General features: G+C 41.2%; 1 protein-coding gene across 1 annotated transcript; it reads right to left on the bottom strand.

Moving 5' to 3' along the window:
* Positions 1-18,235: 18,235 nt before the first annotated feature.
* Positions 18,236-68,909, bottom strand: LOC148140753 (putative G protein-coupled receptor 139). The gene is made up of 4 exons (XM_087979023.1): positions 68,840-68,909; positions 67,649-67,813; positions 19,072-19,922; positions 18,236-18,523 (listed from the first exon to the last, which is right to left on the bottom strand). The coding sequence occupies exons 1-4, from the start codon at positions 68,907-68,909 to the stop codon at positions 18,236-18,238; spliced, it is 1,374 nt and encodes a 457-aa protein (XP_087835149.1).
* Positions 68,910-72,089: the final 3,180 nt, after the last annotated feature.

Below are 72,089 nucleotides of genomic sequence, written 5' to 3'. Positions count from 1 at the left end.
GAGAGAGAGAAAGAAAGCGTGGAAGTGGGAAAGAGGGAGAGAGAGGGAGGGGTAGACAGAGACAGAGAGAGTGGGAGAGAGGCAGAGACTGGGGATGATAGAGAGAAAGAGTGGGGACTAGCGAGAGCGGGATTGGGAGAGGTGCAGAGAGGGAGAGATGGAGGGATGTAGAGAGCAAGAGAGAGAGGGGTTAGAGAGTGTGTGTGTGATAGTTTAGAGAGAGAGGGAGGGATGTAGAAAGATTGAGAGAGAGTGGGAGAGGGGTAGAGTGAAAGAGAATGGGAGGGGTAGGGAAAGAGAGAGTGGGTGAGTGGAGCGAGAGTGGGATTGTTTAGAGAGACAGTGAGTCATGCAGAGTGCGAGAGAGAGGGGGGAGGGGATAGACAGAGAGAGAAGAGGAGGGGGTACAGAGAAAGAGTGCGAGGGGTGTAGAGAGAGAAAGAGAGAGACGGGGCAGAGAGCGAGAATGTGGAATGGTTTAGAGATAGAGGGAGGGAGGGGTGTAGAACGAATGAAAGAAATAGAGCTGGAGAGGGGTAGAGAGAAGGAGAGTGGGGCTAGAGAGAGTGGGGAGGGAGAGAGAGAGAGTGGGATGATATATATAGAGAGTGGGTGTCATGCAGACTGTGTGTGAGAGAGAGGGGGAGGGGTATAGACAGAGAGAGAAAAGGAGGGACATACAGAGAGAGAGAGTGGGAGGTGTGTAGACTGGCACAGAGGGAGGTTTATAGAGAGAGAAAGAGAGAGACGGGACACAGCGAGAATGTGGGATGGTTTAGAGAGAGGGATGAGTGTAGAAAGATTGAGAGAGATAAAAGGGGAGAGGGGTAGAGAGAAAGAGAGTGGGGTTAGAGAGAGAGAGTGGAAAGGGGTAGAGAGTGGGATGGTTTTCAGAGAGAGAGGGAGGGGTCTAGACATATTTAGAGAGTGTGGGAGACAGGTAGAGAGAAAGGGTGCGGGTGGGTGTTAGAGAAAGAATGAAAGAGATAGAGTGCGATAGGTGCAGACACACACACACACACACAGTGGGATATAAAGAGAGAGAGAGAGATAGTCAAATGGGGCTTGAGAGCGAGAAAGAGTGCATGAGATTAGTGTGAATAGGGAGAAAGAAAGTGGAAATGCGGCAGAGGGAGTGAGAGGGACGGGATAGAGAGTGAATGAGAGTGGAGTAGAGAGAGGGAGATGGGGAGAGAGAGAGTGGGAGGGTGTCATATGGAAAGAGAGGGAGTGTGAAGCAGGTAGCAAAGAGAGTGGGGGAATAGAGAGAGAGAGTCGGTGGTGGAGAGAGTGTGGGAGGGTGTTTGGACAGGGGGAATGGGAGAAGATGGAGAGAGAGAGAAAGAGTGGGAAGGAGTTCGAGAGAGTGAGTGGGAGAGGCTGCAGAGGGAGGGAAGGGACGGCAGTAAAGAGACAGAGAGTGTGTGAGAGGGAGAGAAATTGAGAATGAGGTACAAAGAGAGTGAGAGTGGGAGGGGAGAGAGACAGTGTGGGAGAGGTGTAGAGGGAGAGAGAGTGAAAGTGAGAGGCAGTGGAGAGAGAGTGGGAGTGGGTAGAGATAGAGAGTAGGAGGGAGAAGTTAGAGAGTGGTAGGGGGTGAGACAGAGAGTGTGAGAGAGTGGGAGGGAGTAGAGAGAGATTGAATTGAAATGTGGAATTTGTTCAAGGAAAAGCAACTGCGGGTCCTTGATAAGTATGTACCTCTCAGGCAGGGAGGAAGTGATCGAGCGAAGGTGCCGTGGCTTACTCAACAAGTTGAATTTCTTGTCAAGACGAAGAAGAAGGCTTATTTCAGGATGAGGTGTGAAGGCTCAGTTAGGGCGCTTGAAATTTACAAGTTAGCCAGGAAAGACCTACACAGAGAGGTAAGAAGAACTAGGAGAGGTCATTAGAAGTATTAAGGAAAACCCTAAATCTTTCTCGAGATACATCAACAATAAAAGATGACGAGATTCAGATAAGAACCAATTAAGAGCAATAGTGGGAACTTGTGCCTGGAGTCTGAGGAGATGGGGAAGTACTAAATTAATATTTTTCATCAGTATTCACACTGGGAAAAGACAAAGAGAATACTGAGATACAGGCTATAGATTAGACGAGAAGGAGGTTCACAAGGAGGAGGTGTTAGCAATTCTGGGAAGTGTAAAAATTGATAAGTACCCTGGGCGAGACAAGATTTATCCCAGGATTCTCTGGGAAGTCAGGGAGGAGATTGCAGAGGTTTTGGGTTTGAACTTCATGTCGTCATTGTATACAGGAATAATACCAGAACACTGAAGGACAACAAATGTTGTTTGCATGTTCCAAAAGGGGAGTAGAGACAACTCTGTAATTATAGACGAGTGAGCCGTACCACGGTTGTGGGTAAATTGTTGGAAATGGTTATAAGAGATAGGATTTATAATCATCTAGAAAGGAAAAGTTGATAAGGGACAGCCAACAAGGTTTTGGGAAGGGGAGATCGTACCTCAAAAATCTATTTGAGGTACTTCAGATGGTGACCAAGCAGGTGGGTGAGGGTAAAGCATTTGATGGGTTGTATCTGAATTTGAGTAAGGCATTTGATAAGGTTCTCCACGGTAGGCTATTGTACAAAATACGGAGAAATGGGATTGAGGGCGATTTAGCTATTTGGCTCAGAAGTTGGTTAGCTGAAAGAAGACAGAGTGTGGTGATTGATGGGGAATGTTCATCCTGGAGTTCATTTACTAGTGGTATATCGCAAATATGTGTTTTGGGAGCATTGCTATTTGAATATTGTTATAAATGAACTGGATAAGGGCGTAGAAGGATAGGTTAGTAAATTTGCGGATGATATTGAAGTCAGTGGAGTTGTGGATAGTGCTGAAGGATGTTGCAGGTTACAGAGGGACATAATTAAGCTGCATAGCTGGGCGGAGAGACAGCAAATGGAGTTCAATGCCGAAAAGTGGGAGGTGATTCACTTTGGAAGGAGTAACAGGAACACAGCGCACTGGACTAATGTTAAGATTCTTGGTAGTGTAGATGAGCAGAGCGATTTCAGTGTCCTTGTGCATATATCCTTGAAAGTTGCCACCCAGGTTGATAAGGTTGTTAAGAAGGCATACAGTATGCTTTATTTTGGCAGAGGGATTGAGTTTTGGAACCATTAGGTCATTTTACAGCTGTACAAAACTCTGGTGCAGCCGCACTTGAAGTACTGCATCCAGTTCTGTTCGCCGCATTACAGGAAGGATGTAGAAGCTTTGGAAATTGTGGAGAGCCGATTTACCAGGGTGTTGCCCAGTCTGGAGGGAAGGTCTTATGAGGAAAGACAAAGGGACTTGAGGCTGTTTTCGTTCGAGAGAAGATGATTAAGAGGTGATCAAAGGTCGAGGTAGGGTGGACAGTGAGAGCCAATTTCCTCAGATGGTGATGGCTAGCACGAGGGGACACTGCTATAAATTGAGGGCTGCTAGATATAAGACAGATATTAGAGGTAGATTCTCTACTCAGAGAGTAGTACTGGTGTGAAACACCCTGCCTGCAACAATAGTTTGGTCCCATCACCATTTAAAAGCATTTAAATGGTCATTGGATAAACATATGGATGATAATATTATAGTATAGGATAGATAGGTTCCAAATTGGTTTCACAGGACGACACAACATCGAGGGCCGAAGGGCCTGTACTGCTCTGTAATGTTCTATGTTCTATTAATATCTCATCTGTGGGAAGTGCTTTTGAAGTACTATGGAACTGATGTCCCATCGACATGTTCACATGATGAGAGACTTTTCAGATGCTTTCATTCTGAGACGAGGTTCTGGTGATCATCTCACTCTCATTACACTAGTGCGTTCACACTGGGGAGAAAACCGTTCCCTGCCCCAAGTGAAAAATACAGTAAGGTCACTCATTGCACCAGCTGAGAGGGCAAAGATGTCACAGTGAGGGAGCAACCATTCACCTGTTTCCTGTGGGGGAAGGAATTTACTCACTCACTAATGCAGCAATGTACTGCTGACGCGGTAAAAGGCTCAGACCACATTTAGAATATTGTCATAATTTTGAGCCATATGTCCAAGGAAAGTTGTGCTGGTGTTGGAGTGGACCAGAGGAGTTTGACAATGGGTGGCACAGTGGCTCAGTGGTTAGCTGTGCTGCCTCGCATCCTCAGTAACATGGGTTCAATTCCAGCCTTGTGTGACTATCTGTGTGGAGTTTGCATATTCTCCCCTTGTCTGCATGGGTTTCCTCCCATAGTCCAAAGATGTGCAGGTTAGGTGGATTGGCCATGGGAATTGCAGCATTACAGGAATAGGGGGGAGTTTGGCGGGGGTGCTGTTCAATGGGTCAGTATGGACTTGTTGGTCGAATGACCTGTCCCCACATTGTCGTGATTCTAAGAGAACAAGATTGATCGCAGTGATGAAGAACTTATCATTTAAGAATAAGAAAAGAATCACACATCAGATATAAGCAAGTGGGTTCAAATGAATCACTTCAACAGTATAAGAAGTGTAGGGGTATTCTTAAGAAAGGGATCAGGAAGGCAAAGAGGGACTCTGAGATAACCTTATTTGCCAAGGCTAAGGATAATCCAAGTACATTAAGAACAAGATATCTTTATGTTGAAGCTCACACGATGGAAGAGATATTAAATGACAAGTTCACGTCTGTTTTTACAATGCAGAGACAAATGAAGGCTAGATAACTCGGGGAAATAAATATTTATGTTTTGAAAATAGTTTGCATTGCAAAACAGGAAATGCTGGAGGTCTTAGAAAAATGTGGATATTTCTTTGGGACCTATTTGAGGAGGTGTAGGGGGCAGTGAAGAAGGTTACTCTAGAGTAAAACGGGATCTTGATCAGATGGGCCAATGGGCCAGAGTGGCAGATGGAGTTTAATTTAAATAAAGGTGATGTGCTGCATTTTGGAAAGGTTAATCAGAGCAGGGTTGGAAGATTTGAGCTATAGGGAGTGGCTGAATAGCCTGGCGCTGTCTTCCTTGGAGCATTGGAGACTCAGGGGTGACATTATAGGAGTTTATAAAATCATGAGGGGCGTGGATAGGTCATTTCCTTGGGGTGGGGCAGTCCAAAACTAGATGACATCGGGTGAGAGGGGAAACATTTAAAAGGCACCTGAGGGGCAACTTGTTCGCGCAGAGTGTGGTGCATGTACGGAATGAGCTGCCAGCAGAAGTGGTGAAAGCTGGTACAGTTACAGTATTTAAAAGGCATCTGGATGGGTACATGAATAAGAAGGGTTCAGAGGGATATGGGCGAAGTTTTGGCAAATGAGCCGAGATTAATTTAGGATATTCAGTCGGCGTGGATGAGTTGGACTGAAGGGTCTGTTTCCGTGCTGTACATCTCTATGACTCCAGTCTATCCTACAACTTTGTTGGAAGTTTGGGAGGCAACTGTGGGAACCATTGCAGAAATATTTGAATCAACTATCAATATGGTTGAGGTGTCGAATAACTGTGGAGCGGTTAATGTGTCTTTGGTTAAGAAGGGATGTAAGGAGAAACCTGGCAACTCTCGACCTGTGAGTCTAGCTTTGGTGGTGGGTAAGTTGTTGGAAGCAATTCTGAAAGATAAAAATATATGCATTTGAGAGACAAGGAATGATTAGGGACAATCATCATTGTTTTGTGTGAGGGAAACTGTGTATCACAAACATGATTGAGTCTTTTGAGGAAGTGAGCAAGAAGATTGATGAGGGTGGCGTGAGACATTGTTTACTTGGACTTTAGTAATGCCTTTGAATAAAGGTTCTGCATGGTAGATTAATCAATCATTAGAGTTAGATCACATGGGGTTGGGGGGAGCTTTCCAATTGAAGTTAAAATTAGTTTTACGGCAGAAGACAGAGACTGCTGGTGGAAAGTTGTTTCACAGACTGGAGAATTGTTTCCAGAGGGTCATTGCTGGGTCCACATTGATTTGTCATTTTTATAAATGATTTAGACGAAATTACAGAAGGCCTGATAAGTAATTTTACAGATGACAGCAAAATTGGTGGCATAGTGGACAGCGAAGAAGGTTATCTAAGATTACAAAGCCACATTTTGATCATTTAAGACAATAGGCTGAGGAATGTCAGATAGTATTTAATTCAGATAAATGCGAGGATAAATACTAATACAAGTAAAATTAGTTACTCTGTTGGATCTTGCTGTTATACCTTGGTCGAAATGATGATCTGGAAATGCTTCCCATTAAAAGTGCTGTAAACAGAGTGGCCAAAAAAAAAAAACCTCTACTTAGTCCAGGGCACAGTCATCCATGCGAGTTGGTGGTGGAGTAATCTCCTCACCAGAGCTCATTCGCTCTAACCACTGTGTCTTCTTTTGATACTTTAACCTGGTTTTATTTTAGTGCTTTGGTCTTTTAAGCTGGGTCGTGGAGGCAGGAATAGCGGTAGCTGGGGCACTTGGGCAATCAGACAACAGGCAGCTGGTCACAATCAGCAGCATCAACACTTCATCAATATCCACAGCTGGATTCTGTTGTGACTCAGCTGACATGGCAATGAAGCATGGCAGCAGAGTGGGCCCGATCGGTGTTAGTGACAGTGAACGATGGTTACAGTGGCGATGCCTGGTGTGCCCGATGTCGGTCAGCAGCAACAATCAGCGCTGAGGTCTGGTGTGCCTGATGTAGGTGAGCAGCAGCAGTCAGTGGTGAGGCCTGGTGTGCCTCATATCGGTCAGCAGCATGAGTAAGTGTTGAGGTCAGGTGTGCCTAAAGCAGGACAGCAGCAGCTGTCAGTGGTGAGGCCTGGTGAGTCTGATGTAGGGTAACAGCAGTGGTCAGTGGTGAGGGTGGTGAGCCCGATGTAGGTCGTTAGCAATCAGTGGTGAGGCCAGGTGTGCCCAATGTAGGTGAGCAGCAGCAATCAGTTCTGAGGCCTGGAGTGACCCATGTAGATCAGCACCAGTAGTCAGCAGTAAGGCCTGCTGTGCCCGATGTAGATTAGCAGCAGTCAGCAGTGAGGACTGGTGCACCCAATGTAGGTCAGCAGCAGCTGCCAGTGGTGAGGCCCATTCAGCAGTGAGGCCTGGTGTGCCCGAAGTACTTCAGCAGCAGCAGTCAGTGGTGAGGTCTGGTGTGCCCGATGTAGGGCAGCAGCAGCAGGCAGTGAAGCGGCCTGGTGTGCCTGACGTAGGTCAGTAGCAGCAGTCAGCAAGGACACCTGATATGTCCAATGTTGGTCAGCAGCAATCAGCGGTGATGACTATTGTGCCCGACGTAGGTCAGCAGCAACAGACAGTGGTGAGGCCTGGTGTGCTGGAAGGATATCAGCAGCAGTACTGAGTGATGAGGCCTGCTGTGCCCAAGGTAGGTAATCAGCAGTCAGCAGGGAGGCCTGGTGTGTCTGATGTCGGTCAGCAGCACTCAGCGGTGTGGACTGTTGCGCCTGAATTAGGTCAGCAGCAGCACGCAGTTGTGAGACCTTGTGTGCCCGAAGGAGGTCAGCAACCTCACTGAGATGTAAGGCCTGGTGCGCCCGATGTCGGACAGCAGCAGCAGTCAGTGGTGTGACCTGGTGCCAGATATAGGCCAGCAGCCGCATGCAGTGGCGAATCCAGGTGCGTCTGACGTAGGTCAGCAGCAGCAGAGAGCAGTGAGTGCCAGAGTGTCCGATGTAGGTCAGCAGCAGCAGTAATCATTGAGCCTGGTATTCCCCATGTAGAACAGCAGCCTAGTTTACCCGATATTTGTCAGCAACAGCAACCAGCGATGAGGACTAGTATGTCCAAGGTAGGTCAGCAGCAGTCAGTGGTGAGGCTTGTTGCGACAGATGTATCTTAGCAGCAGCAGTCATCAGTGAAGCCAGGTGTGCCCGATGTAGGTCAGCAGTAGCAGTCAGTGGTGAGACGTAGTATGCCTGATGTAGGTCAGCAGCAGCAGTCAGAAGTGAGGCCTGGTGTACCCGATGTAGGTCAGCAGCAGCAGCAGCAGTCAGCAGTGAGGCCTAGTGTGCCCAATGACTTTCAGCAGCAGCAGTCAGAGGTGATGCGTAGCATGCCTGATGTAGGTCAGCAGCAGCAGTCAGTGTTGAGGCCAGGTGTTCCCGATGCGGTTCAGCAGCAGCAGTCAGCAGTGAGGCGTGGTATGCCTGAAGTAGGACAGCAGCAGCAGTCAGTGGTGAGGCCTGGTATGTCGGATGTAGGTCAACAGCAGCATTCAGTAGGAAGACCTGACATGACCAGTGTAGGTCAACAGTATTCAGCGGTGAGACCTAATTTACTCAATATTCGTCAGCAGCAGCAGGCAGCGATGAGGACTGGTATGCCCAAGGTAGGTGAGCAGCAGATAGTGGTGAGGCCAATTGTGACAGATGTAGGTTAGCAGCAGTCATCAGTGAGGCCAGGCGTGACTGATGCAGTTCAGCACCAGCAGTCAGCAGGCAATTAGCGACTCAATGAGCTATTTGTAGGTTTCAATACAGTACGTCATGGGACACTGAGGATGAAGCACTCATAGTGACGGGAAAACTTTAGAGAATCGTAATAAAAATAAAGGAAATCTTAGTCCTTGCAGGAGTTCGCTTCTGATTTGTTGTTTTCATTCAAAAAGCGAGGCAATTCTGAACATTCTCAACAGAATATCACTAAAATCCCCAACAAATTTGGTATCATGCATGTCTATGAAGTATTACTGTGCTTCCAGGTATTAGATATTTCACCACACCATCGTGTTCTCGTGCCAACATTTCTGTCTCTGCCTGCTGTATTGCTTCAATGAAGTTCAGCACAAGCTGAAGGAACAGCACCTTATCTTCCACTTAGAAACCTTGCAGCCTTCAGGACTGAATATCGATTTTAGCCATAGCTCCTTCCATGATCTACTACCCACACCCAAGCCTCAACTGGTGTCATGACAGGATTTGCTGCAGCCGCAGTAAATCCATTTTCACCACTCACAATCCCCATTATCTATCAAACATTTATTCTTTGCTTAATTATCAACCATCCCTTTATCTTTCTGCCTTCCTCTTTCTTTCTCTGGGCTCCACCTATGCCTTACCACTCACAGCTAACACCGACCCACTCCCCACCCCATTCGCAAACCAAATGCCACTTTCTTTTTCAGCTCAGAAGAGTCAAATTGGCATCGAAACACTAACTTTGTTTTCGACTCTCAGGTGTTACCAGAAGGACTGAACTTTGCAGGAATCTTTCATTTTGTGTGAGATAAGATGCTGAGGGAGTAGCGGAGTGTTTTTATCCCAGAAATAACTCATGGCTAGCAGGCAAACAAAAACCCCAGAGAATATGAAGGCATCGCTCATTATTATGTTGATAGTCTGTGAGTACTGGAGTATTGCAAGGATCATGACTTGCTTCACAGTTGAGCATATGTGCACTAATGCTTTGGATTTCTGAATAATTCATTTATGGGATGTGGGTGTCGTTGGGTGCCAACATACATTACCCGTGCCAAGATGCTCAAGAAAAGGTAGTGTTGGTTTGCCATCTTGAATTGCGTTAGTCCACGTGATGTCTGTGGCCAAGAATGCCGTTAAGGGTAGAATGGCTGTCGTGCAAATCAAACAACATTGTTGGAACTGCAGCCACCCTGGCAAGTGGGGTGTATTCCATGACACTCCTATCTTCGCCTTGTCACTGGTGGACATGATTTGGGGAGTCAGACGGTGAGTTATTCTTAGGAGTGGGTGACACCATTGAATGTCAAGGGACAGTCGGTGGATTGTCTAGTCCTGATGATCGCCAATGCCTGTTATTTGCGTGCCGTGAATATTACCTGCCACTTATCAGCTTAAGTTTGAATTTCTTCCAGACGTTGTTGCATCTGAACATGGACTGCTTCAATATCCGAGTAAGCTGAGTGAATGGTGCTGGACATTGTACGATCATCAACAAGCATACCCATCTGTAACCTGACGATGAAGGGATGGTCATTGATGAAGCAGCTGAAGATGGTTGGGCTTAGGATATTCCGTGTGCGAGGAACTTATGGAACAACTGTCAGAATTGTTCACTTGACTTCAGGAGATGGGCTTGGTGATAAACCTGGCTAGCAGTAAGTTTGCAAAAGACAAAGTCGCATTTATGGCGTGTGTCAAAGGACTTGGACAGATGTCTCAGCAGGATATGAAAATAAATGCGATTAGGGATTTCCCCATACCACCGACGAAGATGGGTTTAGTACAATTCCTGGGACTGAGTGCTTGTTTTACTGGTAGCTCGCACCAAATTTTAAGGGTGGTTTCTTCACTGATTGAACTATTGAAGAAGTTCAGAAACTTACAGTGCGTGGAAGACTGTCAGAAAACACCTGGCAAGATAAAAGCTGTATTAACCACAACCTCAAAGTTCTCCACACCGAGCTATGCAAAGCAAGATGGTGATAGATGCGACTGATGTGGTTGTTGGTGCTGTACTCTTGCAAAATGATGACGACAAGACCGACAGTCCTATTGGACATATTTCCAGAAAATTGAATAGCCATCATCGGAAATATTTCACAGTTGAGAAGGGGACATTGAGCTTGTTGTTGGTATTGCAACATTTCAACATTTACGTTGACAGTAATGTATCTCAGACAATTTTATATATCGTTCATAAGCACTTCATGCTTCTGGAAGAAAAAAAGCAAATTAGTGATAAAAATGTCAAGTTGTTTAAATGGAGTTTCTTGCCACAGCCAGTAAAGTTGAAAATTATACAAAAGTACATGTAACAGGATGAAACAACGTAATTACCGACGCACTTTATTTAAAAACAAGGAAATTTGGGTTTCTAGGCTATTTTCTCAATATATTTTAATATTTAATCTAGTCCATAACAGTCCTTTGCCTGACACCTCAAACAATATCAGCAAACGGTCCCAAACAGAACAAACTCTTTTTAATCTTCATTTTTCCAGTGTTACCATCTAACTCATTATTAGCAACTGGAGCTTCACTTCTCGCTCCTATTTCTTGTGGTGATACTCCTCTCTTTGTCCTTTGATACTGTTAAACTGCACCTCTTTCTGGTTCTGCTGTCAACATGGTTTTCTTCACACGTTTCTTCTGCGAATAAGATACCTTTGACTAGTTTTTTTTACTTGTTTATTTGCCTTGAGCTTTGATCAGAAGTATGACAACAATGCGAATATTCCATTTATTGGTGCTGCATTTTTATTTTTTAACTTCATTCAGACAATCCAAATGTCGAATGGTGTTGGTAAACTCAGACATTTGGTTTGTAATATCAATACAATAGTTCCATTCGCATACCAGCTGAGCTCTGAGGTTATCTTGAAATAACCTCCCTCTCAACTTTCTCTTTTGACTATTCCGTGATGACCCTCCGGTTAAATCAACAGCAATCGTCTCTCTGACACACAAAAGTGGGGCTCGGACCTCTTTACCATTTAGATCTGACAAAGAGTTTCCTGCCTGCGCTTGCAGTTACTTTCTGCATTTTACTCTAGTCTTTCGTGGCCTTTCTACTATGGTGTGTCCCGCCAACTTAAAGTATTTTCTGACTTATAAATCTGGATGTGCTATGATTCAGCATTTGACTTTCTTATTTTTACAGTTATAAGGGTACAGTTAGAACTAGCCTATCTTCAAAATCCATAATCTGCTCATATTTTACTGATGTGTGGTTAGTACCATTAAGCGAGTGGAATGTACTCTATGTTTGTGATATTGCGAGATTAACATCTGGCAGTAAGTAGCTGCAAAAGTGTCTGTGCCACAGCATTATCTTAAACTTTTCCTCTTGTCACATGCCCTGTCTTAAGAAAATAAATATTTTCTTAAGCCTTGATATATTTAAAATGTGCACTGAAGTTATTTTTTAAATGTTTACCCAACGAACTGCATTTTTACGTTCATGCATGACGTGAACATTCTGTGAAAACAGAAACTGAATAATTGTCGTTGCTACTCTTAGAGCCGGGCAATGATCCCATGTCTTTTAAATCAAATTCAAGCATGATTTTTCTTGGAGTCACTTCTTATTTCCAGTAATTAACACGTCGTTTAGACAAGGGGTTTTTGGTCTCTGAATACAAACGTCCTCTAACATTTAGTTGGCTCCTTAAATTAGAGAAGTTAATTTTCCTGAAAGGTTTTTCTTTGAATCTGTCTTTAATTGTTGAACTGGACTCGGAAACATTAGTACGTAAGTTTGCTTGCTGAGCTGGAAGGTTTCTTTTCAGACGTTTCATCATCATGACTAAGTAACATCATTGGTGAGAGTCTTCGGTGAAGTTTTGGTGGCATGTCCCGCGTCTCTATTTGTAGGTCTTGGTTTCTTAAGGTGGGTGATGTAATTTCTGTTTTTTTTTAAAGAGAAGGCAGATAGAATCTAAATCTATGTGTTTATTGATGGAGTTCTGGTAAGAATGCCATGTCTCTATGAATTCTCGTGTTTGTCTTTCTTTTATTTTTCTTAGGATGTGTGTGTTGCCCCAGTCAAAGTGGTGTCCTTCTTTGTCAGTATGCATGGTGGGTCGTGTCTTTTGATGGCTACTTGGTGTTCGTTTATCCTATTGGCAAGTTTATTGCTTATTTATCCAATATAGTGGTTTTTAAAAAATAGTTCTTGCATGGTATGGAGGAATCTGGTTCGTGCAAGATGGAGGATGGGAAAAATTTCTGGCTGTCTCAGGCTGCTCCTTTTTTTGATGTATTTTAGGATCAGAATTTTATGCGCAGCAATTACTGCTTTATATACTGTTTCGTTGTTTGGAATTTTGAGTAACAAATGTCAAAACAACTTTTAAAAGGGAGAGAAACAGACAAAGGCAGCACATGGTCAGGTCAGTACAGGAGACAGAGAAAAAGAAACCCTGTCTGCTCCCTGACAGCCGTAAACCTGCACTAGTTACTGCCTTTGTTGCTTGAATTCACATATCGCTGGACATCAGAGTGCATCTATGAAAATTAAATAAAATTCAATAAAAACACACAATAAAATTCACAACTGATATTGGAGGAGCCTGTTTGGGAGAGGTCACAGCATAGAAACAGATTAGTGCATAGTTTTATGTGTGGCCTTACAGGAAGACTTCAGTAGTGTGAGGAGTGGGCTCTTTCTTGATTATATATTTTACTGACATATGTCTCTTGATTAAACTTAAAAATATAAGTCATAATTATTAAATTAGCCTACAGCAGTGTTTTGTAGAGAAATAAGACAGCACTATTTTCTGGAACTGCCGGTTGGAAGAAGCAAAAATGGCCTTAGAAGAGTGATATGCTCTTATGGTCGGATGTGGGAGCTTAGGGAGAATTCACATGTTACTGAGGATTGTATCTGCAATAAATGCTGTTTGTTGCACATCCGATCAGGCTGAATGAATCAGGTGGAGGGATAGTTAGAGGCAATGAGGAATTTACAAGAGTAAGGGGTTATGATGGATGGCAGTTATAGGAAGGGAGAAAAGTCGCAGATATAGTCACATAGATTGGTTAACTTGAGGAAAGGTAGAAGAGGTAGGCAGGTAGTGCAGGTGTCTTCTCTGGCTAACCCCATTTCAAACAAATAGCTGTTTTGGAAACATGAGGGAGTGATGGATTCTCAGGGGAATATAGCATGAACAGCTAATTTTCTGCTATCGAGACTGACTCGAATGCAGTGAGGGGTACGTCGGGTTCCAAGAGATTGAATGCGTTATACCCAGGCACAGACAGACGTTTCTGTGGCCAGCAGTCGAAAATCAGAGTGGTGTGTTGCCTCCCTGGTGCCAGCATGAAGAATGTCTCAGAGAGGGTGCAGAATGTTCCGAGGAGGGAGATGGCCCAGCAAGATGTTGTTGTGCACATTGGAATCAACGACGTAGGAAGGGAAAATGATCAGATTCGGAAGGGAGAATGTAGAGAGTTCGGCACGAATTTATAAAGGAGGTCCTTGAGAGTAAGAATATCTGCAATACTCCCAGTGATACGAGCTAGTGAGTGTAGGAGGAGGATAGAACAGATGGATGCATGGCTGTGGAGCACGTTTGCGAGAAGGATTGACATTTTTGGTTCATTGTAATCTCTTCTGGGGTAGAAGTGACCAGTACAAGAAGGAAAGGATGCACCTAAATTGGAAGGTGATTAACATACTGGCAGAGAGGTTTGCTAGAGCTGCAGGGGATGATTTAAACCAGTAAGGTGACTGCGTGCGAAAGCGGAGGTGGGGGGTCAGAGGCCAAGGAGATACTGAGGAAAGAGATCCATCTGAGATTGGTACAGTTGAGAAAGAAGCGATGCAAACAATCAGGGCAGGCATGGTCAAAGCAGAGAAAAAGATAGCACTGATAAATTAACCTGCATTAATTCCAATGGAAGAGGCCGAACAGGGAAGACAGATGAACTCAGGGCATGGTTAGGAACATGAGACTGGGATATCATAGCATGTACAAAAACGTGGCTCAGGGATGGACAAGACTGGCAGCTTAATGTTCCAGGATACAAATGTTACAGGAAGGATAGAAAGGGAGCAAGACAGGGGTGGGGTGGGGTGGCGTCTTTGACAAGGGATAGCATTACAGCTGTACTGAGGGAGGATATTCCCATAAGAACATCCAGGGAAGTTATTGGGGTGGAACTGAGAAATAAAAAAATGATGAACCCTTTATTAGGATTGTATCATAGACCCCTAATAGTCAGTGGAAATTTGAGGATCAAGTTTGTAAGGAGATCTCAGTTTTCTGTAAGAATAATAGGGTGGTTATGGTAGGGGGCTTTAACTTTTCAAACATAGACTGGGATTGCCATAGTGTTAAGAGTTCAGACGGACGGGCATTTGTTAAGTGTTTACAAGAACACTTTTTGATTCAGTATGTGGATGTACCTACTAGAGAAGGTGCAAATCTTGACCTACACTTGGGAAATAAGCAGGGCAGGGGACTGAGCTGTCAATGGTGTAAGCCACAAAACGTTTTTTAAACGGTGGCACAGTGGTTAGCATTGCTGCCTCACAGGGCCAGAGACCCGGGTTCAATTCCCGCTTCAGGCAACTGTCTGTGTGGAATTTGCACATTCTCCCTGTGTCTGCGTGGGCTTCCTCCCACTGTCCAAAAAATGTGCAGGTTAGGTGAATTGGCCATGCTAACTTGCCCGTAGTGTAAGATGAAGGGGTAAATGCAGGTGAAGGGGGCTGGGTGGGTTGCTTTTCGGAGGGTCGGTGTGCACTGGTTGGGCCGAAGGTCCTGTTTGCACACCGTAAGTAATCTAATCTAAACATTGCATTCTCAGCTTAACTTTAAAAATTGGTGTCAGCCCAGATAATGTGGTGAAGGTGCTCGCCCCCTGTGTACTGTTGTCTGTGCCATAATGTTTAAACTGATTCTAATCCAAAACATGAGTTTACAGAGTGTTAGATGGATTCATGCAGTTTTTGAGCATAGTACAATGTAACTCTGCAAGTACAAATGCACCACACAAACTTGTATGTGTGCATGTGTGTGTACGGTGGGTGGTTGTGAGTGCCTGTGAGAGAGAGTGTATATGTGTGTGTGTGAGTGTAACGGGGACTAAGTCTGTGAGAGGCTACATGTGTGAGTGTGTGTGTGACTGTAGGAGTGCGTGTGTGACTGGGGTGCTGGGTTGTGAGTGTCTGTGAGACAGAGTGTATGTTAGTGTGAGTGTAATGGGGTTGAAGTCTGTGAGAAGGTGCATGTGTGAGAGTGGGAATGTATGTGTGAGAGTGTGTGGGTGTATAGGAGTGTGTGTATCTAGGAGTCTGTGTGTGTTGGAGTGTGTGTACCGAACTTAGCTATTAGCCTGTGCTCTGCCTGTCCAGATTTGCGGAGAAAGTGAGGTCTGCAGATGCTGGAGATCAGAGCTGAAAATGTGTTGCTGGAAAAGCGCAGCAAGTCAGGCAGCATCCAGGGAACAGAAGAATTGACGTTTCGGGCATAAGCCCTTCTTCAGGAATGAGGAAAGTTTGTCCAGCAGGCTAAGATAAAAGGTAGGGAGGAGGGACTTGGGGGAGGGGTGTCGGAAATGTGATAGGTGGAAAGAGGTCAAGGTGAGGGTGATAGGTCAGACTGGGGTGGGGGCGGAGAGGTCGGGAAGAAGATTGCAGGTTAGGAATGCGGTGCTGAATTCGATGGATTAGACTGAGACAAGGTGGGGGGAGGGGAAATGAGGAAACTGGTGAAATCCGAGTTCATCCCTAGTGGTTGGAGGGTTCCAAGGCGGAAGATGAGGCGCTCTTCCTCCAACCGTCGTTTTGTTGTGGTCTGGCGATGGAGGAGTCCAAAGACCTGCATATCCTTGGTGGAGTGGGAGGGGGAATTGAACTGTTGTCCTGATTTGTGCCTTGGAGGATGGTCACCCGATGGTCCAAGTTTGAATGTCATTGACCGCTGAAGTATTCTACAACTGGGAGGGAACATTTCTGTCTGTTGATTGTTCTGCGGTGCCCATTCATCAATTGCTGTAGCCTCTGCTTGGTTTCACCAGTGTACTATGCCTCAAGGCATCCTTGCCTACAACGTATGAGATAGACAACATTCGATGAGTCGCATGAGCACCTGCCACTTATATGGTGGGAGGTGTCCCCATGCATATTCATGTCCACACTCTGACACATCTTGCAACACCTAACGTGACAGGGTTGTATGGAGTTTTCATGAAAGCCGGGCAGTTTGCTACAAACAATGATCTGTTTGAGGTTTAGTAGTTGTCTAAAGGCGAGAAGTGGAGGCGTGAGGAAGGTCTTGGCAAAGTGATCATCCTCATTGATAATGTGTTGCAGACCACGAAGAACATGGTGTCGTCTGTCGGCTCCTAGGAAGTACTGCACAACTGTCGGTTGCAGCACTTAACTGTCTCCTGATGAGGTCATTATCATTCCTTGCTGTGCCATGTCGGAATTGGCGGTCGATAAGATGAGCATCATACCCCACTCTTATGAAGGCATGCCTGAGTACTTCCAGGTGCCCATCACGTTCCTTCTCATTTGGACAGATCCAGTGTATGCATAGGGCTTGTCCATAGGGGATGGCTGTTTTAATATGTTTTGGGTGGAAGCAAGAGAAGCGTAGCATTGTAAGATTCCCTGTGGGATTGCGGTAGAGTATGGTGCTGTGGTGTCCATCCTTGACGGAGATACGCATGTTCAAGAATGATTCAGATATTAGAGTAGCCCATGGTGAGTTTGATAGTGGGATGAAACTTGTTAATATCACTGTGTAGTTTAATCAGTGACTCCTCGCCATGGGTCCAGAGGAAGAAAATGTCGTCAATGTACCAGGTATGTAGTGTTGGCTGGAGGTCCTGCAGAGAGAAGAAGTCTTGATAAAACCTGTGCATGAAGATGTTGGCATATTGGGGTGCGCATTTTATTCCCCATGGCTGTTCCATGTGTCTAGATGAAGATCTGGTTGTCAAAGGTGAAGGCGTTGTGATCGAGGATTAAACAGAGGAGTTGTAGGACAGCGTTCAGAGATTGGCAGTTGTTGGTGTTGAGTACTGAGGCTTTTGCCATGATGCCGTCATTGTGGGGATGCCAGTGTAGAGTGCTGAAATGTCTATTGTGACGAAGAATGTTCCTAGTTTGATTGCACAGTGGGTGCTGAGTTTCTGTAAGAAATCTGTAGTGCCGCAGCAGAAGCTGGGATCCCCTGTACAATGGGTTTCAAGATGCCTTCGACATAGCCAAAGATGTTCTCATATAGTGTCCAATTGCCTGATACGATGGGACGCCAGAGAGGTTCTGACACAGGGTGTCGTGGCTTGGTACGATGGGATACAGAGGAGGAAGTGTTAGATGTCTTGAAACGCATGAAAATGGATAAATCAGTAGAGAGTGGTACATGTATGGAATGAGCTGCCGAGGAAGTGGTGGAGGCTAGTACAATTGCAACATTTAAAAGGCATCTGGATGGGTGTATGAATAGGAAGGGCTTGGAGGGATATGGGCCAGGTTCTAGCAGGTGGGACTAAATTGGTTTGGGATATCTGGTTTGCATGTGTGATTTAGACCGAAGAGTCTATTCCGTGCTGTAGGACTCTATGACTCTATCTTGTAAATGATGTTAGTTTTGCTGGTAGTATCTAATGTTTCCTTTAGGTTCATTCGTCACTGTTGATAGTTTTCTGTGTTGATAGATTTCTGGTCTACCATGATGCCAAGGCGTTGGGGTAATCTGGTAGTCATTTCTGATATGTCATTGATGGAACGTAATGTGGCTATATTTTTGGTTGTGTTGTGTCTGCTTGTTTGGGCTTGTTTCTGAGGAATCATCGGATTGTGTTTATTGGGTATCCACTTTTCTTGAAAATGTTGTAACCATGTTATTCTTCTGCTTTTTGTAGTTCGTGGGTGCTGCTGTGTGGTGTAGCTCGTTGAAATAATGTCTTGATGCAGCTCTGTTTGTGCGTGTTGGGATGATTGCATCTGAAGTTACGTATTTTGTATGTGATTGTTGTTTTTCTGTAGATGCTGTTTTGAAGCTCTTTGTTATCTGCAAATTCAACTGTCACGTCTCGGAATGGGAGTCTGTTGTCGTTCTCCTTCTCGTTTGTGAATTTTGTACCTGCCAAGATATTGTTGATGGTGTTGTTTGTTTCCTGTAATTTGGTCTGTTTTGTGATGACAAAGGTGTCATCTCTGTAGCGGACCCAAGGTATTGGGTTGGATAGATGAGACAGAAGCTTTTTCTAGCCTCTGCATTACTGCTTCCACTGCAAGACCTGATATTGGTGATCCCATGGGTGCTCTGTTCCTGAAACGTCTGAAAACACCCTTCACTCAGCGAGCTAATTTACATACTTATCAACCTGAGCTACAAATCTTCTCTGAACTTGGAAAGAAATTACACCAGAATTCTTTCATTTAAACAGATTCCTAGCGATCCCCATTCTAAGCGGGTCTCACAGATTAAGTCATCACTCAGAGTGATCTTCTTCCTCAATGATGTATTACGGAATTTATTTTTGAGCCCATCGACTAAATTTTCGAATATAGAATCTCGGCTGCAGCTACAATTGTCTTTGAGAGACCTGAGTGTACGTGTTGGTTGAGGTCAGATTTGTGAGGATAAAATCGCTCTTTTGACTCCATAAGTTTGCCAAGTTTATTTGATTATTTGAGTAATGAAAGCCAGACAATGTTTAATTATATTTTTTACCTCCTGTCTAAACTTTCTCTGAGACACTGCATAAATAAATGTGTTGGTACATGAACTTAAACAACTAAGCATATAACCAATTTGTTCCATAATAGTGAAAGAGTCATTATAAGTCGTTTCGAAAAACTGTACATCTGCAAATTGCACAATCAAGAAATATATGAAAATGACAATCCATAACATTATAAACTTGCCTGAAATGGCAAGCAGCAAAATGATGGATTTTCTTCGGTTGTTCACCTCTGGATCATTATTACTACCTGCAATGTGGTTACCTCGGAGACCATGTCTGATTCTGTTAGCCAATAGAATATACCTCGTGGTCAGACAATTGAGCACCAATATAAAAATAAAAGGAAGAAATGGTATTAAAAGGGTTTCAAGCCATAAAAATGCTATCCATAAGGGTGATTTATAGAAGCTTGACTTCACATAACAGGACCATGGCACGTTGTGAATTAACTCCCGTGGTTCGTAAATGAAGTATATTGGGATATTTTGCACACAACCTAAAGAGAAAACAATTGTTATCACCACAGCTGCAGTTTTCTCAGTACAATATTTTGCTCGAAGACTTTGACAACAAATTGCAATGAATCGATCAAATGTGAAAGTGACAGTTATCCAAACAGAGCAATCAATGGAAATAAAAAGTAAGGTCATGTTGAGACTGCAAATGGGAGTAAAGTTCAGAAATGTATAAGGAAAATACGCATCTTTAATTTCGTACAGTATTACTTCAAGTATCAGGATCATTAGATCAGCTACTGCCAGAGCCATCAAGTATCGAGTTATGCATTTAGAGAGACTGCATTTGCCACGAGACAGAATGACAATTGTGACTAGATTAGCTGTAAAAGAAAGAGAACGTATTTAGTAAAAATTATCAAAATTGAAACATAGTGAGACAACAATGGTGTGCCTGAAAATGTATGTTTTCTTTCTTTATCTGCATTGTGTAAACTAACTGTATATCTCAAGATAATTAACAAAAACAACAGAAATACGTCCATTCAGTGTTTCCCGAGAATTTAACAGCAAAAATAAGAATACTGTTCGAAGCAACTAAACTGCTGACTCCCAAAGATTATCCACCATCTACAAATCCCACGTAAGAGTGTGATGAAATATTGCTCACTTACCAGGATGAATGTAGCTGCAAGTGTATTGTCGAAACCTGACACCACCGTAACAAAGCAACCTGCCTGATTGGTATCACATCCAAAAACGCCCACTCATTGCACAACTCAGTGTAGCAGGTATGCAGCAGTGCGTACCATTTGCGAAATGCAGGGCAGAAATTCGACAATGGTCTTCAGACAGTTCCTTCCAAAATAACAGTCAATTCCATCAAAAAGATGGATCCCTCATAAGAAACTAATAAAGGGAGGCGAGTCTCGTGACCTGGGGCCAGATATTTCTACCATTGAAGAAAGTTTTTTTGAGAGAAGTAATGGCTCAGCTTTACTGGACTTTTAGGTTATTGGAGAAAGCACATCATTCATTTAAGTACTTTACTGCAATCTATTTACGTTATCACTCAGAAAATGTCAGCATTTGAATGGGGCCCACCATAACACAAGGCTTTTGACACTACTCGGTAGGCGATTGCACAAGTAGTTCCCCAGCTGTATTGTACAGGACCATCCTTAAAATTGTAAGTACCTATGACAGACGATCTGCATGCTTGAAGTTTGTGGCAAAATCAGCCTGAGCAGCAGTCTCTGCTCGATCTCACCCACTTCTGAAATTGCCCAAAATTAGACTGCATTTGACTAGGGGCTGTTAGCATATTATTGTGTACCTGTGCAAAATGAAGGGACAATTGGAAAAGTTAAGACTATTTGAAGGCCAGAACTCGCCGTCTTGACTTGAGTGTTGCCCAAAAATGCCGCTAAGAGGGTGGGACGAGCACAACAGAAGTCTAAAGCCGAATGGTAATGGCACATTTCAAAAGCGTAGCCAAAGGGAGGAGTCCCTACAAAAATATTGCCAGTAATACTGACGAAACTCCATCACCTGGCCCTATTCCCAATTCGCTGATATAATGAGGGTTTCCTTTAGAACATTTGAAAACATAAAAGCAAAGTGTACTTTATTAACTAAATGTCATTGCAACCTTTGGTATTGGAAACTATCACTGGAAAGTTACAGTGTTTAACTCAAACAAACAGACAATACAGAAGACGAAGGTATTGATGGATCCAGTGATTTGGCAGACTTAGCATCTGTCATCTGCTTTAGAAGCAGAACATAAGGTGCTGCATATTTTCACTGACTCCTGGGCTGTTGCCAATAGTATGCCAGTTTAAGTGACAATATGGTAGACCAACAAATGGATGATGTATGGATACACTTATGCAGAGAATCTTGGTGGAACAAGTTCTGCAAGGAGCACAATAACTCTCCATAAGTGTACGTCATGTTAATGCCCATATCAGGAACATCTCTGAAATGGTTTGCACAATGACACAGTTGATAGCTTTACAAAGATGCACATTGCTTGGTGAACTACAGAAGAAGAGCTTAAACAATTTTACATGTGGTCACATACCCAGTCTGGATATTTGGATACCTCAGGTACCAAACAAAGTGTTGTGGAGCGAAGGATTCTTCTGATCCATGACGTTGCTCACAAAGTATTGGACCAATGCAAATCCTCCCAGCAGGTGAAACATGTCCTCCTGCAGAGGAGGAATTTAGCATCTACTCATAAAGACACAAAACCTGACTGGACTCGGCCAAAGGACTTTATGGTTCATTTAATATATTTTGACGAAGGTAAACAGCTATTTGGGCCTCGTGATTCTGTACAACTGTTACACCGACAAATTAAACCTGTACAATAAAAGGGCCATATGCCCTGATTTTATGATATAGGGAGCCAATGGAAATACAAACCGATAGTGGGTCACTTTTCGCAGTCCAAGCAATGTAGCAATGGGTTCTTGACAATTGGAATCCAATGAAACATTGTGTTATGTATTTTGCAAAGGCAGCTATTAGTAAAACATATGAAAGGCGTTGTTAATAAACATATTAAATTACGCTCAAAAGTAGGCTACAGGTGCTTCCACAATTAGAATACGACCTGAAAATCCGACCCCAACATGGGGTAGCAAACTCCTACGTAATTCCTGAGGACAGTTAGTTGATGACAATAATTGTGTGACCGATTCACATCTCAACAAAAGTATGGATTCACCCGTCGGTGGGATGAATATCAGATCTCAAATTCATAAAATAAACTTTTCTTGCAGCCTACTGAAGATGTGGCGATTCATGTGGTACCTATGTGTCCTCCTGCATTCTGTAACACAAGATCTTCTATTACCTGAACACTTTTGCGAAAGGATGGAATCGAGAGTTGGGAATTGTAAGACTGATCACTGAACACAAGACAATTTTAATTGTCCACCGAATGATCTGTGCAGTATGCCGAACTTTACCAATGCATGAAATGACACCAGCATTCTTCTATGAGATCTGGTACATTGACCCGTCCAGAATTCAAAGTATAATCCCAGGTTATCCTACAAATCAGGAGGGCAACTTCAGCACCCTCATTTAACTGCAACAAATTGACTGATAATTGCACTTCACTACTGAATAGAGGCATGGTTATGACTTTCTGTACACAATGCTTCAGGAAGATGCTACGTAGCAGTCATAGTGTGATGTGACAATTGGAAATAGTGATTGGTATTTATGCCAACATATTACATAGATAATGATGTCCAAACCACCATAAGGGGCACTGTAATGGGCCACATATTGGGATCCACATAAAGCCATACCGTTGCTCTATCTTCAGCAGTCATTGAACTTCTATACCCGATTATTCAATCTATCTATTGTTTTAACTATGACAGGAGAGATAACCCATGTAAATCCCCGTTGCCACTATTTATACGTAAGACTGACATGAGAAAAGTAGGGTAGAGAAAATATAATGTCTCTGTTATAGTTGGGGCAGAGCAGTAATATATGCACTAAGGACCATGGATTTTAAGTTTCTGCAAAAATTATTTTGCTTAGTTTGGGAAAATGACCAATGAAGCAATTAAATTATTTGCTGCGTAGAACAAACCATTAGCCTACAGAAAATTATCAGATTACTTTTACACAAACTTAGTTTGGAAATTTGTTGATAACGCCGCTTGTGTCATGTATCACGCCTAGTCGAATCTCGGTGCTGAACTTAACCGATATATTATAATGTGGAAAAGCTATATTTTAAGCCCAAAACTGCACAACAACCTTTGATTTCTTCATAACGGATTAGTAATGACTTGTACGAGTGCGTACATATTCCATTTCTGCAAGTAATTTATAATGCACCCCAGCTTACATGACATTTCACAGGTTTATAAAAAACAAGAAACAAACAATAAAAAATAATTTAAAAATTGGATACCATTAGAACGAGACAATAACGTGCAAAATACATTTTATTGCTATCCTGAGACTTGTTGCCTTGGAGTCAATTATTTCATCTCGCCCATTCTAAATTAATGCTTAATTTATTGAAAGCTTTTTGCAATGCTACAATATGTAATGCGACTTCTTTGGTTTTAAATAGTACACAACATCAAATATGGGGTCAGTTTATCACTCTGCTCCATTGAACTGGGATAATATTGTGGACAACATTATCTCGTGGCAAATGCTTGTTGGGAACAACGAGACCCACCAGGAAGATGATTGTAAGGAACAGCCATAAGGTCTAATATGTCCCTTCCATACCTCTAGTTTTGAACCATTACATTGCAACATATCTCGAGTGGACCAAAGTGCCAATCAGTACAGATTATTTCAGGAAATTGACACTAATCATGCATATGATTGACAAGCACATAAAAGAGAGACAATGCACGCGTCAACTCCAGTAGGACAACATTTATGTTATCACTGATGTAATTAGACATAAACACAATGTAATCAAATCATTGTACAGCATCAGCAGATTAGCTGTCATTTGGCAACAGTTCAATATGGCTTCTCATGGCAAGAAACTGCCTTAATTTACGGTCATGACCAATTGATTTGCATAGTTGACAATTTAAAAGCCCTTGTTGTGCATTATCAGTGCAAAATATTTAAGATGTTGTCACCTGCAATTTCAGCAGTACACTCGTTCTTATCTCAACGTTTATTACATTATTGTTAATTGTGCTTTGCTTGTCTTATATACCTTGGTAATGGCGTGCAAACTTCATTGCATGCATAACCAACTTGTGGCAATTGAATAATATGTATGCATTTTTAAGAGGGGTTCATAAGAGGGTTTTCAAGCTATCAAAGAGTGATCTGTAGTTTGGGCGTAAAAATAATGCCTTGAAAAAATCCATAAAGGTGAGTGTTAAGGGATAATTGGACATGACACAAGCAATTGAAACAAATTGGAAAAATATATGAAAATCGACCGAGTGTAAAAACAAAGTTAGCTTTGGCGAGGAGCTAACTGCATAACATTTACTATCTGTTGGAACCACTCATTAATACACTTAACACGGAGCCACTGATGGTTTTAAATTGTTTTCTGGAATGTCTATAATAATTTAAAATACTACGAATATGGTTATACAGTACATAATATCAGCTTTGTAGCAGCATTGATATCACGTGCCTAGCACTGCTCGTAGGACTTTCATGAAAATACATTATTTTATGCAGTTAACATGGGGCCACCGAGGCATGTTTGCAATGCTGTGTCTAGAGACGTACTGAATGTACGAAAAAATGATGATACATTCAGAACAGTATTAATATCAGGGACATCGTCCTACATAATGGACTTTCACCATCAGACTGGGATTCATGAGACCAGTGTTATGGAATGTAAGATGGAGGTCCAGTGCCGCTGTCGTTGAAGTTCCTGACGAGCAGGAAGAAATTTTGAGGCTCACTTTTTAAATGTGTATGTAGTAGCTTGAGTTAAGTATTTAGCTTTTGTAAATTATATAAAAAGTAACGTTATATAAAATACACTGCCAATTATTTATTCATATATGTATTAAGTGTATTAATCCCAAAATTAGCTGCATTTTGAAACTATCTTGTTATCATTTCGAACAGATCTTAAATAACCCACCTTTGGCAGTTTCAGCCTAACAATATACCACTGCTATCAATTCTAAGTAAGTAACTTCTAGGTAGCATCGTATATTTGTATTCTGTAAATTGCCTTCTCATTCACCGAAAATTGCATTGTATAAATATCAATTCTCATTCTATCAGTTTCTGAATTTGTAGATAATTGAATGCCGTCGTACTCTGTACTCCAGTCATTCTCTCCATTTCTGTGTTTCATTTCCCTGCCTAGTATGTCAGTCACAGAATTTGTGTATCTCTGGGTTTTGGTTAAAACTTTGACGTTTTCCAACAAAAGAAAATCGGAATTTGATGGAGGTAAATGTGTTCATATTAAGTGTCTTATGTATGCAAGTTCATAGAGATCCTCTCAAAGGTCTTAGTCTTAATGACTTTTGACTGACCAAGATGAATATTGCAAAACCGCTTTGAAATTCAAGACAACATTCAAAAGTAACTAACAGTTTTTGAAGCAAATCAACTTCCAAGGTCTACAACTTGAGAAGTATGGCAAGTATGAGATGAATTTGTCCACACAGAGCTTGCAATTTGCCTTGGCTACTTAATGCATAGAGCAGGACACATTTCTGAAGCTATCTCTTTCTCTACAGGATACAAATTGTTTTCTGTTACTTTCATAGAAACAAATGATCAGCTGGATTCTATCATCAATTCTGATAGCCGGCAGATTTTACAATTTTCACCCAATGATAAACTGATGCAGTTCTACATGCCTTTCAACTCTTGTGTGCTGATAACTTACGTTCATTTACAGATAAGGGAACGGCAGACATGGTTCAGGAACTGAAAAAACGCTCTGATAGCCATTTCCCGAGACAAAAGAAAAAAAAAACCTGTAAATTGTCTGCAGCTTTGGGGTAAATGAGTCCAGCAAGAATACAGTATACTGCCAGTTTGCGTATATGGACAAGGAGAATAAGTTCGGATGAATTTCCATGAGTGTTTTTTCGGTGTCCCGTGAAAGCAGCAACATTAGTTCCATATTAGCCAATACAAAGCCCCAAAATTGCCTTCCATTTATCAACCAAAGCATTATGTTTTGTGGCTAAAATCAGTACACTGAACATTCTGAAAATATTTGCATTTTTGTATCTTTCATGAGACTTGGCATTGTGAGTTGTTGGTTATTCATTTTCTAAAATTAATAGATGATAACTCAGTAATACACGTCACAAAATCGTTGGATTATGACCTTTGCAGTTGTTATTCATAAAACAGGGAGCAGATAAAATGTCGGAACTAGAGTAAACCGTTTGTCGTTTTGAAATGGTGTTATTATTCATTCTGATCATCTGTCACCATAAAACTCAGTTCTCTGTTCCCACACTTACCCCATGCCCTTTGATGTCCGAGAATTACATTCATATTGAGTTTATAGATGTGCCTATTAGAGAAGGAGAAAAAAAAACTTGACTTTCTCTTGAGAAATAAGGCAGGGAAAGTGACTGAGATGTCAGTGGGGAGCACTTCGAGGCCAGTGGTAATTCTATTACTTATTGGACGGTTATGGAAAAGAATTGATCTGATCTCAAAATTAAAGTTACAAATTGGACTAAGGTCAATTTTGATGATATTCAGCAAGAGGTTTCAAATGTTGCTTGGGTGAGGCTATTCGCATATAAGTGAATGATTGGCAAGTAGGAGGGCATCAGAAATGAAATTACCAGAGTGCAGAGACCGAATGTTCCTTTTAGTATGAGTGGAAAGGCTGTTAATTGCAAGGAATGTTTTCTGACTAGATAAATTGATAAGAGAACTTGGAAAAAGTAGCGAGTTTTGGGAAGATTTGTAGCTCAGTTTGATGTTCTGGATGTAGGTTTGCTGGTTGAGTGGAAGGTTCGTTTCTCAGACGTTTTGTCACTATACTAGTTAACCCTCTAGGATATTATTTAATATGGTGATGAAACATTTGAAAACGAACCTGTCAGCTCAGCAAGCGAACTTACATCCAGAACTTGGAAACTTCAGTAGGGATGTCTTGAACAATGTTCATAACATAGAGGAAGTGTTTCGGGAAAACTTAATATGCATAAAGGTAGATACCTGTCCAGTTCACAGCTGGTCACGGTCAGGTGCATCCCAGAATTCTCTACGAATCTAGAGAAGTGATTGTTCACCCCTTGCTGAGATACTTACATCATCAATAGCCACGGGTGAGGTGCTAGAAGACTGGAGTTTGGCTGAGGTGGTTTTGTTATTTATGAAAGGTAGTAATGAAAAGCCAGGGAAGAGGAGACCGGTAATCCTGACTTTAGTGGTAGGTAAGTTGTGGGAGGGATTCCATGGGACAAGATTCACATGTATTTGGAAAGGCTTAGACTTATTAGGGGCAGTCCACATAGCGTTGTGCATGGGAATCCTTTCTCACTAACCCTGATTGCGTTTTTGAAGAAGTGACAAAGAAGATTGAAGGTGGTGGACGTTACCTGTATGGTTTTCAGCAAGTGGGTTAACAAAGTTCTGCATGGCATGTTGGTTAGCAATCTTACATCACATGGGATCGAAGCGGAGCTAACTACTTGGATACAAAATTGCTTTGAGTTAGGAAACAGTGGGTGATGGTGAGAAGTTGTTTTTCAGACTGCAGGACCGTGACCAGCTGTGTGCCACAAGGATCATTACTGGATCAACTGTTTTTTTTTTGTTATTTATCTAATTGACGTAGATGTGAATAAAAAGGGTGTACTGTAGTTAGTAAGTTTCCAAATGACTGAAGTATTGTTGGTGTAGTAGCAGTGAAGCAGGCTATATAAGAGTACAGATGTGTTGAAACTTCAAGGAATGACTGACCATGTTTAATTTAGAGAAACATGACGGATTTCATTTTGAAAAGGCAAATCAGGGTAGCACTTATTGACTTAATGATAGGGTACTGCAGATTGTTGCCGAACAAACAGATCGTGGGGTGCAGATTAATAGTTCCTGAAAGTGGATTCGCTGGTAGACAGGATAGTGAAGAAGGCATTTGGTGCACCTGTCTTTATTGGGTAGCGTTTGAGTATAAGTGACGGGATGTCATGTTGCAGCCTTACTGGACATCGATGCGGCCATTATTGGCGATGCAAGTCTGGTCTCTCCGCTATTGGAAAGATGTTCTTGAACTTGAAAGGGTTTAGATATGACTTATAAGGATTTTACCAGAGTTGAAAGCTATTGAATGAGTCCAAATAAGCTGGGTCTAAATTTCTTGGAGAGATGGAGACTGAGGATGATCTTTCGGCGGAACTGTATATCAGACGATCATAAGGTACATGTGCAATGTTTATAGGCAAATTCTGCTTCGCGGGTTCATGAAGTCCAAGACGAGAAGGAAAAAAAAAGACAAAAGGGAAAGGATTTAAAAGGGAGGTAATGGGCAACTTTCTCATACAGAGGGTGTTATGTGTATGGAAGGATCAGCCAGAAGAATTGGTGGAGGCTGGTACAACTAAAATATTTAAATGGCATCTAGATGGATACATGAATAGAAAGGATTCAGAGGGATATGGATCAAATACTGGCAATGGGAGTACATCAATTTTGGATATCTGATCGATGCGGACAAGTTGAACGGGAAGCTCCATTTCTGTGTTGTGAGACTATATGACTCTATAACCACGTCCATCTCGTGTTCGGGGGAAAACAGTGAATGTCTTTGTTCCCTAAATCACCACTTTCTCTGTAAGTAAATTGCTTCTTATGCCTGCTTCAAATGATCTACTCTGCATCCCGGGCCTGTGAACCTTGAATCCGAGGCCATTGATTTATTTCTTGCATTCACGAAGGTACATGGGATGTTGGTCATATATGGCTTATCATTGTATTTAATAAGAAGATTAAACTTTTACTATTCATGCTATTATGACACAATTAGTCAAATTGTGGAACGAGAAAGAACAGTACAGCACACAAACAGGCCCTTCAACCCTCCAAGTCACATGATGCCATTCTGAACTAAAAACCAGTCACATTCAGACGGTCCATTTCCAATTATTCAGGACCTGTTCATATATCTCCCAAGATGCCTCTTAAACATTGTTACTGTATCTGCCTCCATCTTTTCATCTGCCAGCGCAGTCTAAGCATTTAACACCTACTGTACAAAGGAAACTAATGCTTATAGAAATTTCAATTAAATATTTTCACAAGCTTATATTCACAAACGTCATATAAATAGACCGACTTGTATTTGTGAATGACAATGTATTATTTTTACATTTCTGAGGATAAAGTAGAAAATCTTGATTAGTTCTACTCAGTCTATTTTTCATTTATATTAACATCAGTGTAAGTGACTAGTATAGGCGTACATAATGGTGATATGTTAATCTTTGCCAAGAACACCATCACCAATTTACCAGTCGTAATTGCTTAATATCTCATCAAGAAAATATGGCTTGATATCGAGAGAAATACTCATTTTAAATGTCTTACCAGGTACTCCAATCACTGCAATAATAGGGTAGTATACGTTTTCAATCTGTATGATAACTGGTTGACCCATTTCTGAATAAAGACGTTTCCTCTGCGTCTTAGAAACATGCACACCGTCTTTTCATTTGGAAATAAAATTTGCATTTATAACCGCCAGGATATATAAGTGACTTCAAAACACATGCGCTGTTTGTCATTAGTTGAAATGACAACAAGATTTGTTTGAAGCTCTATAGGCCAAGGATTACGTCAATTGGCAGTGATGCTCTCCAGGCAATTTGGAAGGAGATTATAATTCTTTTTTACTCTGCAACAAACATGTATTTCGCCATTCTTAATACTAAAAACGTTAGTACAATATCTCTTATGCTGTCCTTTGATCGGATAGTGGATTGGATTTTCGACATGTGGAAAAAGAACTTTTCCATATATGGCATATTGAATGAAATGATTCATTGTTTTTCTGATGATCTTTTTAAAAATAGTTATAGCATTTACACGCACACTCTAATAGATTTGTACACATTTTGGTTTGTTCAGTGTGGAATAATGCTGTAATATCAGACACAATACCTGAAATTTAAATCTAATTAAGCTGGATGGCTGTTCCAAGGGGCAGAATTCCTGCAAAACCCAAGAAGTCTTACGTATTCAATTCATTGTTACTAAATTTGCCTAAAAGTAAATCAATACATGTCCCCGGAGTGTGCAGGCATTCTTGTGAACTACTGGGCATTTTTCAATAGATTATCATATTATCACATAATATTTTTCACATCAAAAGTGGATTAAAGATCTCAACCCTATGTTTTAATGACCAAATTACTTGCACAGGTCAGCTTGACAACCTTAGTTTTTTTTTATTCAAGAGCGTTGATTCTCTTGTCAATCAAAGTCAATTATTATTACTCTCCAAATAGATTAAAAAAAATGGCTGGATAGGCTGGAGACCTTATTTACTGGAGTGAAGGACATCGAGAGGTGACCTTGTCAAAGTCTTTTAAAATAATGAAGATTTTATTGATAGTTATCTTTTCCCCAGGAGTGGCATTTTAAGACTCGGGGGCACAATTTTAGGAAGAGAGAAGAAACATCAAAAAAAGGGTGCATTTTTTTACACAAAGGATGTTTCACATGTGGATGAACTTCCTGAGCAAGGTATGGATGTCACCGTCACAATGTTTTCAAGACATTTGGATAAATAGATGAATAGGGAAGGTTTGGAGAGATATGGGCCAGGAGCAGGCAGATAGGACTAGGTTATCTTGGGTCATGTAGTGCATGGGCTGGCTGGACGGAAAAATCAGTTTTATGTGCTGTATAACTCTATGACATGTAGAACATCGTGTGCTGTTCGATTGTAACAATTAATGTTTCTTCATTTCTAGAAAAATCCAGCATATGCAACAATTCTGTCGCTGTGTTGACATTTACCAACACATAACTAATAAACTGATATCCAATGAACTGATTTCTGTGCACATTACATTGTTATGTGGAAAAGTGTAGAAGGGTCCCTGATATACATTTGAGAACACGAACATTAAATAACTGCATGCAATCTAAATTTTAAGAAATAAAAATTGTCCGTGGATGAGGAAATAGACGTTGGTATCCAGTAGACACATCATTAAAATGATCAATCAATATTAAGAAAATAGTTGTTGGAAAGAGTGTTTGATTAATGCACGAATTAAATGAAAAGAAAAGCACTATTCAGGAATGTTGTACTGCTTCGATAGGATCTGACCAGCGTGCAGTTCTGAGGAGGGGTCACCAGACCTCTAACATTAACCTTGATTTCTCTTCACAGATGCTGCCAGACCTGCTGAGGTTTTTTCAGCAACTTCTATTTTTGATTCTGAATTACAGCATCCACAGTTCTTTTGTGTTTTCTCTGTGATTCTTTTTAGCACAATGTGGGAAATACAGAATGCTCTTGTTATGGAAAATAATATGGGCATTATTAATTATGGATGATTTTCTATTGGTCCAAACAATGATGGAAAACTTTAAAAATAAGAAAAAATGATCGTTCGTGTGTCCTTCCTTCTTGATGACAAAAAAGAAATGACATGAGCCACTATAATGTAATTTTAATGACTGTGAGATATCATGATAGAAATGGAGCTTTGGTGGTACAGTAAGCGCTTATATGACTGAAGCCTGGAATTATTGTGTACGATTTTATGATGATAGGTTGACCAGACCAGTCTAGTTTTCACTGTCATTGCAAAGAGTGTTGGGCAACAAGTATAGAAGAACCTCAACAGGTTTGACAATTTGTCCGCAGAAAGAATAATCCTCTTGTGTTTCAGTTCCGATTTAGGTGGCACTGTTTTAAAATTAACCCAATTTCAGGGGGTGAGAGGATTTTTTTCTCTCAAAAAGTTGGGCAATGCTGGAATAGTCTGGCTCAGCCGTTAGTGGAGTTAATTCTTGAGACAGTGATGAATTCATTCTCGTCAGACATTATGAAATCAGGACAGACATGAATTTCCAGTTAGAAACTAAAACAGACCAGTCACGAAAATATGAAAGGTAGAAAGGACCTTGATTCGGAAGAAAATAAAACATAAACATTTTAATTGTCATTAAGAAGTATTAGATATAATTAACATGAATTTATATATCCTGTAATGTCATCCACTCCCAGACAGCAGAAAAACAAATTAAAAATAATGTAGGCTTCGTTACGACTTGATGTAATAATTGTTTGCGACTGTCTCCTTGTAGATTAACAGTTTTGACTGACAAGTATAGTCTTAAGGATCAGTCATAGAGTCATCAAGATATATGACGTGGAAACAGATTCTTCTGTCCAACCCGCGTATGATGACCAGATATCCTCTACTTATCCAATCCTATTTTCCAGCATTTTGTCATACCCCTCTCAACCAATCCTAGTGATTTACCATCCAGATGAGGCTTGAAATTGCGAGATTTAAAAAAAAAATCAAGAATGGTGCATCATTATAAATATTGATAATAATCACATCAGCATAAAAAGCATTACATTTCAATGGAAGTCACACACCATCAAGAAAAGTCACTACTATGGGTATATTTTGGAGACTAAACGTGTTTTTCCTGGAAACAAATCAGAACTTCTTTGGAATAGAGCGAGGATGTAACCAGCAGTTAATGTGGAGATCAGGTATATGTGATATACTTGGAATTTCCAAAGGCTTTGTTAAAGTCCAATAGAAGAGAATAGTGTGCAAAATGAAAGCGCATGTAACAGTTGTGCAATAGTGTGTTGTGACCTGTTGTATTGTGTGCAGTTTTGGTATCCACACCTGAGCAAGGATATTCTGGCAATGGAGACAACGTAATGAACGTTCAGTAGTTTGATTCGTGGCATGGCCGGACTGATGTACAAAGAGAGATTGGATTGGTTAGGATTTCTTCCATTGGAGTCAGAAGATTGGGGAAGAGGAAGAGAGTGGATCCTATGGAAACCTACAGAATTGCGAAGTGATAGGGTCAACAAACGAAGGATATTCCTGATGACTGGGGAATCCAGAATCAGAGGTTAGAACCAATATGGGTTAGGACATTATGGCTGACAAGGAGAACAATTTCTTCACCCTAAGAATGGAGTGTTTTTTTTGGGGGTGGGGCAAGCTGCTGGAGTTTGGTATGAAATTATCTACCATAGAAAGCTTTTGAGGCGAAATCTTTGAATGTTATCAAGAAGGAGATGTCTAGGTTTTTAAGACAAAGGGATTAACGGGACTTGGGTGAAAACAGCAACTTGGTACTAAATTGGTTGATCAGCCATGACCACCTTGAATAGCAATACAGCCTCGAAGACTTCAAAACCATTCTCCTGCTTCTTCTTCCCTCCCTACTACCCTCATATTTCTGCATTTCAGAAAATAAAGAACAGATAATGTGTTTGAAACTTCAAGTGAAGTTCTGGAAACCTGAAGTCAGAGGCAAATTTTAAATCAAAATTAGAAATGTTCGCTGGATTAAGCAGGTGTGGTTAGGAATTTCGATCTCAACACTTAATAAATTACACCTAAGACCCAGAAACGGAATATACTTTATTCATAATTGTTGACATTAGAAGTCTTTTGATTACAAACAAGCAAATATTATCTATATTAGAAACAGTGAACACTTCTGAATGTGAAGTGTTCTAGCCTGTCCAAAGAACTTTAGAATATTTCTCTGATTTTCTGTGAACACTTTCATTTTGCAATCTATGATTTACTAAATGATAGATTCATGCTAACAATCAAAGCACAAATACATATAACTGCTTAACTTGTTATAAATCAATACTGTACTATCTTTTCAGGTGTGTTCTCATCTGTCAGAATGTCTTTGATACTAATCATTTAATTAAGGTTATAGTCATATCGAAAGGATAGGAAAACACATATTTTAACTCTGTTCTGAACTTTGTCTGTGCTACTGCATAAATAAAGGTGTTCGTGCAGGGATTGAGAAGCTGAAGCATGTAGCCTACCTGCCCCATTACGGCAAGAGGATGTGAGAAATCATTGCCGAAATGTTGAGCGTCGGTGATATTTACACATATGAAATACAGATAGGCAGTCATCCAGAGAAGAATGAAACTGACCGATATAGCAACCAATAATATGATGGACTTTTTTCGGTTCTGTACTTCTGGGTCATATTGTTTCTCAATACTATTGCGACCACGAAGAGCCCTTCTTGTCTTACTGGCCACTAAAATATGATTGATGGTCAGAATATTGAATAGAAGAATCAAAATGAACGGGGTACATGGCGTTAATATACTATCAGTCCAAGAATATGCAACCCAAACCTTTGTGGTATAGAAACTTGCCTTTAAGTTGCAATACCAAGATGTGCTATTAATTATTTTCCCAGGTTCATATGCAAAATAAATTGGAACATTTTCTAAAATACATAATCCACATACTGTTGTGATGACGACTGCAGCTGTATATTCAGTACAATATTTCACTCTTAGCTTTGGGCAACAGATAGCCACGAATCGGTCAAACGTGAAAGCGACAGTAAACCAGACAGATAAATCAACAGCAATAAAACCCATGATGTGTTTTAGTTTACAGATAATTGAATAGTTCAGGAAGGAGTTTGGGAAATATATGTCATTGATTTCATACAGTATTATACTAAATATTAGCACTAATAGATCTGCTGCTGCCATAGCCACCAGGTACACAGTGATGCACTTGGATAGTCCACACTTTCCACGTAATAGAATTCCAATCGTTAACAAGTTGGCTGGAAGGCAAAAAAAAAACAACAAAGAAATGGGTCACACAAATATGCAACATCGGAATCAATACATTTAAAACTGGTTGGTACGAAGTAGTCATATATTGGAAGTGACAATGGAGATTGTGTCTTTTATTTTGGTAAAAAATGATGCTGTCCCTGATTTTCTATACCTGTGAAGTCCTGGAGTTGGACTTCATGAATTTACAATAATTCTGAAATTGAATTCCAAAAAAAAGCTGACAAATGAACAATGAAATCATTCTGTCTCTCTCCATTTTTGCTCTTCCTGTCCACGAAAAGAACTCATTTGGCTGCATCAAAGCTGGCTTGTGGGAAAATGTTCGCACAAGCAGGTTATGGTTTTGGGTAAATTACTGATATCATGCCGCCCAGTTCAGCTGGAAAAAAGTCAACACTCTAACTCAATTTATCCAGGAAGGATATGGTAATTTTGACACAACGTTAAACAACGAATTTTAGTTCACTGCACTGCAGTACCAAGTACTCTCCACAAATGGGATATAGCAATTGCGTAATACAGTAACAGAGCCGCCGCTTACAGAAATGTATAATACGTTATTGGCAAATCCTTGTCACTGTAAAGAAAATTGCGTTCACCCAGACTTCCAAGTTATTGGTTCAACATATCAGTTCGCAACAAGGAGAACACTGGGTGTGCTGTAAGTCTTATTGCAAAATACTGAAGGCAGCGTGCGACATCAGATGCAATTTAGCAACTTGGCAACACGTAATTAGTAAACCCAAGTATGCTAATAGCTGCATTAATAATGAAGTTTAAAAAATCTGTAGGGTTCACTGAGTGCCTCCTTATATATCCTTCAATCTATCAATAGAAATAAAACGCTCTGGCATTGCACCTTTCTGATTCACGACCGTCATTGAACATAGATTTTCACTGCCTCATTCCTAGAATTTAAGGCAACTTCTTGTACTTGTCAGGCAGGGAGGAAAGGGTCGTGTGAGGGAGCCGTGGTTTAATAAGGAATTGGAATCCCTTGTTAAATGGAAGAGGGCGGCCTATGTAAAGATGAGGCGTGAAGGTTCAATTGGGGCGATTGAGAGTTATAAGGTAGCCAGGAAGGACCTGAAGAGAGAGCTAAGAGCAGCAAGGAGGGGACATAAAAGGTCCTTAGTTGGGAGGATTAGGGAAAACCTTAAGGCTTTCTATAGGTATGTCAGGAATAAAAGAATGACTAGGGTAGGAATAGGTCCAGTCAAGGATAGTAGTGGGAAGTTGCGTGTGGAGGCTGAAGAGATTGGGGAGACACTGAATGAATACTTTTCGTCAGTATTCACTCAGGAAAAGGACATTGTTGTCGATGTGAATACTGAGTCACAATTAAGTAGAATGGATGGCTTTGAGGTATGGAGAGAAGAGGTGTTGGAAATTCTGGAAAGGGTGAAAATAGATAAGTCCCCTGGGCCTGATGGCATTTATCCTAGGATTCTCTGGGAAGCAAGGGAGGAGATTGCAGAGCCATTGGCCTTGATTTTTATGTCCTTGTTGTCTACAGGAGTAGTGCCAGAAGATTGGAGGCTAGCAAATGTGGTTCCCTTGTTCAAGAAGGGGAGTAGGGATAACCCTAGTAACTATAGGCCGGTGAGTCTCACTTCTGTTGTGGGCAAAGTCTTAGAGAGAATTGTAAGGGATAGGATTTATGAACATCTGGATAGGAATAATGTGATCCAGGATAGTCAGCATGATTTTGTGAAGGGCAGGTCGTGCCTCACAAACCTTATTGAATTTTTTGAGAAGGTGACTAAGGAGGTGGACGAGGGGAAAGCGGTAGATGTGGTGTATATGGATTTTAGTAAGGCGTTTGATAAGGTTCCCCATGGTAGACTACTGCAAAAAATACGGAGGTATGGCATTGAGGGTGAGTTGGAGGTTTGGATTAGGAGTTGGCTGGCTGGAAGAAAACAGAGGGTAGTAGTTGATGGCAAAGGTTAATCTTGGAGTGCTGTCACTAGCGGTGTTCCGCAAGGATCTGTTTTGGGACCATTGCTGTTTGTCATTTTTATAAATGACCTGGAGGAGGGGTTAGAAGGTTGGGTGAGCAAGTTTGCGGATGATACGAAAGTCGGAGGAGTTGTAGACAATGAGGAAGGATGTGTCAGGTTACAGCGGGATATAGATAAGCTGCAGAACTGGGCAGAAAGGTGGCAAATGGAGTTCAGTGTAGCTAAGTGTGAGATGATTCTCTTTGGTAAGAGTAACAAAAAGATGGGGTACTGGTCTCATGGTCGGATACTTGGTAAGTGTGGATGAGCAGAGGGATCTTGGTGTCCATGTACACAGATCTTTGAAAGTTGCCACCCAGGTAAATAGTGCGGTGAAGAAGGCATATGGTGTACTGGCTTTTATTGGTAGAGGAATTGAGTTCTGGAGTCCTGAGGTCATGTTGCAGTTGTATAAGACTCTGGTGCGGCCACATCTGGAGTATTGTGTGCAGTTTTGGTCGCCATACTATAGGAAGGATGTGGAGACACTGGAACGGGTGCAGAGGAGGTTTACCAGGATGTTGCCTGGTATGGCAGGAAGATCGTATGAGGAAAGGCTGAGGCACTTGGGGTTGTTTTCATTGGAGAAAAGAAGGTTTGGGGTGACTTGATAGAGGTGTACAAGATGATTAGGGGTTTAGATCGGGTTGACCGTGAGAATCTTTTTCCACGTATGGAGTCAGCTATTACAAGGGGGCATAGCTTTAAATTAAGGGGGTGGGGGGGGGGGGTGGGGTGGGGTAGGTATTGGACAGGTGTTAGGGGTAGGTTCTTTACTCAGCGAGTCGTGAGTTCATGTAATGCCCTGCCAGTAGCAGTGGACTCTCCCTCTTTATTGGCATTTAAGCGGGCATTGGCTAGGCATATGGAGGATCGTGGGCTCGTGTAGTTTAGGTGGGCTTGGATCGGCGCAACATCGAGGGCCGAAGGGCCTGTACTGCGCTGTATTCTTCTATGTTCTATGTTCTATGTTCTTGCTCAATTGCATATAATTTTCATTTAGAAAATCTCAACCTTCGAATCGAACAGCTTCTTAATATATTTCTACAGCAATGTCGAAACCATCGTTAATTTAAATCAAACAGTTGAATCTGATGTTCCCTTTCAAATTCCACCGCAAAAACAAAACCTACATTATCACATACTTTGAAGTCCTCAGAATGTCTCCCTTTTCAATTACATTATTCCTGGTCTCACGTGTTTATATAAGACATACTAGATCTGACAAAGCAGACCTTTGATAGTTACAATAAAAGTGTTAGCATCAGGTTCAGATTGCACATTAGGTTTAGATTATACAAATATTGTTTATGTTTTATGGTTGTTTCAAAGGACAATAAAATAAGAAGATGTACAGACATATGTTTTTCTTCCATGTTTGTGTCGTATACTGATATCTCATTTCATCCATTATTGAAATGTTGGTTTTCATTTAAAAATGTTGAACTTTTAAACTATGTATATCCTCCTCTGAATGTAAGATACTGATTTATTTGCGGCAGCTCGTCAAATATTACAGCATTATCTATGTTTGGACAGCGCATGATTTCTTCTATTTCAGCAAACAAATACACGGCTAATAAAATAAAGGTGATATTGATCGAAGAATACCTTATAGTTTGAATGTCACCAAAAATAATATGCAGACATCGAGCGACAGGCAACACAATATTTTGAGAAGCGTACAAGAACATTATGATTGCATCTTCAGAAAAATACCTTCAACAGATTAATGAGAGTCAAAGAGTCATACAGCATGGAAACAGTCCTTTCAGCACAAATCTTCAATGCTGACCACATTTCCTAAACTGACATTGTCTCATGTTCCTTGAAATATTCCCTGTCCATATAACTGTCCAAATGTCTTTTAAATGTTGTAATTCTACACTTTCCTCGACCACACTCTCTGGCAGCTTGTTCTGTATATGAACCAACCTCTCTGTGAAAAATTACTTCTCACGTCCCTTTCAATCTTTCCCCTCCCACCTTAAGTATAGTTAGAAATCACACGACACCAGCTTCTAGTCCAACAGGTTTATTTGGAATTACAGTATAAGCTTTAGGAACGCGGCTCCTTTGTCAGGTAGGTAGTTGGGCAGAATCATTCTCCACTAGCTACCTGATGACAGAGCAGTGCTCCAAAAGCTTGGACCCCTAAACAATATAACCTGGACTATAACTTGGTGTTTTATGATTTTTAACTTTGTCCATCCCAATCCAACACGGACACTGCTACACCTTAAACACATGGCTTCTAGTTTTGGAGTCACCTGACTTGGAGAAAATACCTTGGCTGTTCACCTTATGTATGCCCGACCTGATTTTATAAAATTTTATAGCGTTAAGCCTCAGAGTCCTGTGCTCTGGAGAGAAAGTGCCAAGTCTATCCAAGCTCTCCAAAGCTCCCAGTCTCGCAAGCATCCATGTAAATCATTTTTGCACCTTTTCCAGTTCAGTAACATCCTTTCTAAAGCAGGGTGACCAGAACTTTACGTAATATACCATACCTGACATTCCCAATGTCTTACACAGGTGTAACATGATGTCACAACTCTTGTACTCAATGCTCTGAGCGATGAAGGCAAGCATATAAATCAAATTTTTCATCATCCTCTCTATCTGCAATGTCACTTTCAAGGAACTGTGTGTCTCCTTCCCAGTCTAAGGTTCAACAGCACTCCCTAGAACCGTGATATTAACTATATAAGTCCTGCCTTGGTTTGTTTTATCAAAATACAACACTTCATATTTCTCTGAATTAAACTCCACCTGCCTTTCCTTGGCGAACAGTTGATTGGGTTCCCGATATACACTTCGATAGTCTTCTTCACTGTCCACTATACCACCAATTTTGGTATCATCCATAAACTTACTTACTTTCCCTTCTTTATTCACATCCAATTCATTTACATAAATAGTGAAATGCAGTGCATCCAGCAACGATCCTCGTGTTACACTATTGGGCCTTGAGTCTAATCAACACCCTCTACCACTACGCTCTGCTTCCTACCATCATTCCAAATTTGCATCCATTCGCTAGCTCTCTCTGGATACTATTTAAGATAATCTTGTTAGCCCGTCTCCCACACAGAGGCATTTCAACGGTCTGGCTAACTTTCATGTGGATTACATTTACCACTCTGCCTGCATCTGTCTGGTCACCTCTTTAAAAAACTCAGTCAAGTCACTTGATTTCACATGCACAAAGTCATGCTGACTATCCCTAATCAGTCCTTGCCAAACCAAATACATGTAGATCCTGTCTCTCAGAATCCCTTCCAACAACTTATGAATTAACGATATCAACCTTGTCAGCCTGTAGTTCCCCAACTTTTCCTTACTGACATTCTTAAATGATAAAGCTATATTAGCCATCCTCTAGTCTTCTGACACCTCACCCATGGTTGTTGATGATGTAATTATCTCCACTAAAGGCCTGACAATTTCTTCCCTAGCTTTCCACATTGTATTGGGAAACACCTGATCATTTCATGTGGATTTATTTACCTTTATGCATTTTAAGACTTCAAACACCTCCTCTTATTTAAGATGGCCTCTATTCAAGACATCATTCATTATTTTTTCGGGTTCTACAGCTGCCATATCTTTCTCCACAGTAAGTATTGATGCGACCTATCTATTTAAGAGCTCGCCCATCTCCTGTGGTTCCATCTAATTGACTTTGCTGCAGTTCAGGAGGCCGTGTTCTACCCGTGTTATACTTGTAGAGTCTCTTTGGATTCTCCTTAAACCAATCTGCAAATCTATCTTATGTCTCCTTTTTCTCTTCCTTATGTTTGTCTTAAGTATACTCCTACACCCCCTACACTCCTCCAAGGATTCACTTTTGGCCTTTTTTCTATACTAGACATATGTCTCCTCTTTTTCTTGACGAGAATCGCAATAAATTTTGTTATCCAGTGTTTCCTATTGCCAGTTTTGATCTTCACACTAACAGGAGCATGATGTCCCTGCAGTCTCGTTATCTCGCCTTTGAAAACATCCCACTTGCCAGCCGTACGTCTACCTGTGAACAGCCTCCCTCAATTAAATTTAAAATTTCATGAAAATACCGTCAAAATTGACCTTGCTCCAATTTAGATCATTAACTTATAGAGTAGCCGTATCCCTTTCGATAACTTTTTGTATTTCATTGAATTATGGTAACTGGTTCCAATGTGCTCCCCCACGGATAGTCCAGTCACTTGCTCTGCCTTATTTCCCAAGAGAAGATCTAGTTTTGCTCCTTCTCTAGTACGACCATAAACTTATTGATTGACAGATTCTTTTTGAATACCCTAAACAAATTCTTCTTTATCCAAGCTCTTAACACTGTGGTACTCCCAGTTTTAGTTTGGAAAGTTAAAATCCCCTGCTATTAGAAGCCAATTATTCTTATAGTCATCTGAAATTGTCTTACATATTTGCTCCTCAGTATTCTGACATCAGATGGGGGAGGTGAGGGGAGGCATCTGTAGTACAATACCATCAAGAAGCTCAACCCATTACTATTTCTTAGTTCCACCGATATTGTTTCACTGGACGATGCAGCAATATTCTTTCTAAGTATTGTCGTTATCTTTTCCTGATCAAAAGCGTGATTTCCCCTCCTCTCTTGTCTCCCCTTCTAGCATTCCTATCCAACTTGTACCACAAACATTAAGCTGCCAATCCTATCCCTACCACAGCCACGTATCTAAATTAGCTGTGTTATCACAATCCCAACTTCCTGTCCATAGCTTGAGTTCATCTGCTTTAGCTGTTCGGCCTCTTGCAATGAAATAAATGCAGTTTAATTCATTACTCTTCCCTCGTTCTCTGCGTGATCTTGTCTGCTTCGCCCATTTAACTTGCTGCCTTCACTTTTACACCAATAACAGCCTTCTATCTTGTCTCCTAACTGCTTAGGATCCCAACTGATTCACCTCCCACCCCCAGCCAAGTTTAAATCTTCCCGAGTAGCGTTAGCAAATATCCCCACGAATATATTGGTCCTCCTGCAGTTCAAGTGCAATCCATCTCTCTTTCGGGGACTATTTAAACGCAAGAAGAGATCTGAATGAACCAAAAATCGAAATACCTTCTCTCCCCCACACCACACCAGCTCCTCAGTCACGCATTCACCTGCCCTATCCTTCTATTTCTACTCTCACTAGCACGTAAACCAGGAATGATCCTGAGTTTACTACTGCCGAGGTGTTGCGTTCTAATCTCCTGGCTACCGGCCCATATTCATTCTGCAGAACCTCCTCTGGTTTTTGACTTATGCCATTAGGATCAATGTGTACAATGACATCTGACTGCTTAAGCACCCTCTGAAGTTTGCTGCAGTCATTCTGAAACGTCCTTGATCCTGGTACCAGGCAGGCCTGTCTGTGCCCCTGCCGAGACTGTTCCCTATCACAATTGTTCACTTGGAATTTGTCCTACCTGGCTTTACAGCAGAGCCAGTCATGATGCCAACGAGCTGGCTGCAGCTGTTATTTTCCCCTAAGAGCATATCCCCTCGACATTATCCCACATGGTATGTGTTTGAGAGAGAGATAGCATATAAGACTCCTGCATGATCTGCCTTCCTTTCCTGGCAGTCAGCCATCATGGTTGACTCTATATGCAGTGTAACAGCCTCCCTGAAGTTACTGGCAAGCTCACTCTGAACCTATTGTATGCTCCACAGTGCTTCTAACTGCCACTCCTATCGATTCATGTGGTCTGAAAGGATCTACAGCAGACACACTTCCTGCACACACCGTCGCCACAGACAATCGACTTATTCCTGATCTCCTACATCTGACAGGAGGAGCATTCCACTCCATTGACTGCCATGTCTGCCCTTTAACAACTAGCAGGCATGGGGGAAAAAGTAAAATCTTGTCTTAACCTGGCCTCGTTGCTGCTTGCCCTCCTCAACAAAGCTTGGCATTCACGTAAGGCCAGTGTTAGATCTAATTTGTAGTACCTCGACTAAAAAGCAGTCCTTTTCAAAATTCGTCCGAACAAGACTCAGCCATGTTTCCCTCCTGCATTTGCCTACATTCCCAAACATAGCTTAACTGTTAGCTTTTGCACACTCTTGTCGTTGGCACGCGGTGCTGGGCGCATTTTAGGTCTCAATGTCACACCATAAGGCCTGCAAGAACCAGATATACTCATTTTACTGACTGACCTTAATTAGATTAAGTAGACACAGCACTAGGATAACTTGTTTCAATTTTCCTTAGCTGGAAAAAAGAGTACAATGCTAAAATAGCTAACCTTGCCTTATCCACTATCCACAAAAGACTGAGATTTATACTCTTAAACTGTCACACTTAGCTCAGCTCCGAGTGTTTGCACTGGTCGCATTCTTGCTGGCTCAGCTTGAAACCGAAGTGAACTGTTCCTCTGATCCCATTCTGGGCTGCGATTCTCGCCACTTGCTCAGTCGTTCTCTCCAGCTCTTAGTGACGGCGTGCCGGTCCCTCTCTGGCCCCTCACTGTCCGTTTTTCCGGGACCAGTCCTTCACATTCTGAACCCTCACCATCTGCGCCCCTCTCTGGGGAACGCCACTTCATCTCCCGTAGGTCTCACTTTTGGTCATTGCTCGCTACCTTTGACGGCCCGCATCGTTGTTTTTCCGAATTGCAAAGTTTCACAAACAATCCTGAAAAAAAATATTGTACGCAGAAATCACAACTCACCAGAACTGGATCGGAGTGGAAGGCAAGGGGAAATCTTACAGAAAATTATTGAGATGCCAGAACAGTGTGAATGGTGTTGAAGAGTGGATGTTTACTTGGAATTATTCCAAGACCAAAGTAACGCCACACTCGATGCAGACTGAATCATGTGCAGGTCTAGTGTCTGCTTGCTTCAGTCATATCACTTATCGGTATTTATTATTATCTAAACTGGGGTCCAAATCAATGCCACCATTGAAATGATGTAAGTAATTAATTGACACACCATTCAATACCTATCTCATGCAACATAGATAAGGCAATATTTTCCATGAAGGATTTTCAAGAAGGTTTAGAAAATTCCAGTTCATCTGAACATCCAGACCCAGGAGACCCTTACCCTATGACTGAAACGAACAATGAGGCATTGTGGAGACAATTGGTTTCAACCAGCTTCTGGCATGGCTGATCATGAACGGCATTGTTGAGTGTGCCATAAAAAAGGAAAGTGTTAGTGTGGGGTTGGATTGAAACCATTCAGCATTGCAAACAGCACTTTCCACCATTTAATTGCCCTTAGGCTCAAATTAGATCAGACTACTATCATGAATAGCTTATTTTGATATAAAGAACAAAGAACAAAGAAACTTTATAGCCCAGGAACAGGCCCTTCGGCCCAGCAGGCCTGAGCCGATCCAAATGTACTGTCTAAACCTGTCGGTCAATTGCTAAGCATCTATATCCCTCTACTCCCCACCTACTCATGCATCTGTCCAGACACATCTTAAGTGAATCTACCGTGCCTGCCTCTGCCACCTCTGCTGGCAACGCGTTCCAAACGCCCACCACCCTCTGTGTGAAGTACTTACCGCGTGTATCCCCCTTAAACCTTCCAGCTCACACTTTGGAAGCATGACCTCTCGTTATTGAATCCTTCACCCTAGGAAAAAGCTTGTCTCTATACATCCTGTCTATACCCTTCATGATTTTATTAACAAGCGTGACTCGTTCATCAGATGGTTGTGGTGAATGGAGGTGCTTCCAAATAATCCTGTTGGCGGGTGATTTTCATATGGGGCACCAGAGTCTCACACCCAAATCTTGAGAATGACCAAATGCTGGAAACGAGTGGTGCTTGGCAACAGCGCCAAATGCAAAGAGGCACGAGTGGGATTTGAGCTCACGACTTCTGGTTTCCAAGATCAGTGCTCGAAACGCTGAGCTATGGAGCCCGACATGTGGGTTTCGACTTTAAAGGTGGTGTTGCAAATAACAACCATTGATACCGACTTCCCAAGGTGAGAATCGTCCTTGTTAAATCAGAATCGATGAGCTGTATATTGTGGGGGATAAGATAGTTTTGACAAAAATGACTCCATGAAATTTTCAGTGAAGTCAAAATTTCGTCTGGGAATTGCTTGCCAGCTGGAGCCACTTATCTTGTCCATAAACAAGAATTTGATTTACGTCAATGGAGTCACTTATGGTAAATCGTTAACAAACTCGTGTTTAATTATTTAAAATTGGTCCGAAGTCATTATAAAAACCTGCAAAGCTGACATCCTGGTCTAATGAACGCAATGGCCTTGACCCCAGCCCTCCCCACCCTGCTTTTCCACGTGCACTGAACACCACAACCGCCATCGCATCTTGCATCGCACTTATGCCCGACTACAAACCTTTTTAAATTGAAACTCAACTCAATAAACAACCTGTCACAGAGGCCGATCATCCTGGAGGAAACACCAGCCCGCACGTGATACATTATTTCGACCCTAGGTTAATCTCAACCTGAGCCGTGATCTGCTGACTCCTGACAATATGAACAATATTGCCAGCCTTTGAATAGATGTGTTTCAACGGTAAGACTCCCTCGACTGGACACTCTGGTCTGCTCTACATCCTACTACAAGTATCCACTGATCTAACCATTATCAACCTGTGAGCTTTAAGTCCTAGCCACATAGACCTTCTTAGTTTAAGTGATTTCTTACCTCAACCCACCGCACATTACTTAATCAAACGCCTGGCACCCATCACCCTCACTAAATAGCACATTTCCCATAATCTTTTTCGACTTCATTCTTCACATGCCCCTTTGACTACCTAACACAGTTATCTTCTCACAGTAGCTTTCAATGGACCTTCCTGCTCGTCACACTGTGATATAAGGCAGCTACTGTCTTGAAAGAGGTGCATGATTTGAGTGCCGATTCTCTCCCTTGGAAAGTGCATGCACTACGGTGCATTGATTTCAACGCTCCAAGTGGTATGCCTTACCTCCAAGTGGGTGTAAAATATTGCCGGCAGTATCTTTCGGAAATAATGACACAGAATCAGATTGGAATGTTTGAATCTTTGACTCTATGAAACACTAAAAGCCAGTTGATATAATCTAAATAGTTTTGCACAGAGACAACTTTGTTTTATCGTGAACACGAGCAAATGGGTCAAGAGACTTTATATCTCATGTCCTCAGTCGTCTGTATCCAAATGTTGGCTCACAGTGAATTACATGACGAACTCACCAAAACAAATAATGAGACGAAGTGGATAAGAATTTGGAATTGCTTGGAAGAAGACAGCTGTCAACATTTCTGGACATTAAAATTAAAGTGACGGCTCTCAGATTTCTCCAGGGTTCTGGGTTGTTCAGAACCCAGAAGCCAGGTTGCCAGGCGTTTCACGACGTAATAGGTGGCAGGTTGAGTTAAGAAATTACAGCTCACAGGTGGATAATGCTTCGTTCAGTGGATACTTGCAGGAGGATTTAGAGCAGACCAGAGTGTCCAGTCGAGGGACTCTTACCGTTGAAGCACATCCATTCACACGCTGGCAACATTTTTCATATTAAGTCAGGAGTCGGCAGATCACGGATCAGGTTGAGACTTACCTAGGGTCGAAATTATGTATCAAGTGTGGGTTGGTGTCACATCTGATGATTAGCCTCTGTGACAGGTGGTTTACTGAGTTGGGCTTAAATTTGAAAATGATGGTTCACAAATGTGCGGTGCAACTTTGGATTTCATCGGCTACAGTGATCTGTCCAACATGACTGTCATAACAAGCGCGATATGAACACTGACATTAGCAATCAGACGAAATTCTCCAATTTGACATCACAAATTCGTGCACTGTATCATGCCGACACTGTGATTTGATTTGGATTTGATTAAAAAGATTTAAAAGTATGTTTAAGAGATTTCTAGCTTCTAATTGGTGAGACATGAAATTTCAACATCTTTAATTTATAAAATGTACAGCTTCAGTATGAGTATCTGTCACCACTGGAGAAATTATTTCAAAATACAGACGAAAATGATATATTTTACGAAAATAAACTCTCCAGGATTGAAAAGGAGAAAATTAAGAATCAAAGTTATCATAACTGATGATGAGAGAGGCAGGGATTACATCAGGAAAAATATAATGAAAAAGAAACAGAAGTGATCAGGGAATATGTACGTGTAATCTCAGTATATTCTAGAGAATGTCATGTGTCGATGAGATAATTAAATGAGCTGCAAATTACTGTTGCAGATATGTTTATCTGAGACATGGTGTATTTGAAATAAAACTGCATCTGTTATTCCGATGTCTGCACACAGAACCAAATAACGGAGAAAACGGGAAAAGTCTTGAGACATATAATACAGTTTACCTTGAAGAGTAAACTTCCTGGAAGGCAAGTCTTTGAATGCACGTACACAATGACGCTAGATTACCAGCCTGTGTTCAGGTAGAATGTGTTAAAAAAATCCTTCATCCACAGCGTTATCAGCCTCATGTCACAGCAATAGGTTGAGGCTAAATCCTTTAATGTTTTCAAGAAGAAATTAGTTTTAGTTCTTCGGTCTACAAAGTATGGGGTGGAAATCGGACCTGGTTATTGTGTGTTCAGTTGAATGGCACAGAAGGCTGGAAGTGGCCTATTCCCACTTACATTTTGTACGTTTTTTCCCAGATTAAGCTCGTGTGCATTTTGTGTCGGTGTGTGTGCAGCTAGAATACACGTGAATAGTAATGAATCATTAATTTTGGCAGATGGAATGAGACAACACTTCAATTGCACAGGCTTTTGGGACCCAAGAGGCAAAGAAATGAGCAGTGAGAGAATCGTGAAGAGAAACAAATGCTAGTTTTCTCCAACCAAGCACAAATGCAGACATTGCTGATTGCTGAAGTTAATTTACTAAGGATGGCAAAAAGTTAAGTTATCATCTCATAACGACTTACGTATAACATATATGCAGTTGTGCAGAAACCTGAAACTGCCTTAAATACCTAATTTGCAGCAATGAAATTCAGAATTAGCAGCACGTTCGTTCAATGAAAATTGCTCAGATAATCTGCAGGGATTGTCTATTTCAGGACAATGAGAACGGAATTGTACATGGGAAATAAAACGCCACATTAAATACTGTCGGCAGGTCGTAAAATATTGTCAAAAAAAAGAACGTGAAGTAGTGAGTGAGGCAGATCATCAACTTCAAAATGACAAGATTAGACTGGTGCCAAGATATTAAAAAAAAGCACAATACATTATGGAGCTCACCTCAATTTAAACTTTGATTAATCGCATAATCTAAAATAGCATGCAATAACAGATAGCATTGCGACTTGGAACCAGTTAAATGTTTCTGCTGTCTCGGGTCAAGGTCTAATAATTTTTTTAAGATCACTTGAAGCAAGAGAACTCGTGTTTATCAATTAACCACTTTGGCATTAAATTGTTTCATCGCACACATATACAGCTGTACTTAAATAGCTGAAAAGCTTGAATAAATCAATTAGGACCTTATCCTAAATTCAATAGTGTTAAACAGCTAAATTACTGTTAAAAATTACGCAAGGAACTGAACAGTACCTCATCTCAGTCCATCAAAAAGCTTGACAATTTTGTACCTGTATACCAGTAAAACATGAAATTGTGATAAATAACATAGAGGAGAACAGGGATGATATGTTTTGCTAACCATCAAAGTAACACTTACTACTAAATTTTGACGTGTTACAGAAATCTGCATTTTGTGCCTTACCTGGAACACCAACTGCTGCAAGAATGGGATAATAGATTCCTTCGACCTGAGCAAATATTGGCTGTCCCATATAGACCTTAGGTGCCAAAAGTTTGAGTGACAGAGAGACAAATACATACAGTTTAATTGAAAGGTCTATTTATAGTTAGAATGCATCTCAAGGGAGCAATTTGGTTATAGAAAGATAAACATTAGTCACAGTCATTTTAGCACGAAGGTACATGTTTGTTTCACTACTGCTCACTCGATGAGGAACTAAAAGTTTCAGAGAATTCTCCATGATAACCTGAGGGAAATTGATTCAGGCCAGCTTTATAACTTTTTGAGAATATTTTGTTCTGAAAGCAGAACAACTGCAGGTCCAAAACATAGCTCAGGAAGATTATACTTGAGACTGCTATTTTATGAATAGCATGCACTAAACACTTGAAGAAACTGCTTCAGCTAATCATTGATACAAGGTACATAAATAATAAATAAACCTGTTTTGTTTATGGTTAATAAACAGTCCTTTACAGGGTATGTACCAGGAATTATTCAATTTGTACGTATATATTTTGACCATGGGATTTATCCCAATATTCGACTCCGCAAGCAAAGGCAAATATGTTCATTACTCATTTCATAATCAGTTTCTTGATAATAACTGGTATAACGCTCGTGACCTGAGACATTACTTGCATCTGAGTTTGATCAATAAAAATGAAATTGATCAATAGAAAAAAAATGGGGAGAAACCACAATTACTCGACAATGTAGCTCATGCTTCTATTGCCAATTGAATGGTCAGTATTCGAAAGTGCTGTCAAGCTTGCTGGAGCTCGATGTGTGAGGATTGTCATCCTCTTAATCACGAAGCGCTCTTCCTGTTAACTTAGGAAATAACCAACATGAATTTGGTCAATTTCAACTTTTTGCAGTTGAAATAAAATGGATCTGTCATCGTGCAGATCATTGGCAGAAATAAATCGGTAGCCTGTGCCACATTGCATCTGCAGTATCGGGTTCTCCTCTTATGTGTGTGAAACACCTTGCCGTTGGACGAATTCCCTTTCACTCGATATTTACTCCAGCCGACGGCTCAGCTGGCTTGACGAGACATTAAAAGCAAAGTGGCAAGGAGCAAGCAGTTCCTTGTCATGCTTGTGGTATGACGAGAAGTCTTATACAGCGCCATCAAACAATGATCATTTATTTCCTCCACTTTGTACAGCAACCTCGATCTTGAGGCAACTTACAATTCATGTACCTGTCAGCCAATGTTTCCTGTGAATGGGATAAAGGAAATCAGAGCAAATAGATAAAAAAACAAACAAAAGGTGTTTGGAGGTAGAAGGAAGAATTCATCAAAACTTGTGGAATGATACCATTGAACTGTATTACATCTATCTTTATTTCTTAGTTCTTCTCCTCCTTTTATCTGTTTTCACGTGTGAGTACATATAAGTTGAAACTGGAAGTGTAGTTTCAATAAATTAAATTATATTTGGATATTTCTAGTTTTTTTTATATCTGTAGTTATTAATTTGTTTGATGAAGCGAACAATAGTTCTTATTGATTTACAGAAGTTGCTCAACATTTTCTATTAACCAGATTCTGTCAGGCTGGAGAGTGTGGGAAATGGCATTATCAGATAAAATAATTAAGTTTCTCGTGACTCTGGACATATGAGTATTGAGAATCAGGAGACCTCTTCAAGTGCTTTGTAATTGTTGTGAAAAGATAAAGGAATATTGTAAAAAGAATTTAGTCCAGATTGCAAACGGTTATTGATATGCTCAACATTTTCTATTAACCAGATTCTGTCAGGCTGGAGAGTGTGGGAAATGGCATTATCAGATAAAATAATTAAGTTTCTCGTGACTCTGGACATATGAGTATTGAGAATCAGGAGACCTCTTCAAGTGCTTTGTAATTGTTGTGAAAAGATAATGGAATATTGAAAAAAAAAATTAGTCCAGATTGCAAACGGTTATTGATAAAGTTTGTGCGAAGATTTGTAGCTCGGGTGCTCGTTGTTGTGGTTCTGTTCGCCGAGCTGGAAGTTTTTGTTGCAAACGTTCCGTCCCCTGGCTAGGCGACATCATCAGTGCTTGGGAGCCTCCTGCGAAGCGCTTCTTTGATGTTTCCTCCGGTGTTTATAGTGGTCTGTCCCTGCCGCTTCCGGTTGTCAGTTTCAGCTGTTCGCTGTCGTGGTTGGTATATTGGGTCCAGGTCGATGTGTTTGTTGATGGAGTTTGTGGATGAATGCCATGCCTCGAGGAATTCCCTGGCTGTTCTCTGTCTGGCTTGCCCTATGATAGTAGTGTTGTCCCAGTCGAATTCACGTTGCTTGTTGTCTGCGTATGTGGCTACTAAGGATAGCTGGTCGTGTCGTTTCGTGGCTAATTGATGTTCATGTATGCGGATTGTTAGCTGTCTTTCTGTTTGTCCTATATAGTGTTTTATGCAGTCCTTGCACGGTATTTTGTACACGACATTAGTTTTGCTCATGTTGGGTATCGGGTCCTTCGTTCTGGTGAGTTGTTGTCGGAGCGTGGCTGTTGGTACGTGTGCCGTTATGAGTCCTAAGGGTCGCAGTAGTCTGGCTGTCAGTTCCGAGATGCTCCTGATGTATGGTAGTGTGGCTAGTCCTTTTGGTTGTGATATGTCCTCGTTCCGTGGTCTTTCTCTTAGGCATCTGTTGATGAAGTTGCGCGGGTATCCGTTTTTGGCGAATACCTTGTATATGTGTTCCTCTTCTTTTTGCAGTTCTGGTGTACTGCAGTATGTTGTGGCCCTTTTGAATAGTGTCCTGATGCAGCTTCGTTTGTGTGTGTTGGGGTGGTTACTTTCATAGTTTAGGACTTGGTCTGTGTGTATGGCTTTCCTGTATACCCTTGTAGTGAATTCTCCGTTCGGTGTTCTCTGTACCATCACGTCTCGGAATGTGAGTTGGCTTCCTTTTCTTCTTCTCTCGTGAATCGGATTCCTGTGAGTGTGGCGTTGATGATCCGGTGTGTTTTTTCTATTTCCGTGTTTTTAATGATTACAAACGTGTCATCGACATATCTGACACAGAGTTTGGGTTGAATTTGTGGTAGGACTGTTTGTTCTAACCTTTGCATAACTGCCTCTGCTATGAGTCCCGAGATTGGTGATCCCATGGGTGTTCCATTGATTTGTTCGTATATCTGGTTGTTGAATGTGAAGTGTGTTGTGAGGCACAAGTCCAGTAGTTTAAGTATGCCGTCTTTGTTGATAGGTTCAGCGTCCTGTTTTCTGTTCTGTATGTCCAGTAGGTTGGCTATTGTTTCTCTGGCTAGGGTTTTGTCAATCTAAGTGAACAGTGCCGTCACGTCGAATGATATCATGGTTTCTTCTTTGTCTATGTGTATATTTCTGATGATGTCCAAGAATTCCTGTGTTGATTGTATAGACCCATAGTATCACTACCAGGGACACCATCATACAAACTGGCCAAAGAACTACAACAGAAACTGAAACACCTATTCAGCGGATCCAAACACTCTATACAATCAACACAGGAATTCTTGGACATCTTGGAAAACAGGACGCTGAACCTATCAACAAAGACGGCATACTTAAACTACTGGACTTGTGCCTCACAACACACTTCACATTCAACAACCAGATATACGAACAAATCAACGGAACACCCATGGGATCACCAATCTCGGGACTCATAGCAGAGGCAGTTATGCAAAGGTTAGAACAAACAGTTCTACCACAAATTCAACCCAAACTCTGGGTCAGATACGTTCATGACACCTTTGTAATCATTAAAAACACGGAAATAGAAAAAACACACCGGATCATCAACGCCACACTCACAGGAATCCGATTCACGAGAGAAGAAGAAAAGGATAGCCAACTCCCAGTCCTAGATGTGATGGTACAGAGAACACTGAACGGAGAATTCACTACAAGGGTATACAGGAAAGCCACACACACAGACCAAGTCCTAAACTATGAAAGTAACCACCCCAACACACACAAACGAAGCTGCATCAGGACACTATTCAAAAGGGCCACAACACACTGTGGTACACCAGAACTGCAAAAAGAAGAAGAGGAACACCTATACAAGGTATTCGCCAAAAACGGATACCCGCGCAACTTCATCAACAGATGCCTAAGAGAAAGACCACGGAACGAGGACATACCACAACCAAAAGGACTAGCCACACTACCATACATCAGGAGCATCTCGGAACTGACAGCCAGACTACTGCGACCCCTAGGACTCATAACGGCACACAAACCAACAGCCACGCTCAGACAACAACTCACCAGAACGAAGGACCCGATACCCAACATGAGCAAAACTAATGTAGTGTACAAAATACCGTGCAAGGACTGCACAAAACACTATATAGGACAAACAGGAAGACAGCTAACAATCCGCATACATGAACATCAACTAGCCACGAAATGACACGACCAGCTCTCCTTAGTAGCCACATACGCAGACAACAAGCAACGTGAATTCGACTGGGACAACACTACTATCATAGGGCAAGCCAGACAGAGAACAGCCAGGGAATTCCTAGAGGCATGGCATTCATCCACAAACTCCATCAACAAACACATCGACCTGGACCCAATATACCAACCACGACAGCGGACAGCTGAAACTGACAACCGGAAGCGGCAGGGACAGACCACTATAAACACCGGAGGAAACATCAAAGAAGCGCTTCGCAGGAGGCTCCCAAGCACTGATGATGTCGCCTAGCCAGGGGACGAAACGTTTGCAACAAATACTTCCAGCTCGGTTATTGATAAGCTAAATATTAATTTTGAATATAAAAATACATTGCGTTATTTTCCAGCTAAGAAAGTACGCCATCAATGATTAAAAAAAAGCAAAATTCAAATACAAAGCCATAATGTAAAATTTCCAGTGGGTTTGTCAACGAGATAGAAATTAAGGGATGTATAAAAGAAGGAAAGCGAGAATTGTTGTGGATATTTTATTGAAGAACCTGCAGATAACCAAATACCAAAGTTGATAATACACAGACGTATTTCAGGTTTGTGGGCTGGAGGATAGTAAAATCTGAAGAATTTCAGAAGCTGGCTTCTTGAAGAAAAAAGTAGGCAGGAGACAAATAATAATGTGTTGAAGCTTTAAGAACTCGAGTTCAAAGAGTAGGTTATAAAGGACGGAGGTTATTGAATCAGATGAGCAGAAGCAGAGGAAGAATTTGGCGATGTGACAGTCTGATTAGAAACATGGAAATTAGAGCACAGTTTGTCATTCAATCCTTTGAACCTACTTCGCAATACAATACAATCATTGTTGGTCAATCAAGAACTATTTGTAACTATTTGTTCAGACATTCAATGTTTTGACCATATCCGCTTCCCGTTGGTAAGGAATGGCATAGACTCTCCAGTTTATGGGTGAAGAAAATTCTCTCAATTGCAAATGTTGAAAGCTTACCCTTCGACTGAAAATAGATAACCTGTACAAGGAAATTGCTTTATGTTGGAAGTAATGTGGGAACAACTGTTTTTGCAGTCTCAAACAGTGCCAGACAGAAAATGTCAGACTCAGTGAGTCGGGACCAAACGTTATAATGGATACTGTTAGCCCCCCCCTTTTTTTTCTGAAAGCTGTTCCTTGGCTGAAAGAGACTCTGTCCTTGGTTTTTCTCACAGAGGCAATAAACCTGGCCGAGCTCCGATCAATCTGCTTTGGTACAGAGATGAAAAGGATTTTGAGAGGCCTTTTGGTTTTATGTAAACAGATGAGACTTCAGACAAAAGTGGCCATGTTTTGTGAGTGACCTGAATAATGAAAGGTGAGTAGTCAGCCCTCCAGCATGCTGAACTGAGCAATTTATTTCAGTCTTGATCTGGTGAGAAGTTCAACAGGGAGCTGAATGGAAACTCTCTCTCTCTTTCTGCCCTTCAACTTCAACCTGTAAGCATGTGTTCCATTGATACTGGTTTTTAAAGGGAGTTTGCTTATTGGGACTGTTGTGTACATTCGGAACAGCATAATTCGGTCTGGTTGGATAGACTGAGTTCTATCGGGGCTATTTATTCTGTTCTTTGTGTTTCATTGTGTCATTTTGTGAATAAAGTTTTGTTTGTTTTAAAATCTCGTCGTCCGGATAATTTTCACGGTACACTTATCGAAACAAATTGCAAAGTTATGACCTGGGGCTGCCTGCTTAAGAATATTTTGAGTGGTCTGGCCCAGTCCATTACAATACTTAAAACATTGAAGGAAGGTTCCAGTCACCATCATGATGGCTGAAACTGATCCTTCCATCAGTAACAAGGAGATTGATGTTCCAGCGAATTGAGTCTCAGTTTCTTTAGCATACATATCAATAGCAATACCCCCTTTTCAGATGATCTTTCCAGACTTAGAGTGTAGATGGGGGATAGTTCCTCGTCAAGATAAATAAATTGGACACAAATTGGAGATATCATTTAGGAAGGCATTGAGATAAAACATACAGATATAGATGAGAAATATACAGCGTTTCATTTGGACGGTAGAGAAATCTGCTCTCATCGATCATGTCAAAAGTGATGTGCTGATCAACGAAGTGAAGGAAGAATAAATATAAATTAGTGATGCCTGGTTCATTTGTGGTCTATATAAAAGATGTTCTGATATTCTTAACAAGAAATGACCAGAAGGAGTTACCATCGTCCTGTCATACAACATTGCAATGAAAAGCACTGTTACTCCAAAAATATGTAAGCACCATTACAATCTACAGTCCGAAACAATCTGACGAAATACATTTTTCAAGCAAATGCATCCATTACTATAAAATTTCCAAGAGCATAATTCTACATACTATTTGCAATTTATCATTTATATATGCCTTGGGTATTTGCACAGTGGTCCTAAGTGAATTTATATATTTTTAAAACCCACCGCAAAATTGAAAGTAATCAAATAGTTGATATCACTAAATATGCTTGGGTGACACCAATGGTCATTCGTGCATTTTCTTGATACTATTAAGTTTCAGGCAGTGTGAAAAGTGTTTTTTTTTCTTAATGCTATCGTTATATCTCCCAGTTTAACACGGAGGGGAATCATTTTGTTGCGGCTCTTTCTAATTTATATGAAGTCAACTGGTATATTGAGGTTATAACATCTTTAACATATTGCACGTTTTAACAAAAAAAAACAGGGTTCTGTCAAGTTAATAATGCCATAAAAGCTTTTATTTCCGTGACTGAAATCTAATTACCTAAATGGATTCTACAGCATAAAGCAATTCAATGATCTTACTCCTTCGTCAATTACGTCCTTTATTTAAACGGGACATTGCACATTTTTCTTTTTTAAATGGTGATGCCAGTAACTTGTTGATGCTGTGTTCAGCTGTGGATTGAAGTTCCATATATGGCTCTCGCAAACACAATACAACAATGTTGGAAAGTCGATATTTCCGCTTTTGCTATAGAAGCCGTTCAAATGGACTATCACATTCCTGTCTACACGTCAAGAAAACAATTGAGTAATATAGCAGGGTATCTATTTATTGTTTGAGATTATCAAATGAGCGATGTATATTAATGTTGCCGAACTTTGTATATTCGGTGAAGGTTTTTTCAGCATTTGGTAGAAATGAACTTGAATATTGTTGAAAAAGCAACAGTTTCTTAAAGCTGCTCATCTTGCACTTTGCAGGATTTTTCAAAAAGATAAAAGTGGGTTAATCCTTTATTGTATTGTACGGGAGAAGAGTGCTAAATAACTGGCGAGTGGATGGCAAATACAAAGCCGGTGACGTTGAGAGTGGAATATTTAAATACAATTCACAGCTAACGGCCAATTTTTGGATTTCCAACTGGGCACGTTAGCTCAGATTGGTAAAGTAATTGTCATGAGAAATGAACCAGCAAATGTCAGCTTTCTGCTTTTAGTTGAAACAAACCTGTTCCGAGCACTTGTTATTTTTGTATATAATGAATATTATTATCCTGTATATTAATACATGCAGCTCCAGTATAGACAGATACACAATGTCGTGATCCTGCATAACAGTCTGAAAGTGATTGTATCTCTAATTCTTGCTGATATCGGATTATCCAGCTCTTGTTGTCCAGCAGGAGTATCATAGTTAATGTTCGACACAGTATTGTGAGTTTTCCTTATATCAATTGCTGCAGGCAGAGGTTACCTTGCTTAATATGAACTGCAAAAAATGATGTGCTGTTGGATGTGCTCAAAAAACTCTTTTGGCTTAATAGTCACATTCCATAAGAGCCAAAAAAGCCCATAATGTTTACACCATTATAGAGATTATTAGCACACTTCACATTCTCTTTGACAGCATTGTTTCCCTTTTATTTTGTCTTGTGCAACGTCTTATCCGTTTCTTGCTCCAACGAAGTTATGCACAACTACACAAAATCGCAGCACAGAAACTGCAATTTCCACTGCAGTGAAGGCCGAATTGGCTATGCTTGCATTCAAATGGAGGCTGGGATCTGTCATGCGAAACAAAAATTTTCGACAATTTTAGGCATCAATGACAAACGAGGAAAGGCTGCAGAAGGGAATGCAACACCTTACATAATTGTTAACAGCGGAGAATAGTTTTAAATTGCAAGTTTGGATGAGGATAGCCATTAAAGAATTATATGGATGTTGTAGTAGTTATAACATATAAGTGGGACGTCACTATTAATTTGAACGCATGCATTGCCTTAAACATGAATGATAAGAAAGGAACCAAATAAATGAAGTCCAATGCAATTTTGCTTCAGTACAGATTCTGAAGATAATGATGTGAATGGAAGTGTTATATATAGCATGAAAAGCGAGAAAAATGGGAAATGATAGGTTAACTATACCATGTCCACAGAGAATGGCATATGCAATGATCAAATGAGTCATAAGGGTACTATGTATGAAAGATATTTATGTCCTTGGTTTCAATAATCTATTTGGTAATCTTCATCAGAATAAATGCTTAGAAGTGCAAATTAAATTGGAGATATATTGCAGTTTACAATTTTTGCATTGGCAAATGTGTTTCAAGAAGGAGTTGATGGCTCTCGATAGGTGATTGGACTAAACTTGACAAGCATTAAATGATAATTTGAAAATTTGCTTTGGAAACAGCTGGGCAAATTGAATGGTCAGACAATGAATGTGAATTGTTTAAAGTAGACACAAGAATGAGGTATCGTGAACAACAAATAGAAAAGTAAATGTAAATTTGCAAATAAAAATCAGCAAAGAAATAGAAAAGCAGTGGCACATGCCCAATTTATTTTACACAGTGTGCACAGAAAAAAAGTGTGTAATCTTATTACAGACTAGTACTAACTGAATGCATCGATTTCTTTCACGTATAGCATCAGTACTATCATTGCTTCTTTCAATATTGTAAATAACGATTCACATGGTCAGATGTCTGCTGATGGACTTTGAAATTATTCCTTTAAAGTTTACTTATTTGTAAGAAATTCCAATTGGCATTGTAGAATATTTTTTCAACATAATATCATTAATTAACTTGTTATATTTATTTTTGTAGTTTTACTACAGCTGCTCCTCCGTTTGTTCAAACAGATGTGATTCTTGTGTAACAGTTTAACTCTCGAGAGATATCCCTTGTGTATAAATTATTTGCTGCTTCTAATTCTTCTCATCTACCTGCCGGTCATCCAGCATTACTAGTGACGGTTTTAGAAAATGGGGTGGTCACCTATAGCTCAGATTGAAGGCATTTATTATCCTATTCTTGCCATCGTTGGAGTTCCTGGTAAGTTAAGTGGATGGTGTCACAAAGCTGGCACTTTTTATAAAAGCTGTTCCTTTACTCAAGGATTCTGTGTCCTTGATCGTTTTTCAGAGGGATCGTAAAAGCACTGCGGGCTCTGAATCGGCTAGGTATGGTACAGAGATGAAAGGGTATTGTGAGGCCTTTATGTTTACGCATAAATAGCGAAGACTTTAGACCAAAGGTTATGTTTTAGCAGTGACTTATGCAATGAAAGGGGACTGGTCAGTCCTGGGAGTGGAAGCCTTGGTTGAGTCAGTTCAGCTGTGGGCTCTGTGAAAACAGGCTGCCAGACTCTCTCTCCATCAGCCCTTCTAACTTTGTCCTGTAAGCCTTTGTTTGATTTTTTGCTTTGTGTTTAAGGGTTTTGTTTATTGGGACTGTTGTGCATATTCGAAACAGCGTATTGATCTAGTTGGATACTCTGGGTTCAGTCGGTATTCTACCTTCCGTTGTTTGTGTTTCATCCCGTAATTTTGTGAATACATTTTTGTCTGTTTTAAAATCTGGTAGTCAACTGAGCTAACTTACTCCAGGTAATTTTCACTGCACACTTACTGAAACAAGTTGCAAAGTAAAGGACTGGGCTGTTTTGACTGGTCCTGCTTAGTCCATAGCAATGGTTACTGCTATTGTGTGAGAAAATTATTGCATTGCGTGTTGTTTAACGATTTCCACGTTTTAAATATGTTTTCTATTCAGTAAAATTTCAGCATTAACTGCTTGAATACATCCAATTTACCATTTGATGAATATCATTCAGAAGGCATATACTTCATTTTCGGTTGACAATCAAAAACATTACAAAATGCAAATTTATTGTATTTGAAAGCCGCACAAGCATTATTATTATAATGATACTTAGTTCAAATAATCTGGTGTTTGAGTTCACGAAAGTAATTTTAAATGAAATTTGTGATATTTACCATAACATAAAATATATTAAGATTGCAATTCTTTCTTAAGGAAACTATTCTAATTTAAGTGGAAGTTATAAGAACTCAATACGTTAATTGATTCTCGTGTATGAATGTCATCTGTTTGTATTTTGTGCAATAATGTGTCATATCGGCAACGTTCCAGGGAAGTAATGGTTAAAAATATCACTCCATGATTTCATGGATTTCGGTAGGGTTAGTAATGTATTTGCACAAGGTACCAAAGGCCGTATTTGGAGAGTGTAGTGAGATGAAAAATGCCATCTTCAGTGTAGATGAGCTCGTACCAGAAGCCTGCAGACAATGTCTTAGGAATGTAAGGTGGGACCCTGAACAAACGTAGATTGAATTTGAAAGAATCAAGCAAAGGAATTGTGATAGGTTGATGAGGGCATTGAAAATACATCAAACATATGATTATTTTGGAGGAGGCCAAAATTTACTGCCCAGAGTTGTGAACTCATGTGGAAGAGTACAGAGTAAAGGCTGCAACATTAGCAGCAGAAATTGAAGATGACTATCAGCTGCATGATAAACTAAAATTTGGCTTCTGAAACAACTTTCAATCTTGGTGGGACATAAATTAAGGGAAAGGAGAAATGTGCAGGTAGTAAAAGAAAGGAGATCTCACTGAATATAGTAATGATCACTTGCCACAGGCTACAATGGAAACCCAAGAGAGGCAAAGAGAAATAAAAAAAGCAGAGGTGTTTTCACTGAAATAAAGGACGCCACATGGTTAGTTGCATGGATTAAGCAGTGGGAACACAAGGAAACCAGGATAAGCCAGTGAATTTTGTTGACGGGGTGAAGGAAAGTGGTGGAAGCTAAAATGCTGCAAAAGAATGTACAACTTGTGGATGCAGGTTTGCTCGCTGAGCTGGAAGGTCCATTTTCAGATGTTTTATCACCATACTGGATAACATCTTCAGTGAGCCTCTGGATGAAGCACTGCTGATGCTTCCTGCTTCCTGTTGATATTTTGGGGTTTTTTTTTGAGTTGGTGATGTCGTTTCCTGTGGTGATATCATTCCATATGATGCTGTAATTTCCGGTTCTTTTCCTCAGGGAGTGGTAAATTGGATCCAAGTCAATGTGTTTGTTGATGGAGTTCCGGTTGGAATGCCATTCTTCTACGAATTCTCGTGCATGTCACTGTTCGGCTTGTCCTAGGATGGCTGTGTTGTCCCAGTCGAAGTGGTGTCCTTCCTCATCCGTATGGAAGGATACTAGTGAGAGAGGGTCATGTTGCTTTGTTGCTAGTTGATGTTCATGTATCCTGGTAGCTAGTTTTCCGCCTGTTTGTCCAATGGAGTCTTTGTTACTGTCCTTGCACGGTATTTTGTAAATGACATTAGTTTTACTTGTTGTCTGTATAGGGTCTTTCAAGTTCATTACCTGCTGTTTTAGTCTGTTGGTGGGTTTGTGGCTACCATGATGCCAAGGGATCTGAATGGTTTGGCAGTCATTTCCGAGATGTCTTTGATTTAAGGGAGAGTGGGTAGGATTTCTGGACGTGTTATGTCTGCTTGTTTGAGTTTGTTGCTGAGAAATCTCCCTCAGCTACAAATCATCTCAAAACTCGCTAATGTACAACCTGCTCTGTAGTAGTTGAGAATAACTTGCTGGATCTCCTTAATGCATTTCCTTGTGTGTGCTAAGTTTACTCATGTATGTCAAAAAGAGCAAGTAAATCTATTACGGTTTTAAGGGATACAGGAACAAGTCAATCTTTGATGGTGATAAATGCAGAGATATTTAATTCAGAAAGACTCTTATCAGAAATACAGTCCAAAGATGTGCAGGTTAAGAGGATTGGCCGTGTTAAAGTAACCACTCTGTCCAGGGATTTGCAAGCTGGGTGCATTAAACAACGGAAATGCAGTTTTACAGGGCAAGCGTCAGTGTGGTGGGTCTCAGTGGGATGCACTTCGAAGGGTCGGTGTCAACTGAAGGGAATGGACGGCCTGCTTCCACACTGGAGATATTCTATGATTCCATGAACAAATCACGGTCTGGAGAGAAGTGATCCATTATAAACAACAGACAAAATCCTACTTCTTAAAATACAATTTCCCCTTGGTAACAATATAATAGGATCACACGTTGGAGTAAAGCCTACTCTGATTGAAAATCAGGCAACTGAGACGTTACAGTAAGTGTGTCATGGGATCTTTCCTGATTGATCGGTAAACAAAGTCACAAAGTCATAACTTGAGACGAAAGGAGAAATCAAAGAATAAAGACACGTAAGTTGAATTTCAATTTATCAGAAACTATGATAGATCAGATGGTTGAGAGAAAAAAAAAACAAGAGCAGGTAGAGGATAAAGTGGGTTGTGTCGTTCAGAAAAGTTACTTGCATTACAATTAAAAGGACGACGAAATTGAGCAGTTGTATCTAAAAGTAAATACTGAAGCTGAATCTGAGTGTATCCCAGGATGTTGCTACCTTGAAAAGAAAGCCTTTATAGGGGCATGTTGACTGGTCACATTATCAGACCGATGAGAAATGGATGGAAGGTCATCAAGTTGTATTACCGGTAGCACATGAATTACCAGTTGGAGGTCGTTTGGGAGGAAAGAAACTCAAGTAAATTTACAAAAGCATTTTTATTGGTCAGGCTTAGGATCTAGTTGATTTTTGCCAGAAATGTCATACGCATCAGGGAACAGGAAAACATCAGCCAATGATGGAACCAGCATAGTTGATAGCCATTCTCGCATTTGAGTAATCTTTTACAAGAGTCTTAATTGATTGCATAGGAGCGCTACTAAATCAAGAAAGTGAGAATAAGCATTTGTTAACTGTACTCGATTTGCACAGGTCATTATGGAGCATCATGTTGAAAAGGACTGAAGGAGTGAAACTCATTTTTTACGAGGTATGGACTACCCAGAGAGATACAAGAAATCAAAGTTTTGATCAAAACCATTCAAGGAAGTTTTAAATAGTTTAGGAATTAAACAAACCATTCTCAGCATTCCATCGAGAATCAGAGAGAGCACTAGAAGGGTTGCATCAACTTTAAAGACCACATTGAAGGCTTATAGATGAGACTATTCACAGGACTGGGGTAAAGGAATTCCATTTGTACTTATTACAATTACAGATGCATTTAATAGATCAACAATATTCATTCTATTTTAATTTGTTTTTGTGCATGAGGTGAGAGTAATTGAGGAGAAATTGGTGTGTTAGTGTTCAGAAACCAGCTATTTTGGATCATGTATTAAACGTTAAGGAAAGGTTAAGCAGACCGGGTGAGTTGGCCCGATATCATTTAAAAGTAACACTTAATGCGATGAAGCGGAATTCGGACAAGAAATCAAAATGCACAATTTTGCTAATGATGATAAAGAGCTGCTGCCAGTGGTAGGTGAACATTTAAAGGCAATATTTACTGGGATTTATCAAATCAAAAAGCAATTGAATGAAGTGAAGTATTTGATTAGAACGCCACATCGAAATAAAGCACATAATTTGTCAAGTGAATAAACTCAACAGGTATTTTGATAGGTGTCGTGGAAATTAAATTAACTCGAGTCAACTGCTAGCAAGAGCAAAGAAAAAGCTTTATTTTTAAACTTCTGCATGCAGGACCGCTAGCAATAACACATTGTGTAAGGGCCATGAGCAAAATTCACATATTCTTTTTATACCATTCTTATCACATGCTCAAGGAAAAGGGCTAGGAAACATTTGAGTTCTTATTTTTTCATTCCCTTGCCATGGACATAACTGTCTCAATGTTTTCCTTAGCTTTTTTGCTGAATTCGACTGCTCACAAGGCCGGGTTGAATGTTTACAATGTTCAGCAAAGACAAGCTGACTCCTCGACGTGGAATTCATCAAAATGTTCAGAAAAGTATTAAACTTAACAAAGCATTCTCTTCCAGATTTCACAGTAAATGTTAATTGTGTTGATTTTCCATTACATTTTCTCCCTTTTTGTCATTTTATGGCAACAAGGAGAACAACAAAAAAAAAACAGAGCCAGTATCGCTATACATCAACAGTGCTAAGGGCACACCAGGCCTTTGCTCAAACATCACCTACCTGTAACACAACTTTGTGGTAGTATCGTCACCTGCCATGTTCACACGTCACACTTGTCAAAGTCACGGTAGAGTGGGGTCCACGCAATCAGATCTTCCTGACATGGGGCCACTGATAGTTTTATCGTTTAGTATCCTACTACACTCAAAAACAAGTGGCGTAGGCATGTACACAAGCAGGGTCCTATACAAAGCACTATGAGTAAGACCAGTCCTACAAATAGTTGAACGTGTAGGTTCCAATACCCCCATCACTCCCAAAGGGAGGTGAGCCGTCAGGACCAGGAGTCATCTGCTGGGCGAGGCGGTCGAATCGCTGCCTTCGTATGATTTTTTACACTAGTGATATTTTGGGGCTCATCAGGAATATTAAGACAGCATGAGGTAGCTAACGTTTTGCAGGCGCCCACTCTCTCGGCCGTCAGTATGTCTAGTCCTAATCGATTTTGTATCACTGCGTCCTTAACCGCCGTTATCTCAGTGTTAATGAGTGCTAGGCCTTCTTCCATCTCATTTGCTAACAGTAATACACTATAGCGGTGCCATTAATCTTTTTTATTACTACCGTTGTTCCTGTTTCCAAGAGAATAGACCACCCAATGTTCTCTCCTGGTGTAGTCCAGGGGTTTGCTCGTTTGTACCCATTCCAAAGCTGTGGGATGTCCCTTCGGGCGCGTCTGTTACCGGCCCTTGAGACGAACACTGTTTTGCCAGTTGACAGTATCACGTGGTAGCAGGACCCTTTCAATCCCAGGCGAAGGTGGTGGTACTCATTCTCTCAACAGGCCCATATTATACCAGTCACCATGGTCTGATTATTGATAAAGGAACAAGCAATGTTTATGATCGTACCATATACATAGGTTGCTGAGCAAGAGTCATTGATCAAGTACAGCGTCTTAGTACACTGGGAGATCCCAAAATAGAGTGTCCCGAATTGGTGCAAATGCACCTTTCTCCACTGCCTTCCACACAGTGGAAGGCTATAGTTGGGAGCGTGTCAGCCTTGGGGCTGCAGTTAGCCTTGGGGCTGCAGGTGGTGGCGTGAGATTTGCCCTAATTACTCCCCTATCAGAATCAGGGTAGTCGCCGCCCACGGAAGCAGACAGCTGACATTTCTTGCCAGGCTATCTGTGATTGTTTAAGCAGTCCACCGTTGGGCTGTGTGCAAGCGTATCCAACAAGGGTAGCCAACATCTAATCTCCGGTATTGTATTAGGGCTAAAACACATGCTCTATTCCCTTCACATCGATCAATGGCCATTCGCACCGCCCAACCTACTGGCGTCGCATATACGTCATTTATCTCCTGAAGGGCCAATTCCACTACTGAATTACACTCGCTCTCTAGCCCCGGCCGACTCCCTTCAGGTTCGGGCGTGATATTAATGCCCTCTGCCCTGCTTGGGGTTAGGTCCATGATCTGGTTTGGTTGGTTGACATGCCCTGGTGCATCTTCTGTCGGACCTTCTGCACTGCATCTTGTGTGGGGCGACTGTACCATTATATTAACCTGCCAATAAATGATTGAAAAGGGTCTATCTATTCCACACTACAAGACTCCCTCATTGCTCTTCTGAGTCTTGGATATTGTCATCCGTGCCCTGGCACCTCCAACCTTGATCATAGAATATCTATTTCCTGTGTCAGGTCTCCCTTTGTCGGTGGTGGCTACTATTTGGTGCCAGGCACCACAAGAATCCTTGAATAAATATTTATTATCCCATTTATAGTTGTCCTGGTTTGTAAACGGTCCCCTTAGCACCCCCAGTTAAGATTACCATCTGCGACTGTATTCCAGACCTTGTGAAAAGTCCTACCAGGGCGCTTGCTAACAGTGCTAGCGGGTAGCCCCATATTTTTATGAGACTTCTAACAACTAGCACTTAATTTGTTCCGATGTTGTCTATTGTCTCCTCAGTCTCAGCTACATGTTTACAATGGCTGGCGTGGCTCTTTCGGCGGTCTTAACAGCTGTCTGTATTGTAAGGAGCACTTGAAACGGCCCCAGCCACCTCTTCGCCTTCCAGTTTCTCCTCCTGAAGTCCTTTACCACTATCCAGTCTCCAGCTTCTAGATCGTGCAGCTTCCCTTCTGCTGGTTGGGGTAGTGCTGCTTTCTCTTGATTCTGTATTTGAGACAAAAGTGTAGACAGTTTTATACAGTAACACAACATCTCATACTCATAGTGGCCCGTTATCTGTCTTACCTTAGGCCTTGGGCCAATTCCTGTGATGGGCGGCCTACCAAACAAAATCTCAAATGAGGGAAGATTAGCTCTTCCTCTTCTCCTAAATCTCGTGTACATTAGTACAATTGAAAGTGCCTTTGCCCCTGTCACCCCTAGTTCCTTACAACATTTTGTCAATTTATTTTTTAGGGTAGCATTTTGTCTTTCCACTGCCTCGCCACTCGCTGGGTGGTAGGCACAGTGTTGTCTGATATGTATTCCCAAATAATCACTGATCTGTTGTAAGGCATTATTGACAAATGGTGTACCATTGTCGCTACGAAGCATTTCAGGGGTGCCCCATCTCGGAATTATTTCAGTTAGCAAAGCCTGTTTAGACGTGGGGAACGCTTCCACCCATTTGGAAAACATATCAAATATTACCAGACGATACCTTTTCCCTTCACTGGGCGTTAGTTCAATAAAATCTATCTGTAAATGTTCAAAGGGTTTTTGGGGTTGGGGGTGTGCTGCCTGATTCATCTGTATTCCCCCCCCCCCCACGTTATTAACTGCACAGATAACACATCGTTCACAATATTTTGGGAGATTGAGCAAATCCCCTCGTGTACCAGTGTGTTGAAATACTGTCATACATCCCCCCTTTTGACACATGGTCCTTACCGTATGTCAGTTTGGCATAGAATGTAAATAATGATCGTGGTAGGCAAGGTTTACCATTGGGGGCCATAACATACCCCTTCCTTCACGCTAAAACCTGCTTTTGTCCACTCGCACATTTCTTTCTGCGACTGTAACTCCCGTACGTTGCTGCTGGTGTACAATTTTTGCCATACACATGTCAAACTGATCACTTATCGGCTGCTGGGTTGCCGTCCTTCCTGCTGAGCCTGCCCTTGCATTAGCTTGGGAAGTAGAATCGTTACTTTTCGTGTGGGCTTCACATTTGAACACAGGGATTGATTTCGGCAATAGGACTGCTTCCAGGAGGTCATAAATCAGGCCACGGTGTGTGATTGGCTTTCTGCTGGAAGTCAAGAAGCCCCGTGTTTCCACAGGGTTCTAAAATCATGTACAACCTCCAAATACGTACCTGCTGTTGATTCACTGTCTTCCCTTTAGCGAATTTACGTGCCTCAGTCAAGACAATCAGCTCTGCTGCTTGTGCTGATAGATGAGAAGGGAATGACCCCGCTTTGACTACCTCTTAGGAAATCTCTACAGCATACACAACACAATTCTGACCTGCCTCCTTGCACCTGAATGCTGACCCATCCACAAAAAAACTCCATATCTGGATTCTGAAGTGGTGGATCCTGCAAGTCTGGTCTAGGGCTGCAAATTTAATAAGTTGGAGCGAAACAATCATCTGAGTCTCCATGTCCTTGTTGGGGAGAAGTCTAGCAGGCTTTATTGCAATGTTTTGCATTTCCAGTAACACAGAAGTGTATCTGAGCCAACGTGCAGACGACATGTTTGCGGTCTTTTGCTCGGAAAGCAGTATGGATACTGCATGTGGGACCAGTAGGTTTAATTCACCACAGTTGAATATAACCCTGGATACGACAACAGCCTTTTCAGCTACAGCCACAGCTCGCAGGTATTGAGGCAACCCTGCCGCTACGGGGTCGAGTTAAGCTGGAAAATATACTACCAGCCTCAATTTTCCCCCATGATCCTGCAACAACACAGATGTCATGCAGCCACGCTTCTTATCTACCGTTTGTACAAAATAATTATTTGGATTCGAAATTCCCAGTGTAGATGTAGTTTGGAGCGCCTTTTTCAATTCAGCAAATGTATTCTCGGCCTTTGGGGTCAACCGCAACGGACTCTGGTTCTTCAACCCTTTGCCATGGGCTATGTCACTTAGGGGTGCCTCAATGGTTGTGTGATGTGGGGTAAACATTCTACAGTAGGAACACATGCCCCAAAAGTGTGATGCTTTGGAATTTGCTGGATTGCTTGAACTCTGCCTTGACCAATGACCTTCCCTTATTCAGATATTAAGTGACCTAAGAACGTCACCTATTGTTGCACAAATTGTAGCTTCGTGAGACTAGCTTTATGCCTTCCCCTCCCGAGATAGCAGAGCAACGCAAGGGTGACCTTCTCACCTTGTTCCTCTGTCAGTGCTGCTATTAAGCAATCGTCTCCATACTGCAGAAGGGCTGACTCCTGGGTTAGAACAAGAGTCTCCAGACTTTTGCGTAGACCCTCAATATATATGATGGAGGACTCACAGTAGCCTTGATAAAGTCGTGTGAAGGTATGTGCTTTTCCTTTGAATGAAAAAGCGAACAAGATTTGACTATCTGGATGCTCAGGTACACTAAAGAAGGTATTTACTAAATCAACAACAGAGAACAATTTACTGTCCGGTGGACTTTGAGCTCGTATAGCATAGAGAAACATGTGGGGCGCGCGGGACAATAGCATTATTGACTGTCTACAGGTCTTGAACAAACCTTCATTCCTCCAGTTGACCGGGAATGCTTCCCTTTTTGACCGGAAAAAGTGGGAGTTCTCACCAGTGAGTTTTCACAGGGGATTATCACTAAAGTCTTTAGTAGGGATTCAAAGATTGGACGAATTCCTTCTGTGGCCCCGGGTTTTAACGGGTATTGTGCTCTGCAAGGACGATACTCAGACTTCTGCGTTACTCTTATGGGTTCACAGTCTCGTAAGAGCCCCACACTTTTTCCCCCAACTCAGTAGGGGGTGCTTTTAATCTTGGGTCCGAGACTTCTATCTTAGGGAAACACCAGGCTACCCTCCTAGGCTTTTCAGTGCTCGCGGGGGTTACCTGGACCGTCCTAACTGCCTGAGTTAGCCAATTTAATTTCTTCCTATATGTCCGCATATCTGCACAGAACCATGTACTCACATCGCCCCTGAAGACCCAACCTTTCGTTCTTTGAGCCTTTAGCATCCATGGTCCAAAATCCTGCCACCTGTCACCGGAGGCCTTCGCCAGTGACACGTGAGGAGCCGAGCCTTCCACATGAAAAAGACAGGGTTCACTTGCTGTCACAGATACTTTAGATAAGTTCACCCTGACTTCACATCTGTGATCACTCCAATAAAATTCGCAAAGTAACAACTGATCTGGTTTAACCAATCTCCTGAACCAATCCTACTCATATGATTCATCAGGGCAATCGTAGTGTATGTGTGCTGTGCAGTGCAGCATGTCCTCAGTAAGAAAATCGGTGTTAATAGGATTATCATGGTTACTTGCTTTCAAAGTGAGTGAATCACTTACTGAACTTATCGCTCTCTGGCTTAATCGCCATTCATAGACATACTCCAGGGGTCGTGGGTCATGGTAACAGCCTGCACGGGTAAATCTTCACTTTGAATTACCTGCAAGCCCATCGGCGTACTGAGCAAATCCAACTCCAGTCTCCCTATGAGATCCCGACCCATCAGATTTCAAGGACAGAATTTCGATAACAAGAATGAGAATTGGAATGTTTCCCCATTACTAGTTTTGCACAATAGGGGTGCAGAAAATCACTCTCGTACTACGAATCCTAATGTATCTTTCCGTTCATCTTTATTGGCGTCGATTGTCTAAACTGGCTTAATTTAACGACTGAATATGTTGCTCCTGCATCTACCAAAAAGGTAACTGTTGAACCTTCCACATATAACATAGAGGTAGGCATCGACTTATGTACAACATTGTTATATTGATACATTCTCCACACTTTGCAATCACAGCGCTCAATATAGACGTGGGACATGTCTCAGTGCCATAAGGTTAGTAGAAGAGATTAGCATAAGCAAGTCTTCATTATCAAGCATAAGGGAAAGCGACTTACCTGTATCTTGTGGGCTTCCCACCTCCCCCTCAGCCTTCCTGTCAGTCACCAGACTCCAGGGCCAATTGGGGATGTCTGTGCGGACACTGTCTCGCCCAGTGGTCCATTGCTCCGCAAACAAAGCACCCACTAGATCTACCTATGCCAGCGCCTCTTCCACAATCCCTTCCTCTTCCTCTTCCCCGACATCCACCACTGCCTCTCTATCTTCCTGCAGCACCTCCCTCCAATGGCTGGGTGACCATTTGCATCATACTAAGCTGAGTCTTATGTGCTTGCTGTTCCATGTTTAGTTTCCGCTTATCCTTCTCTTTGGTAAGTAATTTTTCAGCTTGTATCGCATGTTGTTCTCTCAAATTCAGCTTTCTCGTGTGCCAGGTAATACTTGTGTCTTTTACCTTTTTCGCGATTTCGTCCTTCATTCCATTGATGAAGCTATTCCTCAGGTGTGCTTCATACGCTGTGATTTCTGCCATCGTTATGTCATTGGGTGGTCTCAGTCCACTATGGGAGTTATGGACTTCAGTGAGGCGCGTAAGGTACTGAGGCACTGTTTCACCTTCTCGTTGTTTCCACATTGCAATTAAGGTCATGTCCATTCGCACTTGGAAGGCCTCTCTTCAGACTGTTGCTAGCGTTGCAACAAAAAAATTAAGGTCTCCGTTCTCTTCTGCTTGCGGGTCAGTTGATCTGGCATAGACATTTACGGCTGACCAGTTATACTTTATTTTGGCGACATTGGCATCAAGTTTTCGTCCAAGGCGACATCTCATCACATGTGATATGGAACGGAACTCGGTACAGAACTTTGACACTTCTAAAATTCACACATGTTCAAAAGGAAATTGTTTGCATGGTCAAAGACAATATAATCAAAATGAGTTGCAGCGACTGGAGCTCACCCAATATAAAGTTTTGAAAGTAAATTGCACCTATTCATCATTTGTGGACTATCGCAAAGTCGATGGCAGTACAAAATCTGATTCATATCCTACTCCATGTTTGGATGACTCTATTTAGAAAGTGGGACAAGGTACATACATTTCAAAGGTGAACCTGTTCAGAAGATACGGGCAGTTGTCTTTATCTGAAAGAACAAAGGAAATTTCAGCCTTCCTGACATAGAATGGTCTGTACCAGTTTATCGTTATGCTATTTAGTATGAAAAATGAGCCAGGTACGCTTCAAAGACTTGAATAATAAAGTGACTTCCGATTTAGCTAACTGTGTAGTGTACATCGATGATATGGCGATTTTCAGTCGTTCATGGCAGGAATAGCTGAAGCATAAATCTGAATTATTTGGGAATAGATTAGCTTTGAGAAGCAGACTGATAAACCTTGCTAAGAGTGAGTTCACAAAAGCTCAAGTTACGTTCCTGGGTTATGTCATTGAACATAGACAAGTGATCCCAAAGGATGCGAAAATAAAAGTTATTCGGGAGTTTCATATCCATTGATGAAGAGGAAATTACGATTCCTGGGACTGAGTAGGTGTATCCGAATTTTAGAAGTATGATTGCTCACTAGCTGACTTGTTGAAGAAGAGCACAAAGATTCAGCAGGCGCAGCAATGTCAAAGACATTTGTTGCTTGGGATGTGTGTAAGCCACTGTTCCAGTGTTCGTCACACCTAATTACATAATGCCATTCAATGTGGTTGTTGTTGCAAATGACTTGCGTGACGTTGCTGGTCGCTTGCAAGAAGACAAACAGGAAATAAAAAGACCTACTGGATTTTTCTTTCAGTAAATGGATTAACAATCAACTGAAAAATTCCACAATTGGAAAGGAGGTTTTGGGTTGGTGTTAGCATTCCAACATTTCAATATTTATATTTGCAGTAATGAGTCTGAGGCAATTGTATATACTCACTAAGGAGTTAAAGGTTTTGGAAAAAAATGAGGATGAAAATTCCAGACTCTTCAGATGGAGATTATTATGACAGAAATTCTATTTGAAAGTTAAACTTGTGACAGGATGAGAAAACGCAATTGTCAACGTGTTGCTACGACTTTGAGGAAGGAAGATGTGAACGTTTGGTGATGGGACAAGAACAGGCTAAAATGGACTGTAGTAGCGAATGTTTGCATATTAGAATTAATGTGATGTATAAGTATTGCATTGTATTATTCGCATAAAACTAATTCTTTTTCAAAAATGAAGAGTTTTTATATATTAATGCTTATTTCCTTTTAGGGAGGAGGTGTGACGATGCAATGACTTTAAGATGCTGGACTGAGGTTGAGACAGAGATACTTCGCATTCTGTTCAAAGCCAATAAAGTGAACAACTTGTAATGTCTTAGTTTTTTTTTTATTTGTAAAGTTGGAAATAAAGACGCAGCCTGAATGAGTAGGCTCCAGCTTCCAAAGGACCACGATTTATAATTTGACGTTCAGCAGTTGCTGGCGTCTGAAGACGGCTGTGGGAGTATTATTCCTCTCATTCTTTAGGCAAAACTGCTGGGGCTATCTTATTTCTGCTCGAATTGTATGTGAGGTAATCTATTATACTGAATTTGCCTTTGCCAAAGTTGTGTTCATCGCATGTTACTAAATTGGAACAGTTTCTGCTTAGTGGTTAAATAATCTATTATTCCATTAAATTCTTGAAGCAGCGTACCCCATCGACGTGAGCAAACATTTTTTCTCCTTAATCTTTGACTTAGAATCAGAAGAGATATCAATGACAAACTCTGATTTGTACAGGGAAATCCAATATTTTAATGC

The sequence above is a fragment of the Chiloscyllium plagiosum genome, unplaced genomic scaffold, assembly GCF_037043375.1.
Source record: "Chiloscyllium plagiosum isolate Xiang-an unplaced genomic scaffold, Cpla_swu_hap1 HiC_scaffold_35, whole genome shotgun sequence".
NCBI lineage: Eukaryota > Metazoa > Chordata > Chondrichthyes > Orectolobiformes > Hemiscylliidae > Chiloscyllium > Chiloscyllium plagiosum.
Note: the sequence above shows the minus strand (reverse complement) of the source record. Positions and strands in the feature narration are given on the sequence as shown.

What these genes read in the sequence shown, in the direction of transcription:
- LOC148140753 (XM_087979023.1), bottom strand. Translation starts at nt 68,909, where the DNA reads ATGGGCTTGCAGGTAATTCAAAGTGAAGATTTACCCGTGCAGGCTGTT. An exon ending in CATGACCCACGACCCCTGGA is followed by an intron (nt 67,814 to 68,839) that starts GTATGTCTATGA and finishes TTTCATTCAAAG; the next exon opens with GAAAAGCACATACCTTCACA. An exon ending in AGAGAAAGTTTAGACAGGAG is followed by an intron (nt 18,524 to 19,071) that starts GTAAAAAATATA and finishes ATCACAAAACAG; the next exon opens with ACCAAATTACAGGAAACAAA.